The sequence below is a fragment of the Sphaerodactylus townsendi genome, linkage group LG02 (assembly GCF_021028975.2).
Source record: "Sphaerodactylus townsendi isolate TG3544 linkage group LG02, MPM_Stown_v2.3, whole genome shotgun sequence".
Lineage (NCBI taxonomy): Eukaryota > Metazoa > Chordata > Lepidosauria > Squamata > Sphaerodactylidae > Sphaerodactylus > Sphaerodactylus townsendi.
The window spans coordinates 83,209,259-83,277,307 of NC_059426.1; the positions used below are offsets into that span (position 1 = coordinate 83,209,259).

At 48.8% G+C, this 68,049-nt stretch overlaps 1 protein-coding gene across 3 annotated transcripts; it reads right to left on the reverse strand.

Moving 5' to 3' along the window:
- Positions 1 to 1,009: 1,009 nt before the first annotated feature.
- On the reverse strand, positions 1,010 to 32,569 carry PTPRJ (protein tyrosine phosphatase receptor type J). 3 transcript variants are annotated; one of them, XM_048485892.1, is made up of 17 exons: positions 32,482 to 32,569; positions 23,632 to 23,904; positions 21,217 to 21,489; positions 19,786 to 19,914; positions 19,014 to 19,206; positions 18,754 to 18,869; positions 17,295 to 17,379; positions 16,170 to 16,211; positions 14,579 to 14,587; positions 14,250 to 14,337; positions 12,999 to 13,089; positions 11,123 to 11,196; positions 10,903 to 11,037; positions 8,463 to 8,582; positions 7,739 to 7,896; positions 6,692 to 6,827; positions 1,010 to 5,404 (listed from the first exon to the last, which is right to left on the reverse strand). In XM_048485892.1, the coding sequence occupies exons 1-17, from the start codon at positions 32,516 to 32,518 to the stop codon at positions 5,246 to 5,248; spliced, it is 2,118 nt and encodes a 705-aa protein (XP_048341849.1). In that variant the 5' UTR covers positions 32,519 to 32,569; the 3' UTR covers positions 1,010 to 5,245. The 3 variants fall into 3 exon arrangements, with proteins under 3 accessions (XP_048341849.1, XP_048341848.1, XP_048341850.1); XM_048485891.1 differs by having other exon boundaries at positions 17,295 to 17,382; XM_048485893.1 differs by lacking the exon at positions 6,692 to 6,827 and having other exon boundaries at positions 5,253 to 5,404; positions 17,295 to 17,382.
- Between the last annotated feature and the right edge of the window lie 35,480 nt (positions 32,570 to 68,049).

The following is a 68,049-nucleotide window of genomic DNA, read 5'->3' on the forward strand; positions in this document are numbered from 1 at the left end:
GAATTTGTTGATCCTCGACTGTAATTTGCAGTATAGAATTTGTCGGTCCCTGACTGTAATTTGCTGGTCTTTGACTGTAATAAAGTGAAATTGAAAATTGAATCTTAACGAATCTCTGCCATCAGTTTCATAATAGCTATTATACAGCATTTGCGCCAATGCCAAGCCTAGACTCCAAGCCAAGAGCATGTGGGGTACATTGTTCTTAAATAAACAGCATTAATACACTTCAGAAGCTCAAAATGCTTCCTGAGCCATATAACCGGTCAAATCCTAAGGAGAGGGGAGGGGTTTCTTTCTCCATAAGGCAATTTATAAATACTACAGGCAATGGCAGCTCTCTCCTTGAAAATATAAAAGCCAGCTGCAATTCTGTTCTGAGTTAGCTGCCTTTTATCAAAGGTGAACATCATCCTAGGGTTGGCAGAAAGTGGCCTGTCTAAGGACAACTAGTGGCTCTCTTCCAAATAACCGCAAGTGAAGTTCCACTTGAGAAATGTGGGTGTCCAACTCTTCCCCTCTTGTGTCAACTGTCTGGACTTCCATTCCCTAAAGCTATTACTAAGGCATGGGGAAACTTCAGGTGTGGTATAAGAAATGCTTGGGGGTGGGGGCAGGGGCTACAGTAAAAAGATGGAAATTGAGTCACAATGTAGATACCCTCCTGGAAAGGCAAAAGTTCTTGTGGAGGTCCCAAGACAATGAGTTCACGGCTGAGTTGGAATTCAAACTAAGAATTTAAGAAATCACCATGACTTAGGACTATATCATGGCATCCTCTGTCAAGGCTGAAGTGGCTTTTTCTAATTTGCACAACCCCCCCCCCCTCCCAGAGAGTAATAATGTGTGTACCTGCTTGTTTGCTAGTGCACTCTCCCCTACCAATGCAACATAAAATATATGAATGTTGAAGATTCTTTAAGAAATTGGAATTACACAGGCAAAACTGCTCTAATGTGCAGTGAACAAGAGGAGTAGTGAATTGCAAAGAAAGAATGCACATGGAAAATTATGTCAATGTTTTTATTTAGTCTCTTCTTTGTCACTGAAAAACAATTAAACCATTAAAATTAAGACAGTATGCTGTAAATATTGATACAGTGGATGAAACACTGGAAAATGTACATATTGGTCAACAAATAACCATCATAACTACAAGCAGTGATGCATACTCCCTTTTAAACGTAGGCCTCCCATATCAGGCAAAAACTGTGAGAAATACTGGCAGGCATCTGAGGAAGGGAAATGCATGACCAGTACAGAACCATGACCACAGCTGAGGAGGTCCTGCTGGATGTTGGAATTACCAATAGTTTCCAGTGCATAAGAGATAAATTGGTTTTAAACAGCAGTGAACACAGGAAGCAAAACCTTTGCTGAATGAAAATCCCTTTTTCTTGGCACCCTGACACTTAGACATTACATCCAATCAAAGTCAAGAAAAGAGTGACTTGAACAGTCTCAGAAACATCAGAAAATATTCAGGTGTATTCTCATCCCTCCTAAGCCTAGATCAAAAGGAAATTATACAGTTAGCATACTAGTGAGAAAATTATTCTTTCAGCCACTTTTGCTAAATAATCAGCCGGGCAATCTTCTACACCAGTAAACAGAGTGCTTGAGGCAGAAACAACAAATAGTAGTAAACATATAACAAATTAAATAATGTACAATCTGCTGCCCTTGATTAGTACCACAAAATCCACCATCTGATGAGAGCTGCTTTGCCCTCCCTAGTGGAAAAGCCGGACAGTGGACAACACAAGTGCTTTGGATAGCACAGTGTAATACCCCAGACCGTTAGCTACATTGCACTCAGACACAGGTATGGAGGGACAGATGTTTAACATGCCCCCCCCCCCAGCAGTGATTTGCAATTCACATTGGTGGTTAGTAATAATTCTGATCCTAGCTCAAAAACAGATGCATGCCTCGGTGCACAGTTCCCTTCCACCTTACAGCTCCTATCAGGGATACCGCCTACAACCAGGATGCATCCTTTAGCATCATAATGATATGCAGAGTGGATGGCAAGGAGCTAATTGGCACAGAAGAAGGGAGGCTTTTACTTAGGGAATATAAAGTACCCCCTATCTTCTCTCTATTTGCCTCAAAATAAAATGAAATTAAATACCTACTTATGATCAAATGAAATTAAATACCTCTAACAATGAATCCTACAGCTTTTCCAGGAAAGATTTTACCAAGATTTACATCAATAATCACTTGAGGCAGATGATTCTTAAGAATATTTGCTCTGCCTAAAGAAAATGCCATTTATATTTCAGTGGAAAACACCAACCCCAGCCAGTTTTCAGATGCACTTTTCGGTTCTTGACACTACAACGAACAGGTATTTTATAAACAGCCAATATGCTAACAGAGACCCATCCTCCATAACAGACTTCATCTGTTAACATAGGTGTCAGTTCCTCAAAATGAGCAAAAAAGTCTTCACAACTGCCATTGAATATTTAGGGTTTGGTTACTGCTGATCATTGCCCCTTATATTAGATAAATGGTCAACATTTGATCCAAGCTGATAGAAACATAGTCAATTATGTATCTCTTTGGACCATGGTCTGCAACAATTTATTCTATGATAAACATGTTGGGCTGTATGGTGCCACAAGATTTATCTAGTTGTTGTAGAAGGACAGACATATTTCTGAACAAAATGATTCCCATACTAAGCCTCTTCCCTTATCTAGAGATAACCATTTGCCAGTCCTTACCAAATTGTACCTCCAAAAGTATACAGGACAAGTCCTTCACTTGTAACATAGAAAACAATTTACCGGTTAAGTTTGGCTGGCTCTTGCATATAGACCCTTTGAATTAAAAAAATGGAACACATGGAGCAAATTCAAACATTTAAATAGTTTTTTTTTACCAAAATGTGATTGTATCTGAAACATACAAAATTCAGTACCATCCTATATAAGAGCCATAGAAAAAGAAAAGTCATGATCACTGATTTCAATAGGACCAGTGTAAGTAGGGCAACTGTTTTCCAAATTTAGAGTCATCTTATTTCCCAAAAAATGCAGCAGCTTTTGCCAGACAGACTTTGAAATACCACAGAACCAAGGATACATTCAGCAATCATTACTCAAGCATCCTGCCTGCATCTGCACAATTCAAAGATGCTTTATGGCAAAGAAAGCTGGGCTGAGGGCTGGGGCCTGCAATAATAAAATACTTTATAGCTAACTCTATAATACATGCAAAGATCACACCAGTTTGTAATGCTGCCAGCGCATTGACTAAAACAATAATGAACTCTTGCCCCATTTGTCAAACATGTCCCTCATTAGGAATGCCTTCATAATTTCAATCAGTGTACCAACAAAATAAATTTGATAGAGAATCCTTCAGTTTTCATTACTTGTAGCTACTTCAACTACAGCAGCAAAAGGCAAACAAAAATTATATATCTTTGATATATAAGACACTAACAATCTATACCTCAGTTTTAACTGGATAAAATCACATTCCGCAGTTATCAGAATCAGCAGAAGTAAACTGATTTTGAAAGCAAAGAAAAATGAAAACTACATAAAATTATACATTTTTTTAAAAAAAAACACAACAAGTAAGAGGACAGCTTGAACCTGAGTAAAACTCTATGGGAATAGAGGCAATCAGTAAACCAAATATTGCACCTTTAAATAAATCCTTATTATGTACAATAAAACAGTAGACATTACACCAGACATGGGAGCCTCTCCTCCCGCCAACAACTCACAACGCAACCAAGCCATACACACACAAATACACCATGAGAAAAAAAAAGTTAAAGTCCAGATTGAATGACCCTTCTCTTCCCTATTTGATACCACTAAGGACAAATATCCAAGATCTACTATGGTAATAACCAAATTATAAGCTTACCACTTAAACTGCTAACCACACATTAAGCACTTTGGAAACTTAACACATGGCTTTAACCATACAGGAAAGTGGCTGACTAAAGCCAATTTGAACTTGATGTGCCCTTCTGAAACCACTCTGAAACCTGAGGAAAGATAATGTGGCACTTATTCAAGATCACAGATGAGCATCTCTAGTGAGAGCTGCCCCCATATTATTTTTCTAAGAAACCAGTGAATGTTTAACAGTCCTGCTTCTAACTTTTTCAATTTTCAGTTAAATATTCTCTAATTATGATACTTGCTTTGAAAGGAATATATTCTAATACGGCCAAGCTTATCACTGAAAAATATACCCATGTTACCAAACGCATTGTTTTGATGTTTGTTATATTGGCTGCTAATATTTCTCAGCATCAATTCCCTTCACCTTACCCTTACTGACCCCAACCTCATTCGTACTTGTAAACTCCTTGATGTGATTGGCTGTAAAAATTTACACCATTATGTTTACAAAAACCTGTGAAATCATCCCATCAGAGGAAGCATTGTGGCATCTGAAGTCACTAACAGCATTACAATAATGCAAATGTTTGAAACAAGTGCCAATAATTGATGAAAATGGGAGGCATTTTTAAATCCTACAAATGAACACAAAATGACATTAGTTTTAGATTAGCCTCTATGAGAAAACTGTGATATCTTGTTGTGTGAAACAGATATCACACAGATATTTCCACATGATCAAGTGAACAGACTGAATTGCAAAGCTGTTGCTTTACACACTACCACTTCCAGGAGGGAAGAATCAGCAAAGCTATTCCACAGAAATTATTAATCTTACTGAAATGTTATATTCCCACTGAGAATTTCAATACAAAAATATAGGACTCTGATCATTTTTGTCTATAGCAAAATAGATAGAAAAAAGGCACAATAACATATTAAAACATCCAATTAACAAAATATATTTGTGCTCCCTTTTAGAAAAAAACATGAACAGTCACTGTTCTTTGACTATTCATTTGGCAAAGCAACCAAATCTACAAATTAACATCACCCAAACTTGTAAAATAGATTCAATTTCTTCCAAGTCTGACTTAATTTTAAAAGTCCTTATAGTAATTATGTTTACATTTAAAAACAGACATCCCTGTTCAGTCAATATGAGTTAATTTCTTCCAAAAATAATACATCGAAGCAGATTTCCTCTGATTAATGCATTAAACCACAGTTCTCATTGGCATTTTTATATGTGTATGTTCAGATCAGTTATTTTAAAAGTCTCTTTACATAAAGATAGGGAAAAAACCTCAGTGCATATTTGCTTTCCTATACATGTCAGAAGTGGGTAGCATGTTATTCCTTAACAGTTACACGTGGTAACCATTTGCCTTTCCAAGACGTGGTGATGGCCTAAAGTTCTCATAGATTGCCATGGCGTTTGTATTTTGATAGATCAAGTCTGCTTTCTTCTCTTTCTTGGTGTTAATAATATCCATAACACATTGGTTTAGGAAGACATATTGTTCCTAAGGAAGGAAGGAAAGATATAGCACAGACTTTAGAAGATGCCCCATTTTGAAGAAAGATGATAACAAATGTGAACAACAATGGCAACATGCATATATTTTACAGCACTGTATTTCTTAACTAATTTCACTGCATTAAATTAGCTCTCAATTTAAGAGCACCCATCTCTTTCCTTGTGTGCAGGAAGGACTGCCCAAAGGGTGCAATGGAATTTTTTTTCAGTCCCCATGTTCCCTGCTAGTCTTTGGCCAGCCATGTACAAAGCACATACAGTCATTCTGGAATTGTCAGCATTTCCAGACTTGTATTGGAATAGATTCAGTTAGTCTTTAAGATATCAGTGGACTCCTGTTGTATTTTGCTGGTATAGAATAATTTGGCTGCCAATTAGGAATTCATAAGGTATGATCCTGCTGCCCCCATGTCAGAAAAGGGAGATGGAAAATACCACTATGCCTGGGGTGTGTTGGGGCTTCTTGATGCTTGCATGCAATCATGCATATGTGAGAAAGGCTAGATTGTGCTACATTTTTTTTAGCCTATGAACACACAGGAAACAAACTTGAATCCAGGATACAAGTGATCAAAATTCTGAAGACAAAATAAAAAGAATTTCGAGTTCATTCTACAATAAAATAAAGTCAGAAGCTTTTTTGAGGAGACCTTTTGATTTGTTATCTCTTTCATGTCCCTTTGGATTTTATTCAACCATTTCACAAGCCCATTAAAAAAAAATAAATTAATAGATTAGTTAGTCTCAGTGCCTGCTGATCTTTTTCAGAACTTGTAGGTTAAAAAAATATCAGAAGTAGTGTTGAAGCAAGAATTTGTGGTGGGGACTAGCGCTGTCAAGTCAAAACTAGCATGGTGAGCCCCCAGGATTTTCAAGGCAAGGGATGTTCAGAGGTGGTTTGCCATTGTCTGCCTCTGCATGGGCTGAGAGTGTTCTGAGAGAACTGTGACTGGCCCAAGGTCACTCAGTAGGTTTCATGTGGAGAAGTGGGGAATCAAACCCAGTTCTCCAGATTAGAGTCCGCCACTCTTAACCACCACATCACGCAGGCTCTCAAGTAAGAATTTACTTTTCAGAAAAGCGGAACAATTGTATTAGTTCAGGGAACCACACTGCACTATATTTTTATCTAATGCTACTGATTTCAAAGCAAGGTTTATGTCTTTTGAAAGATAACAATTGAAACAATACTGCACTCTTGGGGAAAATATGCATTCACTGCCCCTTGGGTGGGTGACTAATTTGCATGAATAGGATAGCAGTCAGTCTATACCTCTGTCTGCACCATTAAAGGCCGATGCATTCGGAGATCATATACAAGGCCATACACATCAACTGTGTTCTCCATCTCCATCTGATGGATCAAACGGTCAATTGCAATGAAAGTTCCAGTCCTCCCAACACCAGCACTGTAAAAGAAACAATTGAAAGGCACACTAAAGGGTGACATGCTTGCCTTCGGTCCTTTTTCTTTTAATTCAGAACTACATTTTTACTGATAACCCAGTTTAGGGATCACATATACATTAGTTGTTTAAGGAAAAAGATATGCCTAATTCTGATGCTTGGATAAACTTTTCCTCAATAAAAAGTGATAAGTATGTTAGGGGGGGAAATGATCTTTACACTAGCCATAGGAACTCTGGGTGAACTGATCCTAAATTGATTGGGGTTGAAAATAAATATCTCAAGAGCAAGGGTAGGAATGGAATTCGGATGAAGTCTGAGGTTTTAAAGGCAGAAAAAGAAAGACATTCAACTTAGGCTAATATTAGAAGAGAGTGTGGCTCAGTGGTAGAGGATGTGGCTTGTAGGTATGTGGAGGTCTGAGGGTGAGTCCTTCATGTCTTCAATTAAAAAAGTGCTGATAGCAGGACTCAGAAGAATTTCTGCAGAGACCCAGATAGAAGAGAAAGTTGTTACTATTGTATTAGATATAAAGCCACTTCTTATATTCTATAGTTTGGGAGAATCAAAGAAAAGAGAAAGTGTGTGTGAAGTGGGGATTGGAGATTGCCCAAATTTTGATAAAACAAGGACATGACTTTGCATGTGGCTGTGATCCTAGATCTTTGGTGAGACTGCTTTATACCCAATCAGACCACTGGTCTATCAAGGTCTATATTGTCTATGCTAGCTGGCAATTGATCTGAACCTGGAACCTTTTGCATGCAAGGCAGATCTTTCACCACCAAACAATCATCACTCCCTAATCTGCTCAAGGCTATCTTGCAGGATTTCCCCTTCCTCCTGAGTTGTAGACGGATCACATTGTTCAAGTGTAACACTTTTGTCAATTTTAAAAATGAAATTCCTGTACCTGCAGTGTACCAAAGTAGGAGTGGGGGCATTCTGCTTCATATAGTCCTGCACTAAGTGCCTGAAGCTGATGAGGAGGTCAGTTGTTTCTGGAACACCATGATCTGGCCAGGCAGTGAAGTGAAACTGTCGCACAGGGTGACTTACAGATGAATCACTCTTATAGAAGAAGATGGAGAGAAGATGTAAGGGTCCAGAAGATTGATCGTATGAGGCGTTCACTATAAAACTGTTCCCTCCCAATTCCTATACATGTTATTTTCAGGCAACAGGAAAGTGTTTTACTGGCATTGTTCTTTTTTCATAGTTGGTTCCTGCAGAGTCAGGTGCCAGAACCATGAGCCAGGAGAATATTTTGGCAAAACAGAAGGGAATAGAGAAGGATGATAGAGAGAAGCTCACCAACAACAGCTAAATGAGTAGCAGCAATGGAAGGAGGCAGAATAAGGAAAAGGCAGTTGCAGAAGGAGGAAAGACAGTGACAGGTTGTTCAGGCAAAACATCTGCTGTTAAGGAAAAGTGAGATTAAAGTCTATGAGAAACACAATAAGTCCAAGTACATTTTGTAGGGCAATCTCAATTTTCTAACTTCCAAGTGTTCAACCCAAGATGTCCATTCAATATGTTTTCTAGAACTGATGCAATAAAATATGATCTGTGATGTTATTATTTTTCATGCACACATACTCACACATATACATATGAGAACGCTACTAATTACTCACTTTTCCCATGGAAAAATCTCTTATTGTCCACTCTGGAAGGATAATTTCTGAGGTCATGGCTACAGTTATGTCCCCATAGTTCTTGGACTGTTTATTTGGCCAATATTCCTCACACTTTGTCTAAAAAAAAAAGTAATATGGTGCATTATGCCATACAATAGAACATATGAGAGATGGAATGGAGGAAGATTTTGATGTATGGTATGGCTCACTGAAGAAGATATTAAGTGCAATATTCTCAATAAGTACTGCTGGTGACAGGTGTAAGCAAATGTAAGAACACACAGAAAAATGGGTCTTCTGCTTAAATATTTGAATCACTATACTACAGTTGTCCTAGAATGCAGCAGGACCATTTTTTCTTGACTCAAAGACTTTCACATCCAGTCACAATCAAATTCAGGATATGTGGGGAAGCCAGTTCATAGCCAATACACCACCGACTTGTCTACTTCAAAGCACCTTCAGAATGAAGGATACACGAGATGGATGCTTTTTAGTAGTTTTAGGGTGCTGTTTTCCCAGGAAAGTGCTATTGGGCTTGTTGGGGAAACCCATATGTGTCCCAAGGAACATGTGGGTTTTCCCAAATATCATCTCCTGGGACTGTTTTAGGCTGAGAAAATGGTACAGTGGGGGGAATTGAAGCCTCTTCTCCATGTGAACCATGGTTCTGAATTCAATTGAGCACTGCACATACAGAAACTGAGAAGAACACACAACTTGTATGTGACTGAGTTACAGCTGACATAGGGCAGAACTCAGACCCAACCTGTGAACTCTGTAATGTGTGATGAGGTAAAAAATTAATAGTTTCCATATGTAGGAACTGACCTGGCTGTGCCATACTAAAAAACTGAGTATTATTTTTTTATTGTTTTTGTTGTTATTATATTGATTTATTTCCCACCCCTTACAATAGTCACCTACCCTTTACAATAGAATTGTGTATAGGTCGCTAGCTAGATGTCTCTTCTTAGTAGGCCTGTGCTAAACCAACATTAAGTAAATTGTCAAGCAGTGGCAGATTCACAAGCAGTTTGTGAACACCACTATACACTGAGCACTCAGAGCATGTATTGAATTATCTGTTGTGAGGGGGAGTTGTCTCAAAAAAGGGATAAAAATACTATTTAACAAATACGTACTATAATCCTACGGTACTTTGGTTTACCATATATACTCGTGTATAAGTCGACCCGAATATAAGTCAAGGCACCTAATTTTACCACAAAAAACTAGGAAAACGTATTGACTTGTGTGTAAGTCTAGAGTGGTAAATGCAGCAGCTACTGCTAAATTTCAAAAATACAGATACCAATAAAATTACATTAATTGAGGCATCAGTAGGTTAAATGTTTTTGAATATTTATTTCAAAGAAAAACAGTAAACTAGCCCTATAAGTGGAAAAGAGGGTCAACAAGAACAATATGGTATCAACAATAAATTTAAAAGTACAAAAAACTTAGCTCAATCAGCAACCAAGCTAAAACACAAAAGTTAAAATCCTTCAAAACTGGATTCCTCCTCCTCATCATATGTCCAAATGTAACCCAACTTAGATTTTAAGAGGGATATTATCAGAAATGGAAAAGGAATTCAAGTCTTTGCCAGTGTGATCCCACCTTGTGACCCTTAACATTTACCAGACTAACAACAAAAGAAACTTTAAATCTGTTTTCTGTTTCACAAACAATAGTGTGCAGTATGACAATGAAATATGGCAAACCAATACAGAAACAATAATCAACATATAATAATTCTGGCCTGCTATGCTAAACAGACTAGCAGGGTCTCAGTCCTTTACAGTTCTCTCTAGCTGTGTCCTGTGTCACTGTTGATGGACATGCAGCTTTGCTGTTCTTTGCTAAGCCCTCTCTCCTTATTGTCAAGCCCTCAAGGGTAGCCCTGAAATATGCCTCTAAACAATTCTGAGGAAAATAATATTTATATAGCATCCAATATAACAAATACAAACTAATAGTCAATCAATATAAACACAATATCCCCTTCTCAACAATTAATACAAACATTCTCATACCTGAAATCTGCAAGTACAGTTCATAACAACTGAACTCTGTGAAGTTGACTGGCTCCAGGCCTCTTAACTGAACTCTGTGAAGTAGACTGCTCCAGGTATAGGCCTCTATAACAGTTCTGAGGAAATGGAGCCTTTTCTTCCTTATATGGAAAATCTGAGCTCTTTAGCTCCCCCTAATGGACCCTGGGTTACACAGAGCTATGGCTATAGTTAGTTGTATATAAATACAGTATATCCTTGAGTATAAGACCCGAGTATAAGTCGAGGGAAGCTTTTTCAGCATTAAAAATGTGCTGAAAAAGTCGACTTATACACGAGTATATACGGTACTTGTCTATACCACAAATTCTTAACACGTTGCAGCATATGAAAAATCAAGGAAGAAAATCCCTACTTACTCTGCCTTGTTCAATGCATTTAGTCAGCATAACAATAGTATGAATACTTTTCTCCCAGATCATGCGCCAGAAGTCTTGAACAGTGTTTGGTAAAGGACCCTGAGCAGCAATGAACTCTTTCTTGGAATTGTATCCCTGAAACAGAAATACAGCATTTTTCTTATTCTGTACATATCGCTCATTAAACCTATGAATTTTGTAACATGATAGGAAGACTTACAGGGATATAGTTTGCATTAACGTAATCACTGAATGGATGGCTTTGGACTGAAAGTTTAACACGAGAAATATCATCTGCAAACAAACAAAAAATTAGCACCTCAAGATACTTTTCTCATAACATACGAATATAAAAATAATGAATAGCTACTGGAAGAAAACCACAACAAATGAGGTAATTCAGGGAGGATTTAATTAATCTTAATTATTTCAGCTAAGCATTAAAACAAATCTACATATTTCCTTTTTAAAATACTACCAATTATTCGGAGAAAGTTAGAAACACTTGAGTTAAAATGAAATCAATTTAAATCCCATTAATTTCAAATTGACTTAATTCATTTTCTTGAGTTTGGGCTGTTTTGCATACAAAATATATTTTTAAAAAACATAGATGGAAAAAACACACTAAATGATAAAATTACATGAGCCATGTTAGGATGGCAATATTTATAAGACCTTTACTTATTCACTATACATTGAGTTTGATTCAATTCACTGTTGACACAGCATCTAAATGTACAGGCAGGAGTAGGGGACACAGGTTTAGGTATGCGTCCATGTTTGTGTTACTGCTTTTCATTCAGAAAAAGAAAGCATTTTCCTCTATTCTCTTGCTTACGCCTCTTCCAAGACAGTTCAAGCAAAAAATTGCTTCTGACCTCTGCAGGCAAAACTGCTTATCAGGTGCATGGGTGTACAAGAGAGAAAATGTACCCTATGCCTCTCTTTCATCCAGTCTGCACACTTCTTGCAACCCAGAGAATATAAGCGAAATGTTTATCCCTGTGCAAAACATATACAGCATCACAGTACTGAATGGAGCAGAGAACACATAGCTTTTATTAGATGAAGAAAATGCTCTCAAGGACACTAATAGCCCCATCCAAACCCCATGGCAGCAAGCTGAGGTGCAGCGCCACCCCACTGCCCCCAAAAGAGCTTCCCAGCAGCGCAGAAAGCAGGGAACAGCCCTGAAACCCACTGCTGAAAAGCCCCATAGAGGAGAAAGGACATGTGCTGCCAAAAGGGCAGCATATGTCCAAAGGCTGGGGCACAGCGCAACTGGCTATCAATCCTGGAAGGAAGCTGACTAATGTTGGTTCCACCCCCAGGAATGCCCCCCACACCCTTCACACTGGCGTCCAAGCAGAAAGCCAGCGCAACCCCACTGTGGCCCAAACCTCTGGGCTTGATGGCGGCGGGGCTGTGGGAGGTGCAGCCGCCAGTGCTTCTGCCCCCTCCGCCAGAGTATGTGCCCAGGAGAGGGCCAATGCACCGGCACAGTTGTGCACAGTCTCCATGGGCCCTTTCAGTCCTCCCTTTGGATGGGGCTGTAAGACAGTGTAATGATTAGTAAAAACTGGACATGCTGGGCAGAAAACCCCCCGATCAAGATGAACTTATTTGGTCAGAATATCTGACAACTCTTCAGAGTGGAAGACAGCCCTTTTCATTCTCTCCCTGCTACTCCCCATATTGTGCAATTATGAAAAAACAGATGACAGCCAGAATACAACTGCATTTCTGAAGGTTACTTTCATTATTTTTAGCAGACAGATGCATTGTACTACTGCTATTCAAAATAGCTTTTTGCTTCATTTTAATTAGGTAATGAATGCACATTCCTAATGAAAACCAGATGCGATAGAAAGAAGAAATGTTCTGCAACAGTGAAATTAAAAACCCAAGCATGCAATGTATATTATAACAGGTCTGTAATTTTCCACTCTGATTCCTGGAAAAAATAAAGTTTTTCAAAAGTAATCAAAAGGCAGAATTACAGTTTGCTAAAATGTGCTCAATTTAAAATCAGAGGGTCTAAATTAATTTTTGGTAGCTGTAAGCTGAACATAAAACAAGGTTGAGGATCTTACACGGCAAGACATTGTTGTATCTATTTTTTCCTTTGTTATCTGGTAGTTCAGCAGCAAATTTGGGCTGATTAACACCAACTGGCCTGAGGTCCTGCAATAAAAAAAAAGAACTGGTTTAACACTATACTCTCAAACAGTACCTGGAAACTTGATCTTAAGAACATGACATACTACTGGACTTGGGGTATCAATTCAGAAATATGCAGTTTTAAGATGGGTTATCCTTCTGCATTTTCATGGCATGTTCTGTCAGGATGCCTAGTGGGAGCTGGGGCTGCTTTCGTTTTCTGGGCTTTGGGGGGATGAAATGAGATACTACGGGTATGCTGTGTAATACAAACCGTTTCTACCACTAGGTGCTGATCAAGGCCAGCTCCAATGGGCTACTGCTCTTATCATATTGTCTGCATATTTTCTTGCACTGTTCACCTGAAGGGGGTGTGACCCTCATAGATATTACTGCTGTGTGAGTGGGAAAAAGCCAGTTCTGGTTTTTCCAAGTTGTCCTCAGGATGAATAAAATCTCTGTTCTCTACACTGTGTTGTTTCAATCATTGGGGATCTGACATGTTCATACCTGATTTGTATTTATTTTTGTATTGAAACTCCTCTTTTCAGTCTGGCTCCGAAAAGTACCTTACACTTAAAATTTCCAGATTTCATTGGATCTGTATCTATTTTAATTAATAACGAGGGTTTTAAGTTTTGTATATCATTTTCTGTTGTACATCGCCCTAAGCCCTTTGGGGGAGGGTGACTCATGAATCAAATCCATCCATCCATCCATCCATCCATCCATCCATCCATCCATCCATCCATCCATCCATCCATCCATCCATCCATCCATCCATCCATCCATCCATCCATCCATCCATCCATCCATCCATCCATCCATCCATCCATCCATCCATCCATCCATCCATCCATCCATCCATCCATCCATGTGGATATAGCATCTCAGATGACAGTTTCTCTTGTGTTCTGTTACTGGGGACTAAGTGTGAGGTTGTCTCTGCCTGATCATAAAATTTCCCTACCCAATAAAAGAAACAGAGAAACAAGAGACAGCTGCTATTCATATATTAATGCAAAACACTGCACACTTGTTTGTTGATATAGAAGAGATGGGATGATCTTGGCAATTCATCTGTGCTGGGCATGGCATTTATGGAAATAGCTTTTTTGTGGAGGAATGTTTAAAAATGCAACACAGATAAAAAAACAAAAAACAGACGGTCATTAAATGCGTACCTCATACTCCTCTGCAAACCCACAGTTTGAATCAGCTTTTTGTTTCTTAAAATAAGATTCAAAGTTTTCAACTTTAATTAATTTTGATCTGCAAGGGGAAAAAATAAACATGAACTTTCATACACAACGATTAAACCATGCTACAGAGCTAAGCTAGAATTATCAAGGTAAAAAAAAGAACAACTGGAATGCAAAAATTTTATATATCAAGTCCACATCTAAATAAACATTCAACCATGCTTAAATATAAAACACTAAAGAATTGTTCAGAAAATAATAAGTAAATACAAGACATTAACTTGTTCAGAGTTAGAAAATTATTTACTTACTTTTTAGGTCTGGAGAGGAAAAAGGAAAAAATGGAAAATGATATACATTACTTATAGTTTTTATTAACAGAGTCTTAATAAATTTCAGACATAGCACTTTGGATCCAAAGGTGGCAGTATGACAGAGCATAAAATACTAATTCTACATCTTGGAAATTCCTGTTGCCACAAGAATGCAATTGATAAAGCTTAGGAGAAAAATAATAGACTAGACCATCTGCATAATTTACAGCAAACTGTTACCATTTATAAATGGTTGCAGTTCAACCCTGAAAACACTTTCCTGGAGGTAAACCCTACTGAATAGACCTAAGTGGAATTCTGAGTAGACTTGCATTAGATTGCTGTCTTACCATTACACTGTTTAAATTCCATTGAAGTTAATGGGCTTGGAATATAGCATTGTTTAAGATTGCACTGTTACTTGCCTCCTCCCCTTCCCCTCCCCAAAAGTAATTGCTTCACCTGAAAGAGAGAACTGTTACTATGCAACTCAAAACATTCTACAAGCCTTTGCTTTTACGTTGGCTCATCTCTAGAACATGAAGAATGGTGGATTTTTCAGCAGTAATCAGACTAGGGTCTATGCACAAGGTGTCTGCTATGCGGCAGGGGTGAATGTCCACTGCAGCAAGACTTTTTAATAGATGTATTTACCTGAGCCCTGCTTTCAATTTCAATTCTCCCTGCACCATGACACTAATTGAAGTGAGACTTTAATTTTCTTCTCGGGGGGGGGGGGGGGTACCAGTGAGCATAGCTTTGTCCCTGACATCTTCCCTCTGTGCACACCTCTCCGCCTCCCCCTTTTCAGATTTGATATTACTTCAATTTTTGTTATTATATTTATATATCGATAAAGACAGAGAATCACTGCAAAATCGCTGCCTTTTATTGCATTTGAAAACCAAATGGCAAATCAGCCATTTCTCTCATACTTTTATTTTCAGAGCCCTTGCAATTAACAACAGGCTTTGGGGGTGGGGGGATATGTCTGTAGGATGAATTACGAATTCTGGCTAATCATTTCATAACAAGTCTCTCCTTTTCTGGCAGAGGCAGCAGGAAATGTGTATGGAAGGTGGGAGGGGAAAGATATCATTTCTAGGACATGGTCCCCTTCTTCAGCAGCATGTGGTCCAGGGAACTGATTTGCCTCTTTCTTTGGGAGGGCATTATTTTTGGAAAGGGGCTACAATATCAATAGAACTGCAATCACAGGTATATCAATATAACTGCAATTTACCAAATAACTGCAATTTAAAGGGCTTTACCAAAGCCCTTTATCATGCAACTACCGGGTGTGATGAGATCTGTGCCCTTAAGAGGGAGTCGATGGGCAGAGTTAAGAGAACCAGGAAAAGCAGAGGCCCAATGGAACTTCAACAAGCAAGCTACGGAACAGACAGTGAATGTTTCCTCACATCTAAACAAAGAAACATGAGGAGACCACTTTGGAGCCCCACTGTGCAGCTAAGAGCCCTGAGGAAAGCATTCCATGCATAATGGGCCTAGAGTATTAATGAGTATAGATAGTCAAGTATGGATTTATTCCTCTGTACTAGAAAATGTCAGAGAACAGCCAACTTACGCAATTGGAGAAAAAGGCACCTCATTGTTTTTTCTATCTTTCCTGTAAAATTGTAAAGTTTAAGAAAGGTTAGTACCAACACACAGCTCCACACAGCTCCTCATGTCACTAACCTGCTAAATTTTGCTAATATATCCATATTATGCTATAAATTTAAAATGATTTCCAAATAGCAGCATTAATGCATTCACAGGGGCTAAGTAATTTATTAAGAAGGCTAAGAAACACCAGTATTCATACAAAGACATAATAAGAACAATAAAAACTTTGGTTAGGAAGGGGATCATTGAGGAAATGGCCAAACAAAAGTCAAAAGTCTTCACCCACTTGCAGAAAATGGCACCAGAAAAGTCTCCCTGGGGAGAGAGCTCCAGAGTTTTGGTGACATGACTGAGAAGGCCCTCTCCTGGGTTGCTAGTGCTACCCATCTAATTTCTGAAGGTGAGGCACCCAAAGCATGCCCTCTACAAAGGACTGTAATGGTTGGGCGGGTTTGTAAGGAAGTAGGTGGTCCTTCAGGCATATTGGTCACAAACCTTGTACGGTGGTAGCATCAAACCCATTTGTTAAGAGGACCAGATAGGACAAAGATGTTACACAGTGCAGCAAGTGGCTCTCAATCCCAATCCAGAAAGATGGTCCACTGGCACAGGTTATCCACAAGGGCAACCAAGGGTGTTTCAATCTCCTAACCAGGCCTATAACCCAATTACAAAGGATCTAAACAATTTGCCTCCTCAAAGAAAGCCTGGGTGGAGCTGAACTTATTGTAATGAAACAGAACAGGGAAAAATAACCCTGATCAGGGTTGTTAAAACCCTAATAATGGTTAGTTTTAAAATTCAAAATGGATTGAAATCTGTTTCAATTGCCATGGCTTCTCCCAGGACCTCTGGAAATTGTACCTCCATACAAATGGTGATAAATGCCATATCAGTAATCCCTATCCTTTTCACAGAATATCAATTTATAGAGTTTTTATATTCGAAAATCTGTAACTTAACAGCTATGGAATTGGTTCACATTTTCAATACAAGCTCTTCAAATATGTGAAACAGAAGCTGTAGTGATTTTCATTAGAAACATTAAAATATAATCATCATGAAACTGTATACTGTGTAATACCTTCTCTTTTTCCAAAAGATGAAACCCACTATTGCAGCAACAAGAACAGCACCCAGAATACACCCAACAACGGCTCCTGTGATAACTTCTTAAAAAAGAAATATGGACAACGGTCACAAGTAACATCAACGACCACAGTAATCTCTCTCTCTCATCAATATAACCGTGTGTTTGTTCTTCATGATCTAACGCCGAAACAGCTGGACCGATTGCTCCCAAATTTTGACACGACGTGGCTTCCCATTGTGGGCAGGTTTTACGACCTTCACCGGGCTCGCAGGTCACATTGGTGCCCGGTAAAATGCACGTTTCCTCAAACCTGCAGCAGACCAATGAGGGGCCGCCGTACTGGGGAGGGGGCCTGGCTTGCCCGCGATCGCCGTGGCATGTGCGCTCATGCCACATGAACCCGCCTGCTGTTGGAAGCACAAGCACCCACAACACACAGGGACAGAAAGGAGGAACGTTCCAAGCCATGCCGTGGGAACAAGCTGGAACCCCTCTCCCCTTCCTCCTCCCTTCCGTGCGTGGTTCCACACAGTAAGCCACAGCAAAGCATGGCCGGTTCTGCTAGTGAGTTCTAAAAACATTCAATACTACAATACAATATAATGTTAAGAATCACCTAGCTTTGTTTTTCACATTCAGCATTTAGACTGTATTTGGTTGACCATGTTTAAATATGGAAAAAACCTATAGTGCAGTAATTGCAATTTTAAAAGTCTCATTATCCAAAGGACTGAAAATATTAATACTACCAGTTGAGCTCTCAGAAGGACAAAAGAAGTCTCTAAGTACATAAAAGGAAAAAGGAACTAGCTCAACTTCGACTCTGGTGTGGTTCATATGTTTGAAGTAGACCTGTTTGCTACAAATACCTTACGGAGGACACACATATTGTGTGGCCCATACAGAGGAGACACATGTTGCTAAATCATTGGGAGCTTGCCACAGCTGATACACTGAATAATTTAATATGTTAATATGTTATTAATATGTTATTAAAAATTCACCATCTCTGCTAGGACCCAAAAGATGGTGAAACCTTTAATAATATTATTATTAAAAACAAATTATACCATATTAAAAGCTACAAACATTATTTATATTTAAACAAAAAATCTTGAAAACCCTGTAATAGTCTTTTTCAGTACTGCCCCAAATTTCCCAGTTTTTCAAACTGAAATAATTAAAATATCTTCACACTTTCATGTGGCACATTTTGAGTGAGAAATGCCTCAAGACACATTTTACGAATTCTAAAAGATAAAATATTTTATAGAAAGTTTTTTTCTGACTTCCACCAAATATTCTAACTTTTCTATCAGAAAAAAATGGATTTAAAAATCTGTAAAAAGTCCCACCCTCCACAGACCTTCACATCTCTGAGGAGAGCAAGCCTGGGTTCCCCAGCAGGAATGATAAATAAACACCAACAGCAACATGGCAATATTTGTACCTGGATTTTGGGGTAAGGCAACAAATGAAGAGAAATCCGAAAATGAGACATAGCTTTCCCTTGAGCTGATAGAGTCATTCTTAAAAACGATAGACGTGAAACCAGCCACACATGCACTAATGAAAGGTAACAAAGAAAAACAGTCATTAAGCTGCATTAGCATCAGAGTTTAATAAGAAATGCCAATCATTCGTTTGTTATGTGAAGTTTGGTCACATGAAGGACTCAGGAAAATACTTTGAAAAACTTCATAAAAATACCTATATGAGCCAAGAGGATCTAGCTTCCCATTGAAATAGTGATGATGTGTTGAGCCATCTCCTATTTCAATACTATAACGATCATCTTCGTGGGAATGTTGCACATATTTGACATTTGCAACATAAGAATTTGTTTTTCCCTTGGTAAAATCCTGATAAGTGTCTGTCAAAGATGCATTGCTGCACTTCATTTCTGTATAGAAAAAAGTACATTACAAAATAATTTTAAAGACTGAATAATAGGCAGCGCATTATTAAAAGCAAGCACAAAAATTGGAAAGCGTTGGAGGTAAAATGTTCACCATCTATGTCTTTGAGCAGCATGTCATTTCAAATAAAAAAAAATTGAACAGAACATACTCTTATGTATTTAGCTGTTACTAGCTACTTTAGAAGAATGGTTTTGAAGTAGCTGGAACTGGCAGAAATGGTCAAACTTATGATTTGTGGTTTGGATGAGTAGAACAAGAAAACAGATATAATAGGAAAAATGTGTTTTTTATTAGTAATATCAATTAAGAATTAACTCTTTAGCTGTAACTGGAGAGCCAGTGGAAAATTTGTTAACTATCATTCTATTTGGTGCAGGGGAAATCAGGAGCCCTCCCTTTCCCCTTTTTAATGTAGCTTTTTCTGTGGTCTTGGTTGTTGCTTTTGTCTGTCTTTTAAAAAGTTTTAATAAAAAGTAATTTTTAAAACAGATCCCTCAGCTTCTTGCAGAAAGACAGATTTTTTAAATAATGACCAAGTGACTAGTATGTGATATTTTTACCTTTTGATGAGATTATTACCGCATATGCTTTTAATGGTCCATTAATGGGATTAAAAGGCCAAAACCGAACTTTCAATGAGTTATGACTAGTTGCCTCAATAGCAGGTGGTTCAGAAGGAACTGGAGGATCTGTGCAGCAAAACAAAGCAATGGTAAGAAATTTATCAAAATATGGAAGAAATGTGAAATCAAAAACTCTTTAAAAAGTACTCAACTCTCTTTTGAAAAACTATGAAGAAACATCTTCCACTGCTTGTGTGAGCAATGAAGAGCTCACTTAGTGATGTTCTGTACATTCCATCAGGCATACTGAGGTTAGGTTAAATACCTGCTGAATAGGCTACATTTCTGAAAACTCTAGATACAAGTCACCAATTAGATCTACCCCCCACCCCATTATTAAGAATATGAATGCTATGCTATGAAGATTCTGTAAAGAGAAGCCACTATGTTTGCAGTTACCTACAAGTATTACCTTCCCTTTATGTTAACAACATTTAAGATACAGTAAATATACTACTCAAGTAAACCAACACAAAAGCTGTAGCATATGCATGGAGAAGCCACATATTTCAAGTTTATTGCACCAGGGAAAGTAGTCCCTTCGCAGTAATAAAAATCCCTTCCCTTAGTGATTCAAGCTGAATACATTCTGACACTACTGTAAGATTTCCTTGTGTCAACTGGCATTCAGCTTCCAGAATGGGATTGAATGCTACCCTAGATGTACAATAAATCTTGAAAGGATTAATATCACCTAAATGTATCCCCCTAAGACATTCCCTACAACAATATACATAATTAGACCTAATTGATAAGTAAATAAAATCTTCTAAGCTCTTTATTGCTTGCAAATTTCTGGCAACTTAAGCTGCGGGGTCATCTGAAATGTCCTGAAAGTGGGGTACCATTGAGCACAATAGTTTTTATGTTAAATTTGTATTTCCGAACAAAAACATTTAGTTGTTTGTGTCAACATGGAGCAAAAAAAACCTCTTCCTTTCCAACTATGACATAATTGGGGCACGGTTATTAACTCAGTCAGTTTTCAAGGAATTAGATGGTTAAACAGACAAAAAAATAGCTTCTGCGTAAAACATGTATTGTTAATAAGATGTTCTTTTTTGCTGCATTTTTAAAATTGTGCTTCCTCATTAGGTCCCTAGAGAAGGAGTACAAGCTGAAAAAACCCCTGATGTGAATGAACTGCCACACTGTCAGACATTGATACTGAGTATAATGGACACAATGTTTGGAAAATATAAGGTAGTTTTCAGGCGGGCACGTACACTACCTTTCATTGCAAAGGTTTACATGTAATGACCCGCTCCAATCTATGCCCATTATTCACTCTGTCATCTAGAAATGTGTTATCCATAAGCACACTTCCGCACCCCCCAATCAACTTGGACAAGCAGGCTAGATTCTTACCAGTGATACTTGTACGACACATTTTTTCCCGTGGAGAGCTCTTTTCCCCACATGACTGGGTTACAATCCTAACTGTGTAGTTGGAAAAGTAACTCAGATTTTTCATTACAGCACCCTGATTTTCTGAGCTGTAATGTTCCGTTTTGTTGAAAGCACTGTTTGAGATCTGAATCAGAAAGCCATTACAAAGGCCAGAAGGAGGATTCCATTTTAAAGTCAGTTCTGGCTGCTTAGGTACTGATGTACAGTTCAGTTCATCCACTGATGCTGCAACTAATACAAAACAAGGTGAAAATGTAAAACAGCCATTAAACTGATAGCATAACACACAGTGTCTAAATGACTATACCCTTTCCCACTTAAAAATCTAAATGGGTTGGTGCCAGGTCTGGCTTGGTGTTTAGGGTGCAGGGAGAGTTGGGGGGGGTTGGAAGGAATTTGGAAGGGTTGGTGCCAAGTCCGGTTTGGCTGCCACTGCCCTGCCGAGCCTGGGTTGGGGGTGGGGGAGGATTGGAGGGGACTTAGGGTGGCTGGTGCCTAGCCTGGCTTGGTGTTTGGGGTGGAGGGAAGGTTAAAGAGGACTTGAGAGGGCTGGTGCTGGGTCCGGCAGCTTGAGGACCACACGTTGGAGATCCCTGATTTTTTGGTAATATTTATAGTCCCAACTGTCAACACCTTTTAAACATGAAGAAATTGTATGTATCGAAAATACTTTTACTACACTGTCCTAAATAGGCAAAGGTTGCTTACAGATACCAATGACTAGGGGAAAAGTTTTTAAAAGTTACTGCCACAGGAGACAGAACCAATCACTGCCTTAAATCTAGTTGAAAGGTGGGATATAATAATTAATAAAATGGCTGCTGTTGTGACTTACCATCAGTCACACAATGAAGACCCTTGTGCTGTGCTAGCAGCTGCTGCCAAAGCAATGTTTTTTTTAAAAAAAATCTTCACAATCAGAAATTTTGCTGGGCAAAAGCTCTTCCTGACTCCTTCCTGAAAATGCAGGCACCATGTTGGGGACCCATGCTCTACACATCCCCCTACCAGGAAGGGAGATTGCAGAGGATTCTGGGACAACATCCCATTTCTTGATAGAAGGAACCCCAGAGGGAGAAGAGCTCAAACTCTTTTCTTCTCTTTTCAGACCCAATAATTGTTCTCCCTGTTCCTCTGCCTGAGGCATGAAGGAGGAAGAATGGCACTGCATGCACATATAAGATTCCAAGGGATTTACCCAATCCTTCTCTTGTTACGTGTTTGTGTACATGTACATGGCACATAGCTTTCCCTCTTCCACTCTCTAGGAAGAAGTGGCAGTTGCCTAATGCCAGAGCACCCTTCTGTGGCCCCTTCAGCAAATGTCAAAAGTGAGTGAATGGTGCCTCATTAGCTCATCCTGTGTGTATGTGGTGGTGGTGGTGGGGAGAATATCAGTGGCAGCTAGGAGCAGAATCACCATTGCTTTCTCATTTGCCTGACCACTCTGGATACTGGTGCCTTAGTCCTGCCCTGGGGGGTGAGGGCACTAGGCAGTGCCTGGCTGAAGGGAAGCCAAACTCTGAAACTGGTTGTCTATGAAAGCCTTTGTATATGCCTCTAAATGCACATGCCTCTAAATGTATATGCCTCTAAATGTACATGCCTCTAAATGTACATGCCTTTGTATATGCCTCTAAATGTCTACATATGTATTATTTGCATTATTCGACTCATGCCGTATAATTCATATTGCTGATACTGCATGATAGACTGTATAAATACTTTCTCTTTCCTCTTTATAAATTCCACTTAAAAACCAGAAAAATGTTTTGAGAATTTTCTCTTAAATAAGCATTATGCCTTTTTGAACTGTTTTCAGGATTTTTTCTGATTTTAGTATGGCGCACTGTGATGTTCTGAGGTAATTTGCTCCCTCTGCTGTACCGGACCTCATCAATTGGGGCCTCAGAGGTAGCTGGCCTCCTGTCTTATGCCAGAACAAGCTGGCTGATTATGAACAGGTACCTTACTTCATCACAAGCCTTGTAATGCTTCTACATCGATGCCCTTTCTTACTCAATTTTGATTTTTTCTACTAGGTCAATATGGAGATGATTTCAAGTTATCATGGAGATTGCAATATCAAATGTGACTGTCTCCATAAGGAGTCTTTCAGTAGCTACCAGGGGAGCTTGCCTTCACATATTGCCTTCATTCTTGCTCCCCCCAGTTTAGACATCTTCAGAGAAAGAGAGATCCTTGGTTTCCTGATTTCAGGGGTTACGTTTACAACAGGGTATGCCGACTCTGCCAGGACCATCAGCAGCAGGCATTCCTGCACCCCACACCCACCCCACATTTAATTTGTGAATTCATACATCATCAGATTGGGGGGGGGGGGGATGCCCTACCATGAACTTTGATGCTTACCTGTACAGACAGACAGGATGCTGGAGTCTCCTTCAGTTTTGCCATTATTCACTTGTGCAAAAACTGAGAATATATAAGAGGTGCCTGGATTTAAGTTCTGGATGGAGGCCATTTGGGATGAGAATGTTTGGTTGAGGCCCTTTGTAGTATTCACATTTATTATGTATACTCTGTAGGTGTATCCAGAAGCAGCTGCATCTTCAGAACTCCAACTTAAGATTACTTCATTTTCGCTGATATTTTTGATTGTGATATTAGAAACAGCACTGGGTTCTGTTCAAAACATGAGAAGTATGTTTATCCTGTTTGTACTACCCTGCACTTTGCTTTTAAGCTCACTAAACTTCCACCTAGTTTACATATTAAAACAGGAACTGAAATATATTCAGAAACTAAAGCCTAATCTCACTTAATTGAAACCCAAAATCCATCTCCCCAGGAAACATGAAAACCATCACACCCTACTGTTGTCTTTCAAATATTCAGTTCTATCCTCCAACTCAGAGAAAAGCACAACCAGAAATTGACAAGATCTAAAATATTCCCAGTTTCTGTGGCCTTGATCTAACATTTGTATGTAAGCTTTTCAATCAGGTTTGTTAGCTGAATAAGCAGCAATTTAGCTGCAGGAGGAATAAACACTCCTGAAATAGAGTCTGACTGCAAGAGAAAGGCATTCATTTAACCAAGTGGTTCTCAACCTGGGGGTCGGGACCCCTTTGGGGGTTGAACGACCCTTTCACAGGGGTCTCCTAAGATTCTCTGCATCAGTGTTCTCCATCTGTAAAATGGATAAATGTTAGGGTTGGGTGTCACAACAACATGAGGAACTGTATTAAAGGGTCACACGGCATTAGGAAGATTGAGAACCACTGATTTAACCAATTTACTTGTAAAGGGACTTATGCTTTCTGGATTTCCTGCAGTTGTGTGATCTGCTACAAATGTGGGTATATGATAAGTATCAGGTGTTAACAGAGATACTACAGCACTGGCGCTTTGGGATGTCTTGTACTCATCAGTATCAGATGTACATGGACTACAAAAACTGGAAAAACACTTAAAAATACCAAAAAAATCACAAATGGGGGATGGAACTTGGGACATGTAATGGGGGGGCTGAACCCGGGAACCCCCCCTTACCCACGTCCTTGCCAATAAGTAGAGTCTTTAAAATCTAACAGAGAGATTGATAGAGGAGGAGGGAACTACCTCAAGAACATAAGAACAAGCCAGCTGGATCAGACCAGAGTCTATCTAGTCCACCTCTCTGCTACTCGCAGTGGCCCACCAGGTGCCTTTGGGAGCTCACATGCAGGATGTGAAAGCAATGGCCTTCTGCGGCTGTTGCTACCGAGCACCTGGACTGTTAAGGCATTTGCAATCTCAGATCAAAGAAGATCAAGATTGGTAGCCATAAATCGACTTCTCCTCCATAAATCTGTCCAAGCCCCTTTTAAAGCTATCCAGGTTAGTGGCCATCACCACCTCTTGTGGCAGCATATTCCAAACACCAATCACACGTTGTGTGAAGAAGTGTTTCCTTTTATTAGTCCTAATTCTTCCCCCCAGCATTTTCAATGAATGCCCCCTGGTTCTAGTGTTGTGAGAAAGAGAGAAAAATGTCTCTCTGTCAACATTTTCTATCCCATGCATAATTTTATAGACTTCAATCATATACCCCCTCAGAGGTCACCTCACCAAACTAAAGAGTCCCAAACGCTGCAGCCTCTCCTCATAGGGAAGGTGCTCCAGTCCCTCAATCATCCTTGTTGCCCTTCTCTGCACTTTTTCTATCTCTTCAATATCCTTTTTGAGATGTGGTGACCAGAACTGGACACAGTACTCCAAGTGCGGTCGCACCACTGCTTTATATAAGGGCATGACAATCTTTGCAGTTTTATTATCAATTCCTTTCCTAATTATGCCCAGCATAGAGTTTGCCTTTTTCACAGCTGCCATGCATTGAGTTGACATTCCCATAGAACTATCAACTAAGACGCCTAAATCCCTTTCCTGATCTGTGACTGATAGCACTGACCCCTGTAGCGTGTATGTGAAGTTTGGATTTTTTTGCCCCTATGTGCATCACTTTACATTTTGCTACATTGAACTGCATTTGCCATTTCTTAGCCCACTCACCTAATTTATCAAGGTCCACTTGGAGCTCTTCACAATCCTTTGCGGTTCTCACCACACTACATAATTTGGTATCATCAGCAAACTTGGCCACCACGCTACCCACCCCTACTTCCAGCTCATTTATGAATAGGTTAAAGAGCACTGGTCTCAAAATGGATCCTTGGAGGACACCACTCCTTACATCTCTCCATTGTGAGAATTTCCCATTTACACCTACTCTTTGCTTCCTGTTCCTCAACCAGTTTTTAATCCATAGGACGACTTCCCCTCTTATTCCTTCATTGCTGAGTTTTCTCAACAGTCTCTGGTGAGGAACTTTGTCAAAAGCCTTTTGGAAATCCAAGTAGACAATGTCCACTGGTTCCCCCTAATCCACATGCCTGTTTACACCCTCAAAGAACTCTAGTAAGTTTGTAAGACAGGATTTGCCTCTGCAAAAGCCATGCTGACTCTTTCTCAGCAGGTCTTGCTTTTCTACATGTTTTATAATGTTATCTTTAATGATAGATTCTACTAATTTGCCAGGAACAGATGTCAAACTGACTGGCCTGTAATTTCCCGGGTCCCCCCAAGATCCTTTCTTAAAGATTGGTGTGACATTGGCCATTTTCCAGTCTTCAGGGATGGAGGCAGACTTCAGGGATAAGTTGCATATTAAAGTGAGAAGATCAGCAATTTCATGCTTGAGCTCTTTAAGAACTCTTGGGTGAATGCAATCTGGGCCAGGGGATTTGGTAGCATTTAGTATATCAATGGCTGCCAGAACTTCTTCCTCGTCTACCACTATCTTTGCTAGTTCCTCGGAATCGCCTCCTAAGAAGCATGGTTCAGGTGCAGGAATGTTCCTCACCTCCTCTTGGGTGAAGACAGATGCAAAGAATTCATTCAGCTTCTCTGCAATCTCCCTGCCATCTTTTAGCACACCCTTTGTTCCTCATCTAACGGGCCTACCGCTTCCCTTGCTGGCTTCCTGCTTTTGATGTACTTGAAGAACTGTTTGTTGTTGGTCTTGATGTTCGCAGCCATGCGTTCCTCATAATCCTTTTTTGCCTCCCTTACAGCTAACTTGCTTCTCTTTTGCCACCATTTGTGTTCCCTCTCATATTCTTCATCAGTCAAACTGGACTTCCATTTTCTAAAAGACATTTTCTTTTTTCTGATAATTTCCTCAACCTCTCTTTGTTAACCATGGTGGCTTTCTTTTTTGGACTGGGTGCTGCCTTTCCTAACCTGCGGAACACATTCCAGCTGAGCTTTTATTACTGTGTTTTTAAATAACCTCCAAGCATCCTGGACAGTTTTGACTCTCTTGATTTTCCCTTTCAGCTTCCTGCGTACTATCCCCCTCATCTTTGAGAAATTTCCCTTTCTGAAGGCAAATGTAACTACATTAGTAGTTGTCACTGGTTCACATGCAGAGATACTGAATCTGATAGCATTGTGGTCGCTGTTCCCTATCGGCTCAACAACACGGACTTCCTGCACCAGGTCCTGGGTCCCACATAGAATTAGATCTAGGATCACCTCTCCCCTGGTTGGTTCCACAACCATCTGCTCTAAGCCACAGTCATTTAGCATATCCAGGAATGCTCTCTCCTTACTATGACCTGAACATGCTATGACTATGCTCCTTACTATGACGTGAACATGCATTTTTCCAGTTTATATGGAGATAGTTAAAATCACCCATTACCACTACATTTTTGTTTTTGTTGGCCTCTCTAATTTCTTTTTCCATCTCAGAATCCTCTTGTGCGCTTTGGTCAGGGGGACGATAATATATTCCTAATATTAAACTGTCCTTCACACCTGGTATTGATATCCACAGTGATTCTGTAGGGGAACCAGCTCCCCTTGCATTGTCTATTTTATGTGACACTATGCTCCACCCTTAATGCGCCCTGTCCTATCCTTCCTATAGAGCCTATAGCCTGGTATAACAGCATCCCACTGGTTCTCCTCATTCCACCATGTCTCTGTAATGCCCACTATATCAAAGTCCTCCTTCAAAACTCTGTACTCCAGCTCCCCCATTTTAGGTCGAAGGCTTCTACTATTAGCATAGAGACACCTGTATACCCTGTCTCTGTCCTTAACCTGGGATTTTTGTGCTTTACCCTCAAGTCTTTTGTAGACACTATCCCTTGTCACATGCACATTTCTATGTTCCTTACTTGTATGTGGTTGATTTAGAAAAACCTCCCTCTCTGTCTGCATCCCCATAGATACTGTATTCCGAACCGAAGTCACCTCAGCTCCTGTTGGCTTTCCCCCAGGGCTCAGTTTAAAAGCTGTTCTGCCACCTTTTTAATGTTGAGCGACAGCAGCCTTGGATTCCTCTTTGGTTAAGATGAAGCCTGGGGCCTCCTTTTGTACAGGCCTTGCTTGCTTGTCCTGGAAAAGGTTCCCCAGTTCCTGAACAAATCTGAAACCCTCTGCCTTACACCACCTTCTCATCCACTTGTTGAGACCCTGTATCTCCAGCACTTGCCTAGCTCGCCCTCGCGTGTAGAAGACAGGAAGGTAGCATTTCTGAGGAATGCCACCTTGGGGAGTCCTGGACTTCAACCTGTTACCTAGCAGCCTAAATTTAGCTTCCAGAACCTCCCGGCTACACATTTCCCAATATGGATTTGGTGCCAATGTGAACCACAACTGCTTTGACTCCACCCCAGCACTATCTACAAAGCCTATCTGAGGCGAAGTGTGACATCCATGGCAACCTTCGCACCAGGCAGGCAAAGTCACCAATCGCGGTCATCACGCCTCTCACTGAAACCCAACTCTCTATATTTCTAATGATCGAATCACCCACTACAAGGAGCCCCCCATCTCCCTGAGGGGTATCTTCAGTGCGAGAGGATATCTGATCACCAGCTAAGGAAGGGGTCTCATCTAAGGGAGCATCTTCCCCCACCTCAGACTGGCACCCTCTGTCCCCAAGACCTTCATTCTCCATGACATCTGAAGGGATGTCACCTTGGGAGTGGGATCTGGCTGTTAGGTCCCTGAAAGCCTCGTCTGTCACCCTCTCTGCCTCTTTCAGCTTCTCCAGGTGTGCCACCTTGGCTTCAAGAGAACGCACATGTTCCTTGAGTGCCAGGAGCTCATTGCCTAGTGGCAGATAGTCATACATGTGATACTCCTAGTGGCAGATAGTCATACATATGACACTCAGTGCAAAACACTGGAAAGCCCCCATCCCCCTGCTGGCTTCCTGCCTTCATATCTGATTTTGTTTAGATATTTAAATATTAAACTTTGAGTCAGTGCCCCCTGGAGCTATCTGTATCTACTATCCCTCAAGAAATGTCCTTATTAATTTAAAAAACAAAAACAAAAACAAACAAAAAACAAAATTGCGCGCTCCGTTAGGGGTGCGCCGCTGGTTCCAGAGACTGAACTAAAGACTGACTCACCTCAGGAGCCCCACTCTGAGCAGCCCAGGACAAAGAGGAACCTCTGTTAACCCCTGTTAAGCCCCCCCTCCCAGCAGCCTCAAGAAAGTGGACCTAAGAAAGAAAGGAAAATGACAATAGGTAGACCAAAGGCAGGGACTGGAGACAAAGAGATGGCCTTTGTTGCAGTCAAAGCAGGAAGGAGAGCCCCAAGGCAAAGACACTGAGTTTGGAGGTATCACAGAGCAGTGAAGCCAAGGGTGAAACAAGAGGGCTGGGAGCAAAACATTTGGGCTGCTGGAGGGAATGCCTGCAAGATGCAAGAGCTACAGACCAGTGAATTTATTTATTTATTTCAATTTTTATACTGCCCCTCCACTTACACAAGCAGAGATGTGAGTATGGAGTTGGGAGATGTCAAAGGAAGAGTTTATCCAATCTTGTGCAGTACAGAAGGGGTAAGACTCAAGAAATTTGCCAGCCCTAGAGAAGGTGCAAGTGGGCTGAATGAGGAGAATCAGGAGAAATTAGAGAGAAACTCCTGCGGAGGACAGAGGGACTTAAAACTTCCATGGTGAAGGGCTCCAGAGCACTGCAAGGAAGAGCGGTGAACTGAAGTCAGCCCTTGAGGACAAAGCAGGACTGAGAAGAGAGAAAGACAGGATCCTTGATGGAAGGATATGGCAATGTAATCAGGGGTCTGGGAAGTCAATATCTGGGTGTATAAATAAACTCAACTGTGGTACATGGCCAAGGAAGGGGCTTTGCCAGAACAATGAAAACCTCTGGTCTGAGTTCATGGTAAGCAGCACACCAGCTTCCCTCACATGTTCTGCATATGGATTGAACAGACAGGGTGATAAAAATGCATCCTTATCTGAGACCCATCCTTATCTGAGACCTGAAAGCTGCTACACAGAAATAGAGCTGGGTGTCAAACACATATTGAGGACATTTTAATCCAAATCTCCAACCTCTTCCAGTGGTTTTACTTTTTCCAGACATCTACTGTTTCTTGGCATTTGTGCCTCTTCCTTTCTGCCAATTTTGACTGAAAGGAGACTTCTTACTGTAGGGGTTGACCTAAACCTGGCACAAAATCTGTACTCCATCTGTGCCTTCCTAGGTTTTCCACAGACACTGGTCATCTCTATAAATTTAAACAATAAAAAAAATCTTTCAAGTGTGTGTAAAGTGCTGTCAAGTTGCAACTTATGGTGACATCAAGGGGCCTTTAAGCCAGGTGAGAAGCAGAGGTGGTTTGTCATTACCTTCCTCTTAAAATATAAAAAAGCATATGCTTGTCTACGTGGTATTATTACCCATATATGTAAAATGTTATAAACTTGCAATGGATTTATGACTGCCTGGTAGGGTTTTCAAGGCAAGAGTCATTCAGAGGTGGTTTGCCATTGCCAGACTGTGTAGCAACTCTGGACTTACTTGGTGGTCAGCTTGGTGGTTAGTATCCAAATAGTATCCAAATACCAACTAGAGCTGACCTTTCTCATCTTCTGAGATCTGACATGTGTTATAAATGGCCTATTCCTTCCTTTCTAGTACTTCCAGGAAGACAATGCTTCTCACCCTCACATCTGAGAGATGGATATAATAGCTTGATAGCCATACAGTGATAAATTTGCTTTTTCAAGTTAGACTACCAGTAGAACTTTTATTTACTTATTAATTGCAACCGTATTTCTAAGGGCCATTCAGAACTGCTTCTTAAGCAGACCTAGGAGTACAATTTACTTACCCCAACACACATACACTTTTAAAATGTTTTCAGCATTAATAAATTGAATGCAAAAAATATGTTTATTAACATGTAAATTCCCTAATGAGTTCCTTGGCCTCTGACCTACTCATTCTTCTTGCTCCGAAATTCTACTTAGGACTTTTCTCGAGATTCTGACAGATTGGGTGTGTGTTGCACTGCAGGCTTAGGCCCTTTCCACACGGGCGATTTACAGCGGCCCAGGGATGGCAAAAACGCCGTCCTGGCCGCCCGGGAGCGGCGTGAAGCCGCTCCTATTAACCTCGCAAAACTAGCGAGGTTTTTCTAAAGCACCGTCTTCCCATAGGCGCGGTGCGAACTGCACCGGCGGGAAGACACTGCTTTCCCCCTCCCCTCCCCTCCCATCCTTCGTCACTCTGGAGGGCTGCAGAGCCCAGCCCACGCTGCCCTCCGACCCTTGGAGGTCGGAGGGCAGCGTGGGTGGGTCCCTGCAGCCCTTCAGAGTGATGAAGGACAGGACAGTGAGTGGAGGGGGGCGACCAGAGGCGGCTCCATATGGAGCCACCTCTCTGACTGAGGGGGAAGTGCCGGCCGCTCGAACGCTAGCATGCGAACGGCCCCCGAGCCTCCACCAGCATAATTTATCCCGGCAGAGGCTCGGCTCCGCGTGCGTGTGGAAAGGGCCAATGTTTCTTTACAAAACATCCCTCACTTCTTCTCTGGCTCTCCCTGTGTGAGAAGGAGAGGAAGCATAGCTTGAGCTGGGGAACTCAGTGGCTAATGAAATTCCTCTTTAGCATCATGTGAGGTATTAAGCAAACAATACCTTGCTGGCTGCTGCTTCCCAACTTCCAAGAAAGGAAGAAGCTATGCTGCAATGGGAGCCACACAGAGTTCCACTGGGGGTGAACAAAATGGACCTGAAGGAGAAGGGAGCAGGTCTGGACAAACAAGCTTTCTTCTGTTTCGCTCTATTCCTCTTCCCTATTTTCCTTCTTTGATTTAATTCTAGTTCCTTTTTCATCCAGTTCTCCAGGGAGTGGAGCTGTTGAAATGCATATGAATGAGATGCTTGGGGTAACTTAAGCAAGCCCTCTATTTGCATCTAGTGGTACCGGCTTCTTTGCAGGAACAGCAGCGGAAGGTCCAGCGTTTGCTCGCTACTGATCCTACCTTGCCCTGCTGCGATGAGCCAAAGTACTCTGCACTAAGGACTCAATATCTGTGTGACAGTGCAGGTCGGGGCAACTCAGAGGGAGCCTTGATTGCAAGTGTGTTAATGTATGCAGAAAAGGATGCCTTCGGGAAGTAGATGGGGAATAATACAAGGGTATGGGAAGATAGAAAGAGAGGGGAAAGCTAGAGGAAGCGATTTATTAGAGAAGCAGAGGACAAAGAGAGTGTTTAGGAGGGTCAGAGAAATCTGGAACTACAAGCAGATTTGTTCAATTTAAAAAATTCCATATTACCCTTGCCTGACTCTCAGCTAATTACTAACTAGGGTGTAAAGAGCAAGTTTCCCAAATGCACCTTAGTAATACAGAAATAAACAATGAAGGTAAATATAGTTACTTGTATAGGTAGATATATTTTCTGGATCTCCGTCCATATCAGCTACTTGTGGATATATGGTGAATGTATACCGTGTACCAGGGTGGGGGGGGGGGGGGTTGGGGGGGGGGCGGGGTTGGTGGGGGGGGGGGGGGTTGGGGGGGGGGGGGGGTGGGGGGGAGGGGGGGTTGGGGGGGGGGGGGGGGGGGGGGGGGGGGGGTGGGGGGGGGGGGGGGGGGGGGGGGGGGGGGGGGGGGGGGGGGGGGGGGGGGGGGGGGGGGGGGTGGGGGGGGAGGGGGGTTGGGGGGGGTGGGGGTGGGGGGGGGGGGGGTTGGGGGTGGGAGGGGGTGGGGGGGGGGGGGGGTGGGGGGGGGGGGGGGTGGGGGGGGGGGGGGGTGGGGGGGGGGGGGGGTGGGGGGGGGGGGGGGTGGGGGGGGGGGGGGGTGGGGGGGGGGGGGGGTGGGGGGGGGGGGGGGTGGGGGGGGGGGGGGGTGGGGGGGGGGGGGGGTGGGGGGGGGGGGGGGTGGGGGGGGGGGGGGGTGGGGGGGGGGGGGGGTGGGGGGGGGGGGGGGTGGGGGGGGGGGGGGGTGGGGGGGGGGGGGGGTGGGGGGGGGGGGGGGTGGGGGGGGGGGGGGGTGGGGGGGGGGGGGGGTGGGGGGGGGGGGGGGTGGGGGGGGGGGGGGGTGGGGGGGGGGGGGGGTGGGGGGGGGGGGGGGTGGGGGGGGGGGGGGGTGGGGGGGGGGGGGGGTGGGGGGGGGGGGGGGTGGGGGGGGGGGGGGGTGGGGGGGGGGGGGGGTGGGGGGGGGGGGGGGTGGGGGGGGGGGGGGGTGGGGGGGGGGGGGGGTGGGGGGGGGGGGGGGTGGGGGGGGGGGGGGGTGGGGGGGGGGGGGGGTGGGGGGGGGGGGGGGTGGGGGGGGGGGGGGGTGGGGGGGGGGGGGGGTGGGGGGGGGGGGGGGTGGGGGGGGGGGGGGGTGGGGGGGGGGGGGGGTGGGGGGGGGGGGGGGTGGGGGGGGGGGGGGGTGGGGGGGGGGGGGGGTGGGGGGGGGGGGGGGTGGGGGGGGGGGGGGGTGGGGGGGGGGGGGGGTGGGGGGGGGGGGGGGTGGGGGGGGGGGGGGGTGGGGGGGGGGGGGGGTGGGGGGGGGGGGGGGTGGGGGGGGGGGGGGGTGGGGGGGGGGGGGGGTGGGGGGGGGGGGGGGTGGGGGGGGGGGGGGGTGGGGGGGGGGGGGGGTGGGGGGGGGGGGGGGTGGGGGGGGGGGGGGGTGGGGGGGGGGGGGGGTGGGGGGGGGGGGGGGTGGGGGGGGGGGGGGGTGGGGGGGGGGGGGGGTGGGGGGGGGGGGGGGTGGGGGGGGGGGGGGGTGGGGGGGGGGGGGGGTGGGGGGGGGGGGGGGTGGGGGGGGGGGGGGGTGGGGGGGGGGGGGGGTGGGGGGGGGGGGGGGTGGGGGGGGGGGGGGGTGGGGGGGGGGGGGGGTGGGGGGGGGGGGGGGTGGGGGGGGGGGGGGGTGGGGGGGGGGGGGGGTGGGGGGGGGGGGGGGTGGGGGGGGGGGGGGGTGGGGGGGGGGGGGGGTGGGGGGGGGGGGGGGTGGGGGGGGGGGGGGGTGGGGGGGGGGGGGGGTGGGGGGGGGGGGGGGTGGGGGGGGGGGGGGGTGGGGGGGGGGGGGGGTGGGGGGGGGGGGGGGTGGGGGGGGGGGGGGGTGGGGGGGGGGGGGGGTGGGGGGGGGGGGGGGTGGGGGGGGGGGGGGGTGGGGGGGGGGGGGGGTGGGGGGGGGGGGGGGTGGGGGGGGGGGGGGGTGGGGGGGGGGGGGGGTGGGGGGGGGGGGGGGTGGGGGGGGGGGGGGGTGGGGGGGGGGGGGGGTGGGGGGGGGGGGGGGTGGGGGGGGGGGGGGGTGGGGGGGGGGGGGGGTGGGGGGGGGGGGGGGTGGGGGGGGGGGGGGGTGGGGGGGGGGGGGGGTGGGGGGGGGGGGGGGTGGGGGGGGGGGGGGGTGGGGGGGGGGGGGGGTGGGGGGGGGGGGGGGTGGGGGGGGGGGGGGGTGGGGGGGGGGGGGGGTGGGGGGGGGGGGGGGTGGGGGGGGGGGGGGGTGGGGGGGGGGGGGGGTGGGGGGGGGGGGGGGTGGGGGGGGGGGGGGGTGGGGGGGGGGGGGGGTGGGGGGGGGGGGGGGTGGGGGGGGGGGGGGGTGGGGGGGGGGGGGGGTGGGGGGGGGGGGGGGTGGGGGGGGGGGGGGGTGGGGGGGGGGGGGGGTGGGGGGGGGGGGGGGTGGGGGGGGGGGGGGGTGGGGGGGGGGGGGGGTGGGGGGGGGGGGGGGTGGGGGGGGGGGGGGGTGGGGGGGGGGGGGGGTGGGGGGGGGGGGGGGTGGGGGGGGGGGGGGGTGGGGGGGGGGGGGGGTGGGGGGGGGGGGGGGTGGGGGGGGGGGGGGGTGGGGGGGGGGGGGGGTGGGGGGGGGGGGGGGTGGGGGGGGGGGGGGGTGGGGGGGGGGGGGGGTGGGGGGGGGGGGGGGTGGGGGGGGGGGGGGGTGGGGGGGGGGGGGGGTGGGGGGGGGGGGGGGTGGGGGGGGGGGGGGGTGGGGGGGGGGGGGGGTGGGGGGGGGGGGGGGTGGGGGGGGGGGGGGGTGGGGGGGGGGGGGGGTGGGGGGGGGGGGGGGTGGGGGGGGGGGGGGGTGGGGGGGGGGGGGGGTGGGGGGGGGGGGGGGTGGGGGGGGGGGGGGGTGGGGGGGGGGGGGGGTGGGGGGGGGGGGGGGTGGGGGGGGGGGGGGGTGGGGGGGGGGGGGGGTGGGGGGGGGGGGGGGTGGGGGGGGGGGGGGGTGGGGGGGGGGGGGGGTGGGGGGGGGGGGGGGTGGGGGGGGGGGGGGGTGGGGGGGGGGGGGGGTGGGGGGGGGGGGGGGTGGGGGGGGGGGGGGGTGGGGGGGGGGGGGGGTGGGGGGGGGGGGGGGTGGGGGGGGGGGGGGGTGGGGGGGGGGGGGGGTGGGGGGGGGGGGGGGTGGGGGGGGGGGGGGGTGGGGGGGGGGGGGGGTGGGGGGGGGGGGGGGTGGGGGGGGGGGGGGGTGGGGGGGGGGGGGGGTGGGGGGGGGGGGGGGTGGGGGGGGGGGGGGGTGGGGGGGGGGGGGGGTGGGGGGGGGGGGGGGTGGGGGGGGGGGGGGGTGGGGGGGGGGGGGGGTGGGGGGGGGGGGGGGTGGGGGGGGGGGGGGGTGGGGGGGGGGGGGGGTGGGGGGGGGGGGGGGTGGGGGGGGGGGGGGGTGGGGGGGGGGGGGGGTGGGGGGGGGGGGGGGTGGGGGGGGGGGGGGGTGGGGGGGGGGGGGGGTGGGGGGGGGGGGGGGTGGGGGGGGGGGGGGGTGGGGGGGGGGGGGGGTGGGGGGGGGGGGGGGTGGGGGGGGGGGGGGGTGGGGGGGGGGGGGGGTGGGGGGGGGGGGGGGTGGGGGGGGGGGGGGGTGGGGGGGGGGGGGGGTGGGGGGGGGGGGGGGTGGGGGGGGGGGGGGGTGGGGGGGGGGGGGGGTGGGGGGGGGGGGGGGTGGGGGGGGGGGGGGGTGGGGGGGGGGGGGGGTGGGGGGGGGGGGGGGTGGGGGGGGGGGGGGGTGGGGGGGGGGGGGGGTGGGGGGGGGGGGGGGTGGGGGGGGGGGGGGGTGGGGGGGGGGGGGGGTGGGGGGGGGGGGGGGTGGGGGGGGGGGGGGGTGGGGGGGGGGGGGGGTGGGGGGGGGGGGGGGTGGGGGGGGGGGGGGGTGGGGGGGGGGGGGGGTGGGGGGGGGGGGGGGTGGGGGGGGGGGGGGGTGGGGGGGGGGGGGGGTGGGGGGGGGGGGGGGTGGGGGGGGGGGGGGGTGGGGGGGGGGGGGGGTGGGGGGGGGGGGGGGTGGGGGGGGGGGGGGGTGGGGGGGGGGGGGGGTGGGGGGGGGGGGGGGTGGGGGGGGGGGGGGGTGGGGGGGGGGGGGGGTGGGGGGGGGGGGGGGTGGGGGGGGGGGGGGGTGGGGGGGGGGGGGGGTGGGGGGGGGGGGGGGTGGGGGGGGGGGGGGGTGGGGGGGGGGGGGGGTGGGGGGGGGGGGGGGTGGGGGGGGGGGGGGGTGGGGGGGGGGGGGGGTGGGGGGGGGGGGGGGTGGGGGGGGGGGGGGGTGGGGGGGGGGGGGGGTGGGGGGGGGGGGGGGTGGGGGGGGGGGGGGGTGGGGGGGGGGGGGGGTGGGGGGGGGGGGGGGTGGGGGGGGGGGGGGGTGGGGGGGGGGGGGGGTGGGGGGGGGGGGGGGTGGGGGGGGGGGGGGGTGGGGGGGGGGGGGGGTGGGGGGGGGGGGGGGTGGGGGGGGGGGGGGGTGGGGGGGGGGGGGGGTGGGGGGGGGGGGGGGTGGGGGGGGGGGGGGGTGGGGGGGGGGGGGGGTGGGGGGGGGGGGGGGTGGGGGGGGGGGGGGGTGGGGGGGGGGGGGGGTGGGGGGGGGGGGGGGTGGGGGGGGGGGGGGGTGGGGGGGGGGGGGGGTGGGGGGGGGGGGGGGTGGGGGGGGGGGGGGGTGGGGGGGGGGGGGGGTGGGGGGGGGGGGGGGTGGGGGGGGGGGGGGGTGGGGGGGGGGGGGGGTGGGGGGGGGGGGGGGTGGGGGGGGGGGGGGGTGGGGGGGGGGGGGGGTGGGGGGGGGGGGGGGTGGGGGGGGGGGGGGGTGGGGGGGGGGGGGGGTGGGGGGGGGGGGGGGTGGGGGGGGGGGGGGGTGGGGGGGGGGGGGGGTGGGGGGGGGGGGGGGTGGGGGGGGGGGGGGGTGGGGGGGGGGGGGGGTGGGGGGGGGGGGGGGTGGGGGGGGGGGGGGGTGGGGGGGGGGGGGGGTGGGGGGGGGGGGGGGTGGGGGGGGGGGGGGGTGGGGGGGGGGGGGGGTGGGGGGGGGGGGGGGTGGGGGGGGGGGGGGGTGGGGGGGGGGGGGGGTGGGGGGGGGGGGGGGTGGGGGGGGGGGGGGGTGGGGGGGGGGGGGGGTGGGGGGGGGGGGGGGTGGGGGGGGGGGGGGGTGGGGGGGGGGGGGGGTGGGGGGGGGGGGGGGTGGGGGGGGGGGGGGGTGGGGGGGGGGGGGGGTGGGGGGGGGGGGGGGTGGGGGGGGGGGGGGGTGGGGGGGGGGGGGGGTGGGGGGGGGGGGGGGTGGGGGGGGGGGGGGGTGGGGGGGGGGGGGGGTGGGGGGGGGGGGGGGTGGGGGGGGGGGGGGGTGGGGGGGGGGGGGGGTGGGGGGGGGGGGGGGTGGGGGGGGGGGGGGGTGGGGGGGGGGGGGGGTGGGGGGGGGGGGGGGTGGGGGGGGGGGGGGGTGGGGGGGGGGGGGGGTGGGGGGGGGGGGGGGTGGGGGGGGGGGGGGGTGGGGGGGGGGGGGGGTGGGGGGGGGGGGGGGTGGGGGGGGGGGGGGGTGGGGGGGGGGGGGGGTGGGGGGGGGGGGGGGTGGGGGGGGGGGGGGGTGGGGGGGGGGGGGGGTGGGGGGGGGGGGGGGTGGGGGGGGGGGGGGGTGGGGGGGGGGGGGGGTGGGGGGGGGGGGGGGTGGGGGGGGGGGGGGGTGGGGGGGGGGGGGGGTGGGGGGGGGGGGGGGTGGGGGGGGGGGGGGGTGGGGGGGGGGGGGGGTGGGGGGGGGGGGGGGTGGGGGGGGGGGGGGGTGGGGGGGGGGGGGGGTGGGGGGGGGGGGGGGTGGGGGGGGGGGGGGGTGGGGGGGGGGGGGGGTGGGGGGGGGGGGGGGTGGGGGGGGGGGGGGGTGGGGGGGGGGGGGGGTGGGGGGGGGGGGGGGTGGGGGGGGGGGGGGGTGGGGGGGGGGGGGGGTGGGGGGGGGGGGGGGTGGGGGGGGGGGGGGGTGGGGGGGGGGGGGGGTGGGGGGGGGGGGGGGTGGGGGGGGGGGGGGGTGGGGGGGGGGGGGGGTGGGGGGGGGGGGGGGTGGGGGGGGGGGGGGGTGGGGGGGGGGGGGGGTGGGGGGGGGGGGGGGTGGGGGGGGGGGGGGGTGGGGGGGGGGGGGGGTGGGGGGGGGGGGGGGTGGGGGGGGGGGGGGGTGGGGGGGGGGGGGGGTGGGGGGGGGGGGGGGTGGGGGGGGGGGGGGGTGGGGGGGGGGGGGGGTGGGGGGGGGGGGGGGTGGGGGGGGGGGGGGGTGGGGGGGGGGGGGGGTGGGGGGGGGGGGGGGTGGGGGGGGGGGGGGGTGGGGGGGGGGGGGGGTGGGGGGGGGGGGGGGTGGGGGGGGGGGGGGGTGGGGGGGGGGGGGGGTGGGGGGGGGGGGGGGTGGGGGGGGGGGGGGGTGGGGGGGGGGGGGGGTGGGGGGGGGGGGGGGTGGGGGGGGGGGGGGGTGGGGGGGGGGGGGGGTGGGGGGGGGGGGGGGTGGGGGGGGGGGGGGGTGGGGGGGGGGGGGGGTGGGGGGGGGGGGGGGTGGGGGGGGGGGGGGGTGGGGGGGGGGGGGGGTGGGGGGGGGGGGGGGTGGGGGGGGGGGGGGGTGGGGGGGGGGGGGGGTGGGGGGGGGGGGGGGTGGGGGGGGGGGGGGGTGGGGGGGGGGGGGGGTGGGGGGGGGGGGGGGTGGGGGGGGGGGGGGGTGGGGGGGGGGGGGGGTGGGGGGGGGGGGGGGTGGGGGGGGGGGGGGGTGGGGGGGGGGGGGGGTGGGGGGGGGGGGGGGTGGGGGGGGGGGGGGGTGGGGGGGGGGGGGGGTGGGGGGGGGGGGGGGTGGGGGGGGGGGGGGGTGGGGGGGGGGGGGGGTGGGGGGGGGGGGGGGTGGGGGGGGGGGGGGGTGGGGGGGGGGGGGGGTGGGGGGGGGGGGGGGTGGGGGGGGGGGGGGGTGGGGGGGGGGGGGGGTGGGGGGGGGGGGGGGTGGGGGGGGGGGGGGGTGGGGGGGGGGGGGGGTGGGGGGGGGGGGGGGTGGGGGGGGGGGGGGGTGGGGGGGGGGGGGGGTGGGGGGGGGGGGGGGTGGGGGGGGGGGGGGGTGGGGGGGGGGGGGGGTGGGGGGGGGGGGGGGTGGGGGGGGGGGGGGGTGGGGGGGGGGGGGGGTGGGGGGGGGGGGGGGTGGGGGGGGGGGGGGGTGGGGGGGGGGGGGGGTGGGGGGGGGGGGGGGTGGGGGGGGGGGGGGGTGGGGGGGGGGGGGGGTGGGGGGGGGGGGGGGTGGGGGGGGGGGGGGGTGGGGGGGGGGGGGGGTGGGGGGGGGGGGGGGTGGGGGGGGGGGGGGGTGGGGGGGGGGGGGGGTGGGGGGGGGGGGGGGTGGGGGGGGGGGGGGGTGGGGGGGGGGGGGGGTGGGGGGGGGGGGGGGTGGGGGGGGGGGGGGGTGGGGGGGGGGGGGGGTGGGGGGGGGGGGGGGTGGGGGGGGGGGGGGGTGGGGGGGGGGGGGGGTGGGGGGGGGGGGGGGTGGGGGGGGGGGGGGGTGGGGGGGGGGGGGGGTGGGGGGGGGGGGGGGTGGGGGGGGGGGGGGGTGGGGGGGGGGGGGGGTGGGGGGGGGGGGGGGTGGGGGGGGGGGGGGGTGGGGGGGGGGGGGGGTGGGGGGGGGGGGGGGTGGGGGGGGGGGGGGGTGGGGGGGGGGGGGGGTGGGGGGGGGGGGGGGTGGGGGGGGGGGGGGGTGGGGGGGGGGGGGGGTGGGGGGGGGGGGGGGTGGGGGGGGGGGGGGGTGGGGGGGGGGGGGGGTGGGGGGGGGGGGGGGTGGGGGGGGGGGGGGGTGGGGGGGGGGGGGGGTGGGGGGGGGGGGGGGTGGGGGGGGGGGGGGGTGGGGGGGGGGGGGGGTGGGGGGGGGGGGGGGTGGGGGGGGGGGGGGGTGGGGGGGGGGGGGGGTGGGGGGGGGGGGGGGTGGGGGGGGGGGGGGGTGGGGGGGGGGGGGGGTGGGGGGGGGGGGGGGTGGGGGGGGGGGGGGGTGGGGGGGGGGGGGGGTGGGGGGGGGGGGGGGTGGGGGGGGGGGGGGGTGGGGGGGGGGGGGGGTGGGGGGGGGGGGGGGTGGGGGGGGGGGGGGGTGGGGGGGGGGGGGGGTGGGGGGGGGGGGGGGTGGGGGGGGGGGGGGGTGGGGGGGGGGGGGGGTGGGGGGGGGGGGGGGTGGGGGGGGGGGGGGGTGGGGGGGGGGGGGGGTGGGGGGGGGGGGGGGTGGGGGGGGGGGGGGGTGGGGGGGGGGGGGGGTGGGGGGGGGGGGGGGTGGGGGGGGGGGGGGGTGGGGGGGGGGGGGGGTGGGGGGGGGGGGGGGTGGGGGGGGGGGGGGGTGGGGGGGGGGGGGGGTGGGGGGGGGGGGGGGTGGGGGGGGGGGGGGGTGGGGGGGGGGGGGGGTGGGGGGGGGGGGGGGTGGGGGGGGGGGGGGGTGGGGGGGGGGGGGGGTGGGGGGGGGGGGGGGTGGGGGGGGGGGGGGGTGGGGGGGGGGGGGGGTGGGGGGGGGGGGGGGTGGGGGGGGGGGGGGGTGGGGGGGGGGGGGGGTGGGGGGGGGGGGGGGTGGGGGGGGGGGGGGGTGGGGGGGGGGGGGGGTGGGGGGGGGGGGGGGTGGGGGGGGGGGGGGGTGGGGGGGGGGGGGGGTGGGGGGGGGGGGGGGTGGGGGGGGGGGGGGGTGGGGGGGGGGGGGGGTGGGGGGGGGGGGGGGTGGGGGGGGGGGGGGGTGGGGGGGGGGGGGGGTGGGGGGGGGGGGGGGTGGGGGGGGGGGGGGGTGGGGGGGGGGGGGGGTGGGGGGGGGGGGGGGTGGGGGGGGGGGGGGGTGGGGGGGGGGGGGGGTGGGGGGGGGGGGGGGTGGGGGGGGGGGGGGGTGGGGGGGGGGGGGGGTGGGGGGGGGGGGGGGTGGGGGGGGGGGGGGGTGGGGGGGGGGGGGGGTGGGGGGGGGGGGGGGTGGGGGGGGGGGGGGGTGGGGGGGGGGGGGGGTGGGGGGGGGGGGGGGTGGGGGGGGGGGGGGGTGGGGGGGGGGGGGGGTGGGGGGGGGGGGGGGTGGGGGGGGGGGGGGGTGGGGGGGGGGGGGGGTGGGGGGGGGGGGGGGTGGGGGGGGGGGGGGGTGGGGGGGGGGGGGGGTGGGGGGGGGGGGGGGTGGGGGGGGGGGGGGGTGGGGGGGGGGGGGGGTGGGGGGGGGGGGGGGTGGGGGGGGGGGGGGGTGGGGGGGGGGGGGGGTGGGGGGGGGGGGGGGTGGGGGGGGGGGGGGGTGGGGGGGGGGGGGGGTGGGGGGGGGGGGGGGTGGGGGGGGGGGGGGGTGGGGGGGGGGGGGGGTGGGGGGGGGGGGGGGTGGGGGGGGGGGGGGGTGGGGGGGGGGGGGGGTGGGGGGGGGGGGGGGTGGGGGGGGGGGGGGGTGGGGGGGGGGGGGGGTGGGGGGGGGGGGGGGTGGGGGGGGGGGGGGGTGGGGGGGGGGGGGGGTGGGGGGGGGGGGGGGTGGGGGGGGGGGGGGGTGGGGGGGGGGGGGGGTGGGGGGGGGGGGGGGTGGGGGGGGGGGGGGGTGGGGGGGGGGGGGGGTGGGGGGGGGGGGGGGTGGGGGGGGGGGGGGGTGGGGGGGGGGGGGGGTGGGGGGGGGGGGGGGTGGGGGGGGGGGGGGGTGGGGGGGGGGGGGGGTGGGGGGGGGGGGGGGTGGGGGGGGGGGGGGGTGGGGGGGGGGGGGGGTGGGGGGGGGGGGGGGTGGGGGGGGGGGGGGGTGGGGGGGGGGGGGGGTGGGGGGGGGGGGGGGTGGGGGGGGGGGGGGGTGGGGGGGGGGGGGGGTGGGGGGGGGGGGGGGTGGGGGGGGGGGGGGGTGGGGGGGGGGGGGGGTGGGGGGGGGGGGGGGTGGGGGGGGGGGGGGGTGGGGGGGGGGGGGGGTGGGGGGGGGGGGGGGTGGGGGGGGGGGGGGGTGGGGGGGGGGGGGGGTGGGGGGGGGGGGGGGTGGGGGGGGGGGGGGGTGGGGGGGGGGGGGGGTGGGGGGGGGGGGGGGTGGGGGGGGGGGGGGGTGGGGGGGGGGGGGGGTGGGGGGGGGGGGGGGTGGGGGGGGGGGGGGGTGGGGGGGGGGGGGGGTGGGGGGGGGGGGGGGTGGGGGGGGGGGGGGGTGGGGGGGGGGGGGGGTGGGGGGGGGGGGGGGTGGGGGGGGGGGGGGGTGGGGGGGGGGGGGGGTGGGGGGGGGGGGGGGTGGGGGGGGGGGGGGGTGGGGGGGGGGGGGGGTGGGGGGGGGGGGGGGTGGGGGGGGGGGGGGGTGGGGGGGGGGGGGGGTGGGGGGGGGGGGGGGTGGGGGGGGGGGGGGGTGGGGGGGGGGGCCTGAACATCTGGAGAGCCGCAGGTTCCCTACCCCTGGTTTAGGGAGTCCAAAGTTATGGACTCCCAAAGGGAGTGCCTCCATCCCCCATTGTTTCCAATGGGAGCTAATAGGAAATGGGGGCTACACCTTTGAGGGTCCATAACTTTGAACCTCCTGAACTAAACTTCACCAAACCTGGGTGGTATCATCAATAGGGTCTCACGAAGATACTCTGAAATTTTGGTGCTGCTAATAATTGCACCCCTGACAGCAGGCACCCCCTAAATTTCTCCAAATTCTCCTTTTAAATCCACCCCCTTCCTGCCAATGCTTGTTTTCTTTCTTTCTTTTATTATCTCAATGCCTAATAAAGGTTGTTGTTGTTGTTGTTGTTGTTGTAGATTTCACTGCTGCCAGATCTTTAGCTGGTTGTTGGCCTTCATTACAATTCAAGCCTCACCCAGAGGCCTAGGAAGTTGTAATGTATCGGCGTAGTATTTGTGCGGATCCCAGCAGGGCTGCCTTCTGAATTTGACCAATGTTAATTTTGTCAATTCGAAGATGTTTCAAGTGCTGCCCTAGTGTTTTCAGGATGGCGCCCAGCGTGCCAATTACCACTGGGACGACCTCAGCTGGTTTGTGCCATAGACGCTGAAGCTCGATTTTCAAATCGTGGTATCTAGTGACCTTCTCATGTTCTTTTTCAATGACCCTTCTGTCACTGGGGACTGCTATTATTATTATTATTATTATTATTATTATTATTATTATTATTATTATTAAATCCATCCCCTTCGGCATGGATTTAAAGGGAGAATCTGAGGTCCCCAGTTTAAACATTGAAAGTGATGCTGTTTCAGGGTGGGGGAAAATTCACCCCAAAATAGCATCACTTTCAATGTTGTTTAAACTGGGGACCCAAAATTCTCCCTTTAAGGTGGATTCAAAAGGAGAATCTGGGCTCCCTAGTTTAAACACCATTGAAAATGATGCTGTTTGGGGGTGGATTCCAGCATCACTTGTTTAAACTAGGGAGCCCAGATTCTCCTTTTAAATCCACCTTAAATCCAGTTTAAATAACATTGAAAGTAATGCTGTTTCCCCCAATTGAGGGGACTGGATACAACACCATAAAATGTTTTCATAGCAGTAATAAAACATTTTGAAAGCATTTTTAAAATGTTTTTAAAATATTTCTGCTGTGTGGCATGGCCCATTGCTGTGTGTTCAGATTTGTGAGTTGGGGCATGTTCTATAATGTAATGGTGACTTTGAAACGACCTGGTGGAAAAAATCATTGTTTGGTCACAGTGGGGGAGGGTGGCTCCGGTTTTGCCCAGGTGGCTCCGGTTTTGCCCAGGGCTCCGGTTTGCCTAGGTACGCCACTGACTGCTAATTATGTATAAAAAGAAATACACTGAAATTGAGAAGCCGCTCATTTAAGTTGCTCATTGTTTTATCTATTTTTATGATTTTGCTGGGTTTTTAATCATGCTTTACTTTATAATCTGCCTCAAGCAGTAGTATGGAAATGTTCTAAGTAAATAAGTTGTTGTAGTTGTAATGGTGTAAACCAAGCATATCTATAATATGCCTGCCAATGTACCTTTCAATATTAGCAAACTGGTTGATTGGAAACATGAGTTAATTAAAAACATGAGTATATCAAGAGGCAAGTTAAATTTACAAAGTAGTCCTTGCCTGAGTATTTGAGGCACAGAAGAACAGTGTTTCAAATAGCATTTCCACAAACATGTACAGATTTGACTGTATTGATATGTGACTATTCTATAACAAATTAAAGGTTGGACACAGAAGAGAATGGTACTTACAGGTAGCCAAAACGTTTATCTGTAAGAAAGAAGTACAGAAGGTATTAGAACAATTGATTGCAAATGTTTGCCTAACTCAACTGGGGCATAAACTCGTACTGTTACATTGTACCTCTGTCAACGTGACAAAATGTACTTTATTGAATGAGGATTTAAAAATCCAGATCTCCAGGAGGTCCAGGCAATACGACAACCCACCAAGAATCAGTAACTAATAATAGTATCACCATTGAGACTTCATGGAGTACTTTAAGAATTAAGTAACTTGAACCATGGAAACTAAATTAAGTATTGGGCTGGACACCTATCTCAAAGTAGGCTTCATTGAGATAAAATGTAGTTATTGCAATCAAAAAAATGAAGCCTCTAATAAACAATGTAATAGGACTAGGATTGCACAGTATTATACTTTTGTTAAACAATGCAAAAACAGCATTATGTAAGTACAAGTGGGAACACACAAGGGCTTACAGAAGGCAGCTCATTTGTCCTTCCCCCAATATTTCCTATTTCCTTTGCCTGAAGGCCCCCAAAGCTGTTCCTCTTTTTTTTGCTTCCTTCTTTAGTGTTGCCAGCTCCAAGCAGGGAAATTCCCAGGGATTTAGGGGAGTAGCCTTGGAGGGAAGTTTTGGGGAAGAAAGTGATCTCAGCAAGGTATAATGCCATAGAATCTACCCTCCAAAGTAGCCAATTTTTCCAGAGGAACTGATCTCTGTCATCTGGAGAGCAATTGTAATTCTGGGTGTTCTCCAGCCCTCATGAAGATGTTTCTAAACCTAATTCCCTTGGAGGAAACAGCTGCTTTAGAGGGTGAAGTGTGTGACATTGTACCCCTCTGAGGTCCCTCCACTCCTTAACCCCCACCCTGTCCAGTCTCTACCCCAAAATCTCTAGGAATTTCCTTTCCTGGAGTTAGCAACCATGGTCCCTTCCGCACACGCAAAATAATGCGTTTTCAAACCACTTTCACAACTGTTTGCAAGTGGATTTTGCCATTCCGCACAGCTTCAAAGAGCACTGAAAGCAGTTTGAAAATGCATTATTCTGCATGTGCGGAATGAGCCCATATCTCCTTCCCACCAAACCTACCTCTATCTTCCCCTCTGTCTTAAGCTTTCCCTCCCCCCGGCCCCTGGCAGCCTCTACCTAGGAAAACTCTGGGTGAGTTTTGTGGTGCTAGCCACTGGGTCATACCCACTTGCATAGTAGGCAGTCCTCAAAAATCTATGGAGTGGCACCTCACTTTCTCCTGTATATATGCATCCCCACAGGATTTCCTCTTTCTTTCCCCCTGCTAACCCCCATATCTGCTCTCCTTTCCCTGCGTCATTCGCTCTTCAGCCATTTACCAGCCTACTTTTTTATGCCTCCCATGTTTGGCTAGATTTTTTTCATGTATACCTGACGTTCACAATAGTGGGGACTACAGAAGCTCACATTATTCTCCTCTCCTTTTTATTTACACAACAATCCTGTCAGGTAGTTTAGGCAGAAAATATTACACTAGACTAGTCCATAATCACCCAGTGAGCTTCCATAGCAAGCTGAATCTTCCAGACCTTATTCTGAAGCTACACCACACTGGCTTTCACAGAATGGCTGCTGTTGAACACTATCAAGCTATGGAACAGTATCAAGCAGCCAGGTCTAGCTGAGTCATAAAGTCAGATGGCATAACCCAGAGGCTGCTGTCAGGTTTATGGTTGCCAACCTCCAGCTGGTATCTGAAGATCTCCCAGTATTACAACTGAACTCTAGACAATAGAGATCAGTCCCCCTGGAGAAAATGGCTGCTCTGGAGGGTAGACTTTATGCCAGCTGAGGTCTCTACCCTCCCCAAACCCTGCCCTCCAACTTCACCACAACATCGCTGATAAATGTCTTGGGTCTTCAGTGATAAAGTTGTCTTCCTTCTTAATTAGCTGCCTTCTTTGGCTATGGCTTCTCTCAATTTTGATATCATTTGATGATATAATAATCATGGAATATTCCTTCATTCATCTTTCACTATTAGCTAGGGCTTTATTTTTTCTAGATTGTGCATCATATTCTCATAAGTTACAGGATCAATTTTTTTTTTTGCTGTTACCACAGTCTACAGGAGATGTCAATAGTGAAGTTGGTGGTTTAATAGAAAGACTGAAAAAAGTTACGAGCAATGTCAACTAAGGACTTTATGAAATCGCTGTTAATTAAAATGAAAGTCGGGGACTCCTTCTTAAATGTAATAGAGGGTGTGTATAAAAACCAAAACGCCAAACTGAAAATCAATGGAAAACTGACAGAAAGCTTTAATGTAGAGAAAGGGACTAGACAGGGGTGTCCTATTTCGCCTTTGCTATTTAATATTGTCCTAGAAGTTCTACTGAATACAATAAGAAATGATAAAACTTTGGATGGTTTTAAAGTGGAAGTGTAATGAAAAGAATTAAACTACAAGCTTATCTGGGGATGGCTGATGGTCAGCACATGCCAAACAACCCTGACAATTTGCTGAATCCATTTACTAGAAACTATGTCGAGGAATATGGACAGTTAGCAGGCTTTAAAGCTAACAAAAATAAAACCAGAGATAGCTTATATGGAATTTATCCAGAGAAAAAGAATTCGAGATCTAACCACTTAAACAAGAATTCAAACTGCCAATAATGGGTAAAAATACCTAGGAATAGTCTTGGAAAAAAACAAACAGGAACCTCTATTCTAACAACTATGAAAAAAATTTGGAGCAGAGAAATTAAAGCAGATCTTAAAAAGTGGGAAAAAATTATCCAATTTAAGTTAATGGGTCGAATAGCTCTAATTCAAAATGATGGTGCTACCAAAAATGTTGTATCTGTTCCCAAAAATATACCAATCATTATAACAGCTAAGAGCTTTTTTCAGGGTTGGAGACGAGACAATATTACAATTTATATGGGGAAAAAAGAAAGCTAGGAAATTAAATACTTATCCCTAATCGACGCCAAAGAGAGGAGGTCTTACTCTTCCTGACCTCAAGCTCTATCATGATTCATGTGCCTTAACATGGATTAAAGGAATGGATCTCCTTAGAAAATGAGCAACTGTTAAAGTTAAGAGGGACCAGAAAATGCCTGGGGGGTGGCACTTGTGACTATTTGTAGCCAAATAAAAAAAAACAATTAACAACTTTAAGGATCATATAATAAGAAAAATCACTATTAAATACCTGGAATAAATATAAGATGAAACTTTACTTAAAAACTCGGTATGGGTTTCAAGGCATGAAAGCTTTACAAGGATACCAGGGCAAAAGAAAGATAGACTTTGGTTAAGATATTCTGATACTCTTTCATGGGGATAATAGCAAACCGACCCTTAAACCTAGGAAACCTAATAAAAATTGGTGCTGAAAGACTGTCATCTGGTTCTTGTATTTACAGTTAAGAGAAGAATTCTTAGAAAGACATGCAAAATGGTGAAAGGTATAGAAAAAGCTCATAATAGTTTTGACAAACTAATATGGGACATAAATGATAAAAAAGCAGATTAGTAGAATCTATAAAATTCCTGCTCCAGATAGAATTGGAGCATGAAGTAATAAAAGATGTAATGGTCAAATGGTAGGATCTAGAGTAAAAACATATATTATGAAAAGTGGGAGGAAGCTTGGAAAAGAGCCAACAGATTCACCCTTTGTATGGACTTAAAAGAAAATTATCAAAAAATATTCCACAGATGGTATATAACACCACAAAAAAAGCTCATATGGATAAAAAAACATTCACCATTATGCTGGAACTGTGGGAAAAGCCAAGTCACATACTTTCATATGTGGTGGTCATGCCCCAAACTTAAAAAAAAATATTGGAAAAAAATTCACAAAGATTTCTAGAAGTGATTCTGGGACATAAATTCCAGATGCTCCCAGAAAACTATCTCTTAGAGATATTTCCAGGACAAATATAGCTCCACCCAATATTAATGTATTTTTTAATCTTTCCTGACTGACTTGTGAGACTACAGGTAGCGAGAGGTGGAAAAAATACCAAAAGCCCAAGATGCAAAGACTGGTTGGACACTGTACTAGAATTAAGAAATATGGACAGATTATCTTCCATCCTAAAAGGAATAACCAGGAAAAAATATGATGACTCGAGCATTTGGGGAAACCTCTGGATCAATACTTGTCAAAGAGAAGATAAAATAATTATTTTTTATTTTGTTTAATATCAGAAATACACTGCTGTCTCTTGCTTTTCAGATGCTAATAGCATAAATATAACTACAGGTGTTGGATTATACAAGATGATATGGACCATTGGAACACTATTTCAGGGCTTTATAAGCTATTTAAATTGTATTGTTAAGATCCATATGTTAAGCGGTTGCCGATACCTAAGTTCTGCAACAACCCTTATCACAAACTTACTGGGTATTACACCAAATATCATCCTGATTTAAAAGTGACACAATAGTATACGGACCGGTTAAAAGTCCATAGACTTAATATGAAAATGGTGAGCACTTAAAGAAAAAATGTAAAAATCTCAGCCAAAGACCAGGAAGCCAAGCTGGAATTAATTATCTGGTTAAAAAAGCATAGCAGTGAATTTTATGTTTCTAACAGTTAAGCTTAGCTTAACTTTTTTTTAATTTATCTTGGATTTTAGTTACTAATATTAATTTGTATTAAACTCTCTTTTTCTTCTTTCCCTTATTCCATCCTAATCTTCCCTATCTCTTTTCTTTATTTAGGCTTTTGCGAGATGTTATGATTTTATGTAAATTCTCTCACTCTCCCTTTCTCCCCCCTTCCTTAACTTCCTTTTCCCAAACAACAGAGCCTTAAGACCTTGGACCAATATAGCAAATATTGTGTACATGGCATTCTATATTGTTTGCTAGAACTCTGTATAACACTCCTTTTAAATCTCCAATAAAAATATTAAAAAAAAATAGTGAAGTTGGTGGACTTAGTGCATTTCTGCACTGAAACCATATTAGCAAACCATGGACATGTAAGAAGACAAGAAAATCCTGGATATAGACACACGATAAAATCCAAAAGATATTAAAATTAAGTTTGAGATTAATCTGAAAAAATATGCTACTAAATTTCATACCAGGTAATTTTCCAAAAATATATAGTGAATTATTCAGGTACATAATGACGGTGGCAAGAATAGCATATACAGAAATGGAAGACACATAAATATCGAGATCTCAATGAACGGATGAGTAAATTAACCAAATATGTGCATACAGAAAAACTAACATCCTTTATACATAATAGATCGATTTCAGAACTTCAAGAAAAAATGATTTTAAAAAAATTACATAGCTGAAAATTAAGAATAAGAAAAGATTTAAGAAAGTTAAATCAAAACAGAGGAAGGAATATTAAGGAATATAAGCTTTACAATAAATATGTTATTTGATATGAATATATTCTGAAAAGGTAGAGGAATATAACTCAAAAATGTAACTGTAGATAGTAAGCTCCATACAAATTATATGAATGCCTATATTTTATGTTTATATTTGTTTTGTGTATTGAATTAAAACTTTTAAAACTCAAAATCTCCAGGAATTTTTCATCCTGGAACTGGCAGCCCTAGTCCAGGCCAAGTCCCAATGTGTCCTTTCACAAATACCATAAAAAACCTGGAAAAGGCCCTGTCTGACTTCCCACTGTGATACACCTCTGAAGATGCCAGCCACAGATGCAGGCGAAACTTTAGGAAAAAGATCCACCAGACCATGGCCACACAGCCCGGAAAACCCACCGCAACCAGTTGAATCCGGCCATGAAAGCCTTTGACAATACATTAATTAAATCTGTTGATTTGGTGGTGAAGCCTGGAGAGGGTAGGTTTGGGGAGGGAGAGATGTCAAGCTTGTATAATGTTATAGAGTCCACCCTCCAAAGCAGATATTTTCTCCAAAGGAACTGAGTTCTCCAGAGGAACTCTGTAGTCTAGAAATGAGTTGTAATTCCAGGTCCTCCTGGAGGATAACGAAGATCTTCAGGAGAAAAATATCCTAAGCCAAACCCAACACTAAACAGTAAAATCTGATGCATCCAAGGAAATGTGCCATCATGGAAGCTATACATTCTCATGGCATACTGCCCATACATGACAGGGACATCTAAGACCTTGCTGAAGTCTGCAATCGTAGACCACAAATTAGGCCCTCCTGCTACCCCTAATGACTCTGATAAGTAATTTCAGCCCAGTATTTTTATTCTTCTTTTAAACATTAGGATACTCTTACAGTGAATCTAAGCAGTTGTACAGTTTTCTAAATATTGTTTTTGATTGTTTAAAAAAGAAACTGAAAAAATCTAATTTTTCCTCAATACTTCACATTTATTCCTAATTCATTAGCAGTATTTACTGCTGAATATTTTTATGATATAACTAACCAATCTTCTTTTTAAGAAAAGGGCATTTTTCATAAAACCAGCCATGATCCAATTTATCCTCCACAAAACACAGGGAGAAGAATTAGGACAATCTAATGTGAAAAAATTAAAAGCTGTATGTAGCTTTCTGGCACACCACTAGATGTCACAGAGGAACCACAAAGGGTATGATTTGTTTCCATACTAAAAAGCTTAATTTTTACACTAGATTTTGTCAACTAATGAGTAACATATTGTTGGGTCACCTTCAGGTCTTGGCATGGCCAAGGAAGAGAGCATTGTGGTGGCTCTTTTTCTTCCTTTTCAGGTTCTACTGAGAATTTTTCCTCCTTCCCTAGGATTTTTTGTATAGTGCCACAGCCTTCATTCTTGTCCCGGCCCTCCCACACTGTAATACACATTATATGTTAATATATTGATGACTTCCAGCTCTATGGATTCATTAGCTCTACTCAGACACCTTGGTAAGGAGCAGCAGTGGCATAGGAGGTTAAGAGCTCGTGTATCTAATCTGGAGGAAACGGGTTTGATTCCCAGCTCTGCCGCCTGAGCTGTGGAGGCTTATCTGGGGAATTCAGATTAGCCTGTGCACTCCCACACACACCAGCTGGGTGACCTTGGGCTAGTCATAGCTTCTCAGAGCTCTCTCAGCCCCACTCACCTCACAGGGTGTTTGTTGTGAGGGGGGAAGGGCAAGGAGATTGTAAGCTCCTTGCAGTTTCCTGCAGGAGAGAAATGGGGGATATAAATCCAAACTCTTCTTCTTCTAAGTAGCTGGTTGACAGGATAATTATTTAAATAGGCAAGTAGTAAGAGGCACATTTATCACTGAATTCTATGCCCATGGCCTTATTTGAGAAGGTGAACGGTGTGGCCATCACCCAGGCTTTTCTAATGTTCAGACTTGACTGTTGCAATAAGCTCCAATTGGAGCTATCCTCAATCAGACATGGCAGGTAGAACAGAAGGCAACTGCAGACCTTTTTTAAAAAACAGGTAATGAACAAGAGCCTCAAAACACAAGTTTTCTTCTCCAACACTGACATCATTCATTAATCCAATTCTAAGAATCCAAATAACATTTACCCCAGTCTATTGCATTCTGTTTTCCCAAGTACTGGCCTATTATTTAAGGTGCTGGTTAATAGTGATTTTGAGAGCTTCTGGCACAGTTGTAGTAAAATAATTTCAAGTGCAAACTAATGTATTGCCATTCTGTCACAAGGGCTTTCCTGCATGGGTTTGTTCAGTCTGTCCTGGCCCCATAGTGCTTTGGTTTACCAACTGATTTCTGAATGCATGTCTATGTCTGTAGTTTTTGCTCTAGTTCCTCCCCCTACTCGACATGGGGGCTTTTCTTTTGAGACCACTTCTATCCTCTGTCTTTTTCTGAGTGTTAATTTTCAGTCACCTTTTCCCCTAGTGCAGGGGTAGGGAACCTGCGGCTCTCCAGATGTTCAGGAACTACAATTCCCATCAGCCCCTACCAGCATGGCCAATTGGCCATGCTGGCCAACAGTGCTGGACCCTGGTATCTGGGCTCCCTACCCCTAGTGCATACTGTTTCCCTAGGTTTTCTTTGTCCTGCCCACTCCCCTGCAGCTTCAAGTTCACTTTTCAATTATTGGACTGTCATCATCTTCAAACCACCCCCTCTCCTCCCTATCTACCCTGGAGTCAAGTGGTTGCATGGCTGATTTTTTTAAAGGCTCAAAAATATCAATTTATTGATATGTTACTATAATGAAAGGTCAAGCATCTTCTGCAAACTTTCATTTTTAAAATGAAAAATAGTCCTTGAAATGTGTCTTCATATACCTCCACAAGGAAAGGGGCTACACAGTTACTTTTTAAGAAATGAAAGCTGGGAATTCAGAGAACCTACTTGACCTATCATTACAGCAGTATAATGAGATATCAATATTTTACCTCCATTTAAAAAATTCAGCTATGATATTGATATTTCAATACAACTATATGAAAAAATAGAAAAGGGGGTGCTTTCATGCCACTGATATTTGTCTGTGACAACAGAACCCTCTTGAAAATCTGATTGTTAGATCAGGGTGGGGCCTAGGACTCTCCAGATGTTCAGGAACTTCTACCAATTTATAAGCCCCTACCAGCATGTGCCAATTGGCCATGCTGACAGAGGCTGATGGGAATTGTAGTTCCTGGAAAACCTCTGGACTAAACGCAAATTCTACCTAGTACTCTCCCTGGAACATTATGCCCACTCCCATGCAGCTTCAAGTTCACTTTTCAATTATTGGACTGTCATCATCTTCAAACCACCCCCTCTCCTCCCTATCTACCCTGGAGTCAAGTGGTTGCATGGCTGATTTTTTTAAAGGCTCAAAAATATCAATTTATTGATATGTTACTATAATGAAAGGTCAAGCATCTTCTCTGAAGCTTTCATTTTTTAAAATGAAAATAGTCCCTTGAGGAAATGTGTCATCTTCCTTATACCTCCACAAGGAAAGGGGCTACACAGTTACTTTTTAAGAAATGAAAGCTGGGAATTCAGAGAACCTACTTGACCTATCATTACAGCAGTATAATGAGATATCAATATTTTACCTCCATTTAAAAAATTCAGCTATGATATTGATATTTCAATACAACTATATGAAAAAATAGAAAAGGGGGTGCTTTCATGCCACTGATGTTGTCACCAATGACAACAGAACCCTCTCTTGAAAATCCTGATTATTTAGATCAGGGGTAGGGAACCTGCGGCTCTCCAGATGTTCAGGAACTACAATTCCCATAAGCCCCTACCAGCATGGCCAGTGTATGCTGACAGAAGAATTGTAGTTCTAATTTTATCAGGCTGGGAGTTCTATTTAGGCTAATGAAGAAAATAAACTGACTCCACAACTTTGAAAATTCAGCAGGAGAAAAGACATGCAAAATAACTGTGCCCAGATTGGCTCCAATGCTCTTGGATTGACTGCCAAGAAAATCAGGAGTAAATCTCGTGTGTGGAAAACCCCATGGTTTAGGGGTGTAGCTTACAGTGTGCTTGGCAATAGGGCACAATCCTGAGTCTCCACATCACTTGTTCTAGAATGCTACCCTTCAGCTAAACTAGATGATCTTTGAGGTCCCTTTCAGCTCTACGTTCCTATGTTTGTTTCTGTCTAATTTTGCAACATTTGTAAGTTAAGAACAGTTCAAACATTCTTTGGATTTAAAATTATTTTGATTTCATGCTTTAACAAAGTTATTGTAATGGACTTGCCCCACCCTGAAAGGTTGGTGTGAAGCAGGTCTGCTTAAAGAGGCCTGGGTGACAGTAAAAGTACGTAGCAGGCCCTAATTTAAATAAAAGCAAGGTGATTGGTCGATGGAAGGCACTGTTGCCCCTGGCCAATGTAAGGGGGCGCTAAATCGCTGCTAGATAAGCAGAAAGACAGGGAGTGCCTGTCAGGACACCCCTTCGTCAGGAGTCTCTGAAGAGAGACAGCTGGTGTCTGGTTGAGAGCAGAGTCTGTGTGGAGTAAAGTCTCTCCACTCTGTCTCTGGTGTAAAGGAATTCTGGCCCAGCTCAGATAGCTGGCAGGATTCCTAGAGACTCTCCTCTGCTTCAAGGAAGCTTGTGAGAGGAAGGAAGGGAGCACTGGCTTTTTGGTGCAGAGTGAAGCTACTGGCCATTGAAGGCTTGTCAGTAGACACTGACCAGACCTAGGAGTCTGTCCTGCCCCTGTACAACACCAGTCTGGGAAAAGCCCGATCCAGTGGCAGTGAGGCCAGTTTGGGAGTAGTGTGACAGAGGGAGGCTTTGTATGCCAGAATCTCACAAGGCACAGACTGTGTGTGTGTGTGTATTCAGTGGGTTGTGGATCAGAAAAAGCAAAGTGTATAAAAGCATAATCGTTCCTGAAGAGACACGTGTGTGTGTGTGTGTGTGTGTGTGTGTGTGTGTGTGTGTGTGAGAGAGAGAGAGAGAGAGAGAGAGAGAGAGAGAGAGAGAGAGAGAGAGAAACCTAAATAATATCTGAAGCTTTGTAACTTTTAAGTGAAAAGAACTCTCTGAAACCATCAAGCGTTAGTACCACTCTGAGCCAGTTTAAGAAGCCTTTCTTTTGTTTTTAAAATAAGTTTCATTTGTTGTGTTCAAGTTACCTTCGTGCCAGCCTGCGTTTGTGTGTGAGAGGTTGAAGAGTGCCTGTCTGAGAGACTAGAATCCCAGCCAATTTTGAGTTCCCTCCATTTTCGTATATGAGACTTTGAAGGACATTCTCAGACCAAGAGCGAATGTGAGGTGGGATCCTTTATATATTTGGCAGCCAGCAGCAGTTTTGGGATTCCTAGTTCCTTCCCTTTAATGGTGGCAGCAGAGTAAAAAAAAAAGATTCCTGAACACTAGCCTGGGATATTTTGGGTGGCAAAGGAAACCCCACTGGTCAGTTTAGTGGGAGCCTTGATTGTAGGCCACCCATCCCGTTACAATTGGTGGCTAGTGGTGGGTTAATATCTCTCCCTAGCCCGGGATACAGTTATCAAGCCAATATGTGTATTTTCTAAAAGGAGTGCTTCAATATGCTGGAAAAAAATATGTCTGTATGAAGTATCACCTCCAGCACTTGACCCCTTAACCAACATAGGATAATGAAGTGAAACTAGAAAAACCTGAAATAAAAGTAGCAATTATTAACACAATCCTGACCTCACTGGAAATCCACAGGAACTTTGCATCTCGTTTCACAAGTCAGTAACCTGCAGAGTCAGTAACCTCTAGCGCTATTTTTATTTAAGGATCACACACATGGAATGGTTTAACATTTACTCCCATCTGATTCACAGCCATATGTCAATTATTTCATTCTTTAAATATCAATCTTAAAGGTAATTCATTTTTTCATTACTGGCATGAAATACATACAATTTGTTTGAAACTGGCAGTCCTTGAAATGCATTCCTATGGAGGTAAGGAACAGAATGCCTCCTTTCAAGATTGCCTTGTTATCAGCCCTACTGAGTTATCCAGCATGGATAACTCAGGCCCCTTCCCTTCCCTTCATGCAGCACAAGAAAGACTGACTTCTTCCATTCTGGGGAAAAATCAGTTCGCTGTGGAATTCAAATTTGGAGTAACTGTAAGTCGTTTCCCCCCACAAACCAAGATTAAATTGTGATTCAGAATCTGGTTCATGGATAAGGAACTAACTCCAGTTCGCCCAGGTACCTGAATTTGGACATCACAGCAATTCAGAGGAAATTTTTAAAGCAGGAAGCTTTCAAATTCATTGTGCATTTGAAAAGAGGAACCAATGTGAAAACAACAAAGTTTGAGGGATTAACATTCAATTAAACGTTTAAACTCAAACTACAAGATAAACACAATGACCATTCTCAACAGCCACAGTAGTGTCAGTTTAAGTCCTTGTTAAAACAATTCAATCTATTATCTGTATATCTAATTCCCAACTCTGTGCTCTGCCTGCAGTTCCTTAGACTGCAGATGTGGGTAGGTACTGACCCCCAACAGATTTTTCTACAAGCTTGGGTGACCCTCTAGGTCTGCAGAAAAATCTGAAAATTAAAAAATATGGTGGATTTAAATCCCACCCATTTTAAAAGGCACTCAATATTCAGGTGAGGAGGACTCCAGCAGCCTCGCCGGGTTTGGGGTAGTGGCTGCAATGTGAAAAGAGGGAAGCTGCAGCAGGCTCTGCAGTAGAGGCTGAGAGTCTTGCTGGGTCCGGTATCAAGGGCAGTGGTGGCAAGGGGTGGGGGAAGATGAGGGGGGGCAGAGAGAGGAAGCTGATGCAGGCTCCACAGCAGAAGCTGGGAGCCTCACTGAGACCAGGGAAATGGTGGCAGCGACAATGAGGGGAGAAGAAGTGAGGGGAAGGAAGCCACATCAGGCTCCTCAGCTGAGGCTGTGAACCTCACAGGGCCCAGGTCATGTGCAGCAGTAGCAGTGGGGGAGGGAGATGGGATTGCCCTCCCAAGAATGGGGAAGTTGGGATTCCCCCTGCCATGAGTTTCACAGGCCCCTACTTGTTACATTCTAATTCAGGACTTATCTATGTTGCAATCGATCTCTTTGTGATACCACAAAACTCCTTTCTGTTTAAAAGAGAATAACTGTAACATCAAATAAAAACCATACCACCATCAAGTTATGACGTCACACAATCGATAGCATACATTTAATATTAAAGGGTTTTAAGAACAAACTATGAACTCACATGAAGCCACGTTGTACTGTTTAAAACTAAGGAGGGGAGGTACTGCCAAAACTTGGTAGTCAGAACAAAATAATTTCAGACAGTGTAGTCTGTAGAAGGTTTAGACTGCTTGCATTTGTATGTCTTTGGAAGTAATGCAGAAGTAACAGGTCAGCAGTTTCACTGCTGAGTCTGAAGTTTGGAAGAGAAAAATATCAGTTTCTGGTCCAAAATTAAAGAGAGTTCAGGGAACATGTTTAGCATACCCTTTCTTTAAAATCCAGAATATGCAGAAGAACATAACAGCAGTTAAACTAGATCAGAACAATGGTCCATCTAATCCAGCCTTTTAATTCACAGTGGACAACAGCAAAAGGCTCTCAAGAAGGACAAAAAAGCAAATTGCCCTGTTGCTATCCCACACTGACATTTATAAAGCAGAGGTTCTCTAACTTATAATGGCTAGTAACCTATCCACCCTAAATTTGTGTATTCCCTTTTTCAAGACAACTAAACTAGTGACCATCACTACATCCTGTAACAGTGAACTGCACAAATTAATCTTTGACTAGAGAAGTACTTTTTTGTGTCTTTCCTGAAATGTATTCAACTTACATACTGAAAGTCAGGTGTAGGAGAAGCAACAAAGATGTCCAGGCTAGTTGAGTCAGAGGATAGAAGGAAAATCAAGAAACTCTTAATGCCACACAGACAACCCTTCTTCACAATCCAATTAGTTTGTTATACTCTTTTTTACACTTGCAGTTTATAGTCTTTAATCTCCTTTCTGACAATACAATTTGCTATTTATTTGTTGTAATTTAGAAATATTTTATGGCAACAGGTTCAACATGTTCAAATGGAATGGAAGCTTCCTTATGCCTGTGGGTTCATCCAGTGTCTGTTATAAGTATGAAAATTAAAAGGTCTAACATGGTTTAAATCATTTGCAAAACCAAGCAAACAATCAGACAACAACCTCAAATAGGTCCACATCATTTGGATAGCTCATAAAAGTGCAGCAAATTAATTTCACACATTATCAACCCTTGTATTTCAGTCGCTGAGGTTATGAACAGTACCCAACCAGAGAAAAACTTGACAGTTCACTTCCCAGTGAATGGGTTCAATACAGAGCTTGAAGTTTCCAAATACTTATCAAGGGCATCCCCACTTAGAATTCAATGCAATAATCTAAGTAAGATATAACTAGGGCATGTCTCAAAGAGGCAAGTTCTTTCGTGCCCAGGAAAGGCCAGATAGCTAATCAATCAAAAATGGTAAAAGGCAATCCTGGGCCCTTTCTGCACGGGCCATAAACAGCACCCTGGGGACGGCAAAAACGCCATCCCCAGGGAGCTGTTCGCATGGGGGGCGCAGCTGCATCGAAGCCGCTGTTTCCCGACCTCACTTCCCCAGCAAGGTTTTTTGGGAAACAGTGGCTTCCAGCCGCTGCTGTGCGAAGGCGCCATTCCCCCTCCCCTTTCCCAAATGCCTCACCGTGTCCTCTGGCCTCTGGCGCATTGCACAGGCCAGGGGACACGCCTCCCCCTGCCCTGCAACTTCCGAGCTGTCGCGCAGGGCAGGGGGGCGTGTCCCCTGGCCTGTGCGACCCGCCGGAGGACACGGTGAGGCGTTTGGGGGACGGCGCAGCCTGCGCGGATGCTTCGCCATCCTCCCCATCGCAACCGGGACCGTTCGTGCGAACGGTCCCGGGGGGGGGGGTTGGCTCGGCGTTATGTACGCCAACCCAACCCCCATCGTGGCCGTGCGGAAACGGCCCTGGTCACAGCTGCCACCTGCTTATCCAGCAGTGGTGGGATTCTAAATGATCAACCACCGGTTCCCCCCACACTGTGTGCCCCCACCCCTAATCTGGCTGCTGCGCCCCCACCCCCTTTCCGATGCTGGGCGGGGGAGAGGCGACGGAAGGTGGTGGCTTCAGGGGGCTGGAGTGGGGGCCACACACGCAGCCCGATCTGCGGGGGGACTGGCCAGGCGCCAATCAGGCTGCACACCACTGTACTGGTGGTGTGGTCTTCAGGGGCTGCACCGCCGGCCCAGGCACACGGCCCAATCTGCAGTTGCCCTGGGATTCCAGCTGGTTAGCTACCGGTTTGGCAGAACTGGTGTGAACAGGCTGAATCCCACATCTGGTCCTAGACCAGTGATGGCGAAACTTTTCGAGACCGAGTGCCCAAATTGCAACCCAAAACCCACTTAATTATCGCAAAGTGCCAACATGGCAATTTAACCTGAATATGAGGTTTTAGTTTAGAAAAAATGGTTTGCTCCAAGGCATGCGTTACTCGGGAGTAAGCTTGGTGAAGCAACTGTGCAACACTTTGAATGGGTGAATCACAACCCTAGGAGGGTTTACTCAGAAGCAAGGCCAGCCTAGATGTGTGTGGGGGTTGTCTGTGTAATTTTCCACTCCCACTACATGACGAACTCTGTGCATGCGTGCCCACAGAGAGGGCTCTGAATGCCACCTCTGGCATGTGTGCCATAGGTTCGCCACCACTGTCCTAGACCATCCCACATGACAGACTTATTCCTTCAAGGAGAATGCAACTCCATCCAGAATGGATGACACCTTAAATCTCAGGTCAGACCTTCTGCTCACCATAGCACTTTCATCTTGTCAGGATTAAACATCAGTTTATCAACCCATATCCACACCAGAACTTCTACCAGGCACCAGTTTCTACAGTCTCCTTGAGATCAACTTGAAGTGCAAGATAGAGCTGAGCATCATCTGCATATTAGTGACAGCCCAGCCCCATATTCAGTTAGTAGAGAGAGAGACTCTATGGAATCTGCTACCTCTGCGTGAAGCCCCTTTAGAGCTTTACCAGTACCCCCACTGGTCTGGTTGGTACCATGGAAGGGTATGAAAGAAGCAAAAGAAGGGGTGGAAAGGGATCTTATGTCATTCTTTCTAAGGCTTTTAGGCATCACCATTTTCTTACCCTTTGTTTCAATTAGGATTTTCCTCCATCAAAGGGATAAGCCATGAGGATAGCTTTGGAGTGGGGTACACTGGCAAGACTCTGAGCGACTCTGTCCTTCTGGATGCTGTGGATGCCATGGCTCAAGCATCATAGGACATGATGTTTACAGAGGCATCTGCCATGAAATACAGTGCCCTTTGCACTCTGCTCATGTCCTCTAGAATTCTGTGACTGTCCAGTGAAATGAGCTGAATAACTTTGCGAGACCAGTCAATAGTGGTTCTTGCTACTATAGCTGCAATGGCTGAGGCTTTGTTGACTAGAGCTGAGGCTTTGTGGCAACCAGGTCTGCCTTCTTGTCCAGGTTGTCCTTGACAGTGCCCATCTATCTACAGACAGTAAGTCAGAGGATTGCAAGGCTGCTAAAGGGTAGCTGCAGCAACTCCATAGCCTAGCTTTCCAAGTTGTATAAGTTCTTGGCTGAATTGAGAAATTGCCTATTGAACATAAGCTTCTGCCATCTGGCTTTAATAAGCCTCTCAAAGTATTCTGAAAGGGAAGGAAGGATTTTTCTGTTCCTCTTAGGCCTAGACCAGGGGTAGGGAACCTGCGGCTCTCCAGATGTTCAGGAACTACAATTCCCATCAGCCCCTACCAGCATGGCCAATTGGCCATGCTGACAGAGGCTGATGGGAATTGTAGTTCCTGAACATCTGGAGAGCCGCGGGTTCCCTACCCCTGGCCTAGACTCTTCCTTGTTCCCCTCTGAGAAGCCTGGCTTGTCTGTCACATTGAGGGCAACTATAGCTTTCTGCTGGTAGGGATTGGAAATTCTCCTAATTGAAAAGTCTGGTGAGCTTTCTGAAGATGGTTCTTCCTCCTTATCTGAGGAAAATTCTCCCTTTTTCTTTCCCTGCGAGAGAAGAGTTGGAATGAACTGTCTAGTAGGCTCCGGATGAAGAGGCCATTCTGGCTGCCTTGGTGGGCTAGCACTGAAAATGCCTTCTATGGTGGCAAAACCCTCTTCTGAGCCCAATATTTCTAATGGCATAGGTGAGGAAGATCTATGGTCACCAAGGATGGAGTTGGATGGTGCATGGCTGGCCAGAAGGTGCAGCATTTCTTCCTTCACTGCCCTCTGTATTAGCTGGGAGAGACCCCAGGGACAGGATGGCTGCCCAACCTCTAATTTGGTAGGGGGTGCTAATACTTTACCCCCAGGAGGTGTTCTGGTGCTCCTGCCAAAGATGAGGTTTTCTGGGTGGTCTGCAATAGCATATCTGGGGGAGAGACAGAAGGGGCAGATGACCAGGCTTCACTTACGTGGAAGGCACATTTTGGCCACCAGCCCCACCCTGCATCCAGTCCCCGGATGCAGATGGCAAGACATTGGGGGCTGATACACAGCAGCATTTGGAAGAATGGAGGAAAGCTAGGTGTATTTTGAAATGAAACTAGTTTTCCTCTGTCCCTCTGTGTAGTGCTACGGCTAGCAACACACTGGGGAAAGTGAAAGAGAAATATAAGCTAGAGGCTGCAGAGAATCCTCACTAAGCGACACTCCCTATGCAAGGCAGGAAACGAAACTGGCTACCAACAGCCCAACAGATGGATAAAAAGCAGAAGCTTAGTCCTGCCTCCCTGACCAACCAATGGGAATAGCTCATGTTTGAAGATGTCCACTCTTCAGAGTAAAAACAGGTCTTTACCCTACACAATAGCCTGGATGTTGCCACTGGCGTCTCCTTCTCAAATTGAAAAAAGTGAGTGTGAGAAAAGAAGTGTGCTGCAACAGTGCTATAGCAGAAGCTAAAACAAGACCCAACCACAAAGCTGCACTTTGAAAAGACCAGTGAAAAATCTTGGAGGGAAGGTATGAATTCATGAATCATAAGCCAGCACATTACAGCCCCAAGGACAGTCAATTCTGCCTGTTGAATTACGAGATTCCTCACATCAGAATTATATTTAAAAAAGCACAGACATCAAGTGACTAATATGGAAAAGTCTAGTGCCTGTGCTGGATATCTGGAGTGATGGCTGACAGATCACAGCCACATTGATACAGACATATATACAGGAAGCTTCTGCTCAATATAGTCAAAAAAGTTTTCTTTTCCATCTAAGATCTCCTCCTCCTGATGTTGATGTAAGAGAGTGGTTCCAAAAATGTAAGAAAGTGCTTCCCAAAAGGCTGCTGCTCTGGCTCCAACAGCAAGGGACTGAAGCAGCCTCAGAAGCTGAGTGCTAGGTCCAAGTTCACAGGTAATGCCAAAGCAAGCAAGAGGATTCTCTACATATGTATGTATGTATGTATGTATGTATGTATGTATGTGTGTGTGTGCGTGCGTGCGTGCGTGCGTGCGTGCGTGCCTTTCTCACTTGAACTCAAGGCAGATTACACAGAGCAAGTCAACACAATCAACAAGATGGGACAATCAATATTATGAAATAGTATTTGGGTTGTAGATCCAACCAGGTGTCTAAAAGGTAGAACTGAAGCAAAGCAAAAGTGTTAATATGACACATTAAATTATGCAAAATTCCAATGCACAGCAGGCTATACACAGCAGAATAGTTCACAGTCCATAATCCAGAATCTTCTGGATCTTTTCAGGCAGGCCATTTCACAAGGAGGCAGCCACTCGGAGAAGGCACATGTATGGGCAGTTATTGATTCTACCCATTTGCAGGTTGGCATGTGTAGAAGGTGCCAGAAGGTGATTTGCTCAGATGAGTGAATCAGTCATGACACAGCATACAGGGAGAGGCGGTCTTGTGGATATAAGGATCCAAGGCCAAAAAGGACTTGAAGTTAAAAGGACCATGTAGTAGTCATGTGAAAGACATGTACTTGAGATTGTGGAAAGCAGCTGCTCGCCACAGTAAGCTGTACGGATCTAGACGAACTATTGGTCTGAAGCAGTTTCATGTTCCATTTTAAAAAATAACAAAAACAGTTAATTCCATAAAACTGCCCTTTCTTGGTATTAATTTCTTAGACTAGTTGTCACAGCATAGGTCCAGCCAAGGACATAGGTACAGATTTTTATGGGGGGGTTCAGGGAGTGGGGCCAGGCCCCCACCTACCCCTGGGGGTGGGCCACGCCTCCCCAAGCCCCATCCCAGGCCTCAGTGCTTATAAAAGCAGCTCTCTGAGGTCGGGGACTACAGACTCCCCTGCCTCCCCCCCTTACACCAGCTGGGTGTAGCTAGGGAAAATGGAGCCAGGTGCAAAATCTGAGTTTTGCTCCCCCCCCCCCAATGGGTGGTTGCTGTGATGCTGAAATGCACCCCAAAACAGCATCACTTTCAATGGTGTTTAAACTAGGGAGCCCACATTCTCCTTTTAAATCCACCTTAAAGGGAGAATATGGGGTCCCCAGTTAAAATAACATTGAAAGTGATGCTGTTTTGGGGTGTATTATCCCCCACCCTGAAACAGCATCACTTTCAATGTTTAAACTGGGGACCTCAGATTGTCCCTTTAAATCCATGCTGAAGGGGGTAGATTTAAAAGGAGAATCTGGGGAAATTTGGGGGGTGCCTGCTGTCATGGGTGCAATTGTTAAGCTAACAGCACCAAACTTTCAGGGTACCTTTCGGAGACTCTCCTAATGATACCACCCAGGTTTGGTGAAGTTTGGTCCAGTGGGTTCAAAGTTATGCACCCTCAAAGGTTTAGCCTTTGGATAGATGGTTTGGGGTATAATGATGGCAGACACACTTCCTGGTTCAGGTGAAATCTGGAGTTGATTTTGGGTTTGAATGTAGGATGAAGCCTCATAACAACCTTCTCTTTATGGAAGATGTATAAGGCCCCAAACTCTGATATTTGCTTGGCAGATGTTATCGCCACCAGGAATGTCATCTTCATTTGTAACCACTTTAAGAGTATGCCTTTGATAATTTCAAATGGAGGTTTCATAAGACCCGAGAACACAGTGGGGAGAACCATTGAACATGCTCATATCTTGACACTGAAAGGCCATGGGAGCAAGTAAACACCAAGGATAAGGCAGCTATTTGACCTCTGAGACCTGACAAGCAACTATCATGTAAAATGTCTGAATCTCAGATATCCTAGGCTTCAGGATATCAATCTTATTTTCTTTAGCACCATCAGAAGGTCTTCCGGGTGGCCTAATAAATACAACTGGTAGAAGATTATATATATACACAGGTAAACACAGAGGTGGAGCAAATGCCATCTCCATGAGAGTTGAGAACCAGGGAAGACGTAGTCAAATTGGAGCTGCCACTATTCCTTGCACTCTCAGGTCCCTGATTCTACAAAAAGTATCAGAACAATTGGAGTGGGGAAAAAACATGCAAGGAAGTCCCTTTTCTGTCTGACACTTCCCCTCAGTAAGTTTACAACTCCCCACAGAGCACAGAGTTGCTCTCTACATCTCTGCCTCCAAAGTTCAACAACAGCCAACCGGTTTTCCCCCAGCACCAACAACTGTTTAACTGGTACTTTCTCCTCCAGTCAATCAGAAGTTAACGTTTGTTTCCTTATATATTTAACTCTTTCCAGTCATATTGTCTCTTGTTGGTTAGATTGTGACCTTGCCAGTGTCCCATTGTTTTTGTTGGGAACCAAAACAATCTGGAAAGTCAGCATGGTGTCGTGGTTAAGAGCAGATGGATTCTAATCTGGAGAACAGGGTTTGATTCCCAACTCCTCCACCTGAGTGACAAGGCTTATCTGGTGAACCAGATGTTTTTATGTACTCCTACATTCCTGCTGGGTGACCTTGGGCTAGTCACAGTTCTTCAGAACTCTTTCAACCCTGTCTACCTCACAACGTGTTTGCTGTAGGGAGAGGAAGGGGAAGGAGGTTGTAAGCCACACTGAGTCTTCTTACAGGAGATGAAGGTAGGATATGAATCCAAACTCTTCTTCTTCTACAAGAACAACAAAAATCCAATTCACATTTAATGGAACTTAAAACCCCAAATTTCACCTACCCACCAATATTCTCTATATCTTTGGCTATATTTGCATCACTATCTAAATGACCATTTACAGGAACCCTTCTTGTGGAAGCATCAAGTGGCCAAGCAGCGGAATAAGGCTCTTTAATAGTGGAGTCATAAGGGACAACCACTGTAACAGTAGGACCCAGGAGTAATCTCTCACAAGAAGAGAAGCAAGAGAGGATGTTACTAGCAATCTCCAGTTTGGTTTTCTTCCAGTGTTTTTAAGAATTACAGTAGATGCCACATTAATTTACTGCACAGCGTTACTTTACTGAAGCATTACTTTAGTCAGCCCATGGAATGGCCCCTGCAAAACCCCAGAAGAAACCTGCATTGGTGAGGAACTCCTTGCTGAGGGGAACAGGAGCAGTATTTTGCAGGTCTAGCAAGATGCCTTGAGAGGTGCATTAGCTCCCTGGGGCAAAAATCCATGATGTCATAGAGAGGCTGTTAAGTCTTGTCAAGTCAACAGATGGTTATCCCTTCCTTTTGATCCCTGTGGGAAGATGTAGTTTTCAAGACATCATGAGGGATTTTGAGGCTCTGGGAAGAAAGCTGAAGTATCTGTATGCACAGATTGTCATTTCATCTCTACTCCTGGTTGAAGGACACAGCCCCGGGAGGGAAGAAGAATAGTGGAGGTAAACAACTTGCTTCTTCTGGTGCCACCAGGAAAATTTTGGCTTCTTTGACCATGGTCTGCGGTTTCATCAAGATGGACTACTGACAAGGGATGGGTTGCACCTAATAGCTGTAGGTAGGAACATTTCTGCTAGGAGGCTCACAAACCTCATCAGTAGGGCATTAAACTGAGTTATGTGGGGGAGGGAGACAGTATTCAGGCAGGCATCAAGTGATAGAGATAATAGTCCAAAGATTATAGAGAGAGTGAATGATTCAATAACCCAACAGTGGGAGGGAAAAACCTTTAAAAAAGCATCTAGGGGAATGAACTGAAATTCAAGAAGTATATTGACAGGTTGGAAAGGGCCCAGAAGAAGGTGACCAAAATTGTAAAAATCTGGAATTTATGCCCTACAAGGAGAGACTTAGAGAGCTGGATATGTTTAGTCTGGAGAAGAGAAGATTAAGGGCTGACATGGTAGACATGTTTAAATATTTGAAGGGATGTCATGTTAGAGATGGGGCAAGCAGTTTTCTGTTGCTTCAAAGACTAGGACAAGGAATAATGGATTCAAGGTGCAGGAAAACATTAGGAAGGACATCCAGACAGTCAGGACTGTTCAACAGTGGAATACACTTCCTTGGAGTGTGGTAGAGTCTCCTTCTTTGGAAGTTTATAAACAGAGGTTGGATTGCCATCTGTCAGGACTGCTTTGATTGTGTCTTCCTGTATGGCAGGGGATTGGACTGGATGGCTCTGGTGGCCTCTTCCAACTCTATGATTCTACTGAATAATAATAAGGGATTAACTGGACAACAGGATTTCTGCTGCAAACCCTGAATTGATCTGCTGTCTCCAAGACAGACACAATGGACAAACCAGTGAATCTTTTACTTCATTTAACTAAATTCTGTGTCAGAATTCAAAGCAATGCCATTATCCTAGTACACAGAGAAAGAATGTACAACACTGACATTTTCAGCCTGGTGGTTAAAATCACTTAGTATCCAGCCATCTCCAATAATAACTATATATCTACAATGAGCTCCATTGAGACTTTTTAGCAGGGCAGATAGTCATTTGCATAGAATGTTTTTTTCTATAGCTCACTAGATGAAACCTCACAAAGACCCAATTCAGATACTATTCTGGTTTCCAACAGACAATTTTAAAAATATCAATAGTACATAGAAGTGATGATCCCTCGGCAAGAGAACTGAAATACTTGAAAAGTTTTCCGAACTTGGACTTTCTGATGACTAAGGCCATTGCATGTGTTTGGTCAATCAGATCATTTTTTAAAATCAGGATTTTTTTAAATGCAAAAGTGATACCTGATTACATAACTGCCAAAGATTTAGAGGTCCAATGCATTTAAAAACCATTAACTTTGTCCCACTAAAACTTCCAAAGTTGTTGCATCATATAGACCCCAAAAGGCAAAGCTCAGAACATGGAACACTTTGAAAAACAAGGCCTGGAAAGAGCACCCAAAAACCCACTATATGGTTCTGTTATGTGGATGACACGTTCACAATTTGGAGCCACACAGGAGAAGAACTAAACAAGTTTCTGGACCATATTAACAATATCTACCCAATTTACTATGGAAAAAGAAAATGAGGGAAAGATACAATAGATGTCTTCATCATCCACAAACCCAACCAACAATTGGACCACATGGTCTACAGAAAACCTACTCACACTGATAGATATCTACATAAAAACTCCAAACATCATCCAGGACAAAAAAAGAAGAGCAATAAAACCTCTGGTAGAGCGTGCAAAAATATTGTGCGAACCCCACCTCCTTCAAGACAAACTGAATCACCTAAACTGGACTCTGCAGGCCAATGGTAACTCTACTGTAGACATCAGAAGAGCTTCAAGACCAAGAACAAACAACAGGAATGCAGATAAACAGCCACCAAGAGGGAAAGTATTTTTAACCATACATCAAGGGATTCACTAATCGAATAGGGAAATGATGAAGAAACATAACCTCCAAACAATCTTCAGACCCACCAAGAAAATTCAACAAATGCTATGTTCAGCGAAGGATAAGAGGGATCCTCTAACTTCTGCAGGAGTTTACCGCATACCTTGCAGATGTGGACAAGTCTACATAGGGACCTTGAAATGCAGTGTCCAGACATGAATCAAAGAACATGAAAGGCATTGCAGACTAATTCAGCCAGAAAAATCAGCAGTAGCAGCACTTGTTATAAACCAAGCTGGACACAGAATATTATTTGAAAACACAGAAATTCTGGACCACTTTGACAGCCACTATGTCAGACTACATAGAGAAGCCATTGAAATCTACAAGCACAACAAAAAGGAAGAAACTATATTTCCATTTCTCCCTGGACAATTGTCCCCAAATGCACCAAAGCATTGACTCCCAAAGTTCAACAAAGAGAAGCTCCCTAAAAAAGAACGCACACAGACACAGACACACACCCCATTCCAGTAATATCAAGGGTTAACAGAGGCAAAACAATGGGTTCCTTTAAACAGCCAATTCCTCTCAT

Excerpts from the sequence above, each read along its gene's own strand:
- PTPRJ (XM_048485891.1), bottom strand. The coding sequence starts at position 32,518 with ATGGACGGAGATCCAGAAAATATATCTACCTATACAA. Across the intron at positions 19,207-19,785 it reads GGTAATAATCTCATCAAAAG|AAATGAAGTGCAGCAATGCA; the intron begins GTAAAAATATCA and ends TTTTCTATACAG. Across the intron at positions 6,828-7,738 it reads CCTACTTTGGTACACTGCAG|TGCTGGTGTTGGGAGGACTG; the intron begins GTACAGGAATTT and ends TTTCTTTTACAG.